This window comes from Diachasma alloeum, unplaced genomic scaffold, assembly GCF_001412515.2.
Source record: "Diachasma alloeum isolate Michigan unplaced genomic scaffold, Dall2.0 Dall_scaffold_00476, whole genome shotgun sequence".
NCBI classification, from domain to species: domain Eukaryota; kingdom Metazoa; phylum Arthropoda; class Insecta; order Hymenoptera; family Braconidae; genus Diachasma; species Diachasma alloeum.
In genome coordinates this window covers 2,973-75,061 of record NW_021680609.1, presented here as the reverse complement: position 1 = coordinate 75,061, position 72,089 = coordinate 2,973, and positions in this window count along the sequence as shown.

Here is a 72,089-nt window from a genome sequence, read left to right as displayed (position 1 = left end):
TTAATATGCATTTCACTGAAAATATTATTGGCGCCGGACGAAAGCGAATTACACCTGAAGAAAAATTTCGACGTGTTCTCGAAATTATCAATAAGGATAATATGTGTTTGGCAAGATCGATTGTCGTGGCAAAAGCATATTCTCTGAAAAAAGCTGGTACTCTACCCGTTGAAGAATGGAATGCGATCCGTAGAGACGGAACGATACAGAGTTGCAAGGCTAGTGCTTTGGTTGGAGCCTCGGGAGTTAGACCAATTCGAAATGCTTGTAGTATTGATGAAATCAAGGCGTATCGAAGATTTCTCATTGTCGAAAAAATTGCTCTCGTAATATGGCGCGTAGAAAAATCAGAAAACCCTGTCGTAATGTATGACGGACGCATAGCATTTGACGGCAGATCCGACTGTTTTGTTTTGGACATCGGTTATTTTACTCGCGATAAGCATTATCAACCTATCATAAATATTAAAAATTTATTTCATGGAGCTCAATATTTTTGTCACGACTATAATGTTGCATATCACATCCAGCATAGTCACAAATGTCAGAATATATGTAAAAGATGTTATAAAAGTCCAGCTTGCGATCCTCATACTCAGTATAAGCCCTGTGATATCTGTAATCACCATTTCTATGGGGACAATTGTTTCAACAATCACACTGCACTTGGTCCGCAGAATAGGGTCACACTTTGTCAACGTCAACGGTACTGTGGTACCTGTGGTCGGCGTACTCGTATGAGTGTGCCACACGAATGCAACAAATCACTTTGTTCCGTCTGTGAGAAACTCCAACCGTTGGGGCATTATTGTTATATGGCCAGAGTGATAACGAAACCTCGGAAAACAAAAAAGTGTAATTTTTTCTTATACTACGATTTCGAGGCCCGACAGGATGAACACCTCATAAAAAATAAATGTCCGACTAGGGAAAAAATACATATTCCAAATCTTTGTATTACACAGGTCGTATGTGAGTGCTGTTGTGATACATAGACGGATGAATGTACCGTTTGCGAAAAGAGGGAAAAAATTTTTACTGAAGAATCCGGTAGTGTTATAGAACAATTTTTGGTATATGTTGAACGTCTTTCAGTATCAAAAAATATTTTAAACCTCATATGCATAGCTTATAATTCACAAGGTTATGACGCACAATTTATCTTTCAATATGTACTTCAGTATGAATTTGTACCACGCATACATCTCATCATTAGTGGTACTAAAATTATTACGCTCCGGGTTGGAGAAAAAATTCATTTTATCGATAGTTTAAACTTTTTCCACATGCCGCTTTCAGCTCTTCCCAAAACATTTGGAATACCCAATCTCTTGAAAGGTAAATTCCCACACCTTTTCAATACTCGTAAGAATTGGAATTATGTAGGTGATTTACCTGCCAAAGAGAATTGGTTACCCCAAACAATGAAAAAGAAGGAACGTGAAGAGTTTGACAAATGGTATGAGGAAGAACTGAAGGCCACGAAAGTATACAATTTTAGAGACGAAATTATCAAATATTGTAGGGCTGATGTAGCGATCTTGAGAGAGGCGTGTACCGCATTTAGGACTTTAAATAAAAGTATTTCTGGTATTTGCCCGTTTTCCGAATGCACGACGTTGGCTTTACTCTCAATGCGCACTTATCAGAAAATGTTTTTGAAAGAAAATACAGTCGGTATCACCCCGCGCGGAGGGTATCGTTTTTGTAGAAACCAATCGAAAGCGGCGATTGAGTGGCTCATGTGGGTGGAACATACGAGGGCTATTAATATTACTCATGCTGGTAAGACTCGTGAATTCAAAATATCGGGAACAAACCACCGAGTCGACGGGTATTACAAAGACCCGGACGGCAGGGAGTTTGTATTCCAGTTTCAGGGATGCTACTGACATGGGTGCTCCGTGTTTTTACACCATACTACGCGAGAAAAAAATCCACAAATATGATTCCCTTCAAGAACGGTATGAACGGACACTTGCTATCAATTTATTAATCTGACATCTTGGCTACACACTCGAAGAAATGTGGGAGTGTCAGTTTAATGATTTGAAATGCAATAATCCTGGATTGCGCGACTTCGCAAATCGCGGTGAAGTATGCGTGCGCACTCCATTAAACCCTCGAGAAGCATTTTTCGGCGGGAGAACAGGGAATATAGTTTCTCATTACGATTGTAAACCTGGCGAAAAAATTAATTATTATGATGTCTGTTCCTTATACCCTTATGTTTGTAAAACCGGTGTTTTCCCTGTAGGATATCTTGATCATTATCGGGGTATCAGACATTGAAAAAATCTGTGTTCCTAATAATGATATCTCCAATGTTGAAGGCGTAATTAAATGTATAATTTTACCCCCGACTAAACTTTTTCATCCTGTTCTTTCAATGAAAGCGAATGGTAAACTTGTTTTCGTTGTGTAGAAAATGTTGTCAAGAGATGAATAATGGTGAATGCACACACAATGATTCTGAGCACGCTCTAAGAGGATCATGAGTATCATGCGAATTAAAAAAAGCTGTATCACTAGGTTATAAAATTATTGCAATAAATGAAATATGGATGTATAAAACAACGCGCTATAATCAGAATACAGACAAGGGAGGGATTTTTGCAGGGTTTATCAATAAATTCGTAGAGATGAAGACTTATGCGACTGGGTGGCCGCAATCGTGTGATACCCTTGAATCGAGAGCCGCGTATATCCAGGAAATTCATGATAACACAGGGATTCAACTCGACCCGCAAAAAATAGAATTTAACATAGGTAAAAGGGCAGTCGCAAAACTTATACTTAATTCACTGTGGGGCAAATTTGCTCAACGACAAAATTTAGGAAAAACAGAAGTCGTAAAAACTTATGAAGAGCTGCATTCATTCCCTTTTGACCCTCGGAAGGAAGTCACCGGCTGTGTTTTCTTAAATGACGAACAGGGAAATCCAATAGATAAGATGTATCTCAATTGGCGATTTGTCGAAGAGGATTATGAAGTATCAGCAAATCGTAATATCGTGATTGCTGCGTATGTGACTGCCCAAGCTAGGTTAAAATTGTATAAATATTTTGAGATGTTAGGTCAGTGAGTATTATACTATGATACCGACTCCGTTCTTTTCGTCACTAGGGAGGGTGACTCTAACCCCCCTTCAGGGAATGCGCTCAGCGAAATGACCGATGAACTGGCCTGCTACGGGACTGGGAGCTACATCACTTCGTTCCTATGTGGCGGGCCCAAGTTTTATAGTTATATCGGTGTAACACCTCAAGGGACAGAATTTGATTGCTGTAAGATAAAGGGTATAAAGATTGACTCGCGAACATCCAAGAAAGACCCTTTTCGAGTGAATACAATAGGTATACGTAGATCAGCACAACATCAGTTAGTCACCTGTCCTGAGGAGAAAATAGTGACAACAGCGAAACGTAAACGGATCGGTAGTTCATCGGTGCCATATGGGTATCGGCCGGTAAAACAAACACGCATTATGTAATAAGTTTGTAAAATAATAAAATAGAATAATAGTAAATAATAATGTTGTATAGAAAAAAAATGTAAATAAAATTTGTATATAGTTGATATAAAAGTATTTCTTGTAAATAAACTTTGTATATAAATGATATGAAAGTATTTATGTGAATACCCCATTCCTACCCTTTCAGTTGATATCATGGATCCACGTTGGAAACATCCGTTCACAGCTATTATGTGTGGACCCACCGGTTGTGGGAAGACGGCGTTGTCAAACGTTGTTTGCGTGAAATAAATGGAATGTGTGACACGCAATTTTCCAAAGTTATTTTCTATTATACAGAGTGGCAGCCAAATTATAATGATTATGATAAAAACTTTGTAGAATTTCGTGAAGGACTACCTGCTTCGTCCGATTTTGCGAGTGATAATAGCGCTAAACTCGTTATTCTGGATGACCTTATGCGCGAATCTTTAAATAGCGGGAGTACTGTTGTCGATCTTTTTACAAAATGGAGTCATCATATAAATTTAAGCGTTATTTTCATATCCCAAAATTTATTTCACCAGGGGAAAGGTCAGAGAGACATTTCTCTCAATAGTAATTTTATTGGACTGTTCAAAAATCTACGTGATCGTGCTCAGGTTGCTCATTTAGCTCGACAAATTTACCCTGAACATCCCAAGTTTTTGCAAGAAGCACATTTTGATGCTACATCGAAACCATACGGTTATTTATTATTAGACTTGAAACAATTCACTCCTGATAACTGTAGATTCCGTATTAATGTGTTTCCTACGGATTCTCACAAAATTGTATATGTCCCCCGTTTAATGCGTGATATAAAAATATACACCTCAGATCTGAATGTTCCAGTCAAAAAACGCGAAAAACGCAATTTTGTTACAAGCAATCTGCGAGGCCCCACCTGCGCAACGTCGTGCTTTGATTAAGTCAGCCGATCTCAAACTCATCAAGTGTATATGCGAGTGAATATTTTAAACGGAAACGTTCCTCTCAAGAGTGGGGAGAAGAAAAAATTGTCTAAGCATAAATCTTTTCTTCGTACATTGGAAAAATTAGATAAAAGTTTAAAACAAAAGAAAAAAATTATTGTGAACCAAACAGGAGGTAGTTTTTTGCCATTGATTCTTGGTCCTGCCATTAGCGCACTGGTGTCGAAACTATTTTAATATGAAAAATGCACAAAATTGGTACTTGTACCTCAAGATAATTTCGATAGAATTTACCAACAAGGTGCAGGGTATATACAAGGACCACGATTGACGGATCCGCAAACAGTGCAAACACCTGGAGATGTAGCGTCACGATTAGATATTGAAATGGCTTATATATTGAAATCTTCGACGGGTGAAAATGCAGCTGAAAATTGGAAATTATATCAGGACGTATTGAGGCGTTACTTATTTTTCACGGGAAAAAAGGAGGGTGAAGAAAAGGAAGACCCTAATACCCCGCCAACACAATTAAATCCGTATGATAATGATTCTATAATATCAGCCGTACCAACAAAGTATCAAACACAAGCCACCGCATTACTTAAGCATATTCAAGAATCTACGGGGCAAGGACGTTTGAGGTGGGATCCATCAGGTATTGTCCAACTGGACGGAGTCCGTATACCTGGGTCAAATATTGTTGACTTGGTGAATGACTCGCTGAGGCATCGCCAGATAATAAAAGTAACAGGAAGAGAATTATTTGCTGGTTTCTTACGAGATATCAATACACCAAAAGAGTTTGTTGGTAACAAAAGTTTCTGGACAATACGCTGACCAATGGCCGCATCTACACCTACACAGGATGAATAATTAGACTCCCCAAATAACTATTTCACTCCTAAGACATCACAAAGGGGTAAAAGAATATCGTTCGGAGGTAATAATGACTCATCTAATAATTCAACAATAAAAACCCGAAGATCCTGCTATAAGGAGACGTTTTCCATGACTGCATTATAATGTGGATACGATAGATGATGTGCGGGAGGCAGATTTGATTGATTTGTAAAAATTCAAAGCATATAACGACGATACAACATACTTATTATCAGTTATTGACGTTGTAAGCAAGTTTGCATGGGTAGAACCAATGGCCGATAAGACAGCGGTCGCTGTTCGTGAAGCATTCAATTATGTATTCGCTCAAGGACGTAAACCACGGCTATTACAAACAGATCGTGGAAAAGAGTTCCTCGCCAACACGGTACAAAAATTATTAAAAAAAGAAAACATAGCATACCGTGTTGTGAGAAATCCTGATATTAAAGCTGCTATAGTGGAGCGCTTCAACAGAACATTGAAGGAACGAATGTGGCGATATTTTACACATACAAAATCTTATCGATACATTGATGTTTTGCAACAATTTGTGGATATGTATAACAAGTCATATCATAACACAATTAAAATGACACCGGCGTCATTGACACTTGCAAATGCGTATGAAGCAATAGAAAATATAAATAAATCTCATGAGCGTCAAGATGAAAAAATTTCTCAGCGTCCGCTTAAATACAGAGTGAATGATTACGTTCGTATCAGTAAGACAAAAGGGATCTTTGAGAAAGGATATGAGTCCAACTGGAGTGACGAGATTCCCAAAATTGTACGTGCTCGCCGGCGTCAATTATTACCATCATATGAGCTTGAAGATTTAGCTGGAGAAGAAATCGACGGTTTTTTCTATGAAGAAGAACTAGCGGTAGTCAACAAAGACCACACTACCGAAGCATATGAGATCGAGAAAATATTGAAAACCAAAGAGAAAGGAAAGAACAAACAAGTGCTAGTAAAGTGGGTTGGCTATCCTGACAAATTCAATTCACGGATTCCTGCATCGAATAGAGAAAACATTAAAAAATAAAAAATGATAATACAGCAACGAGATTCAGAACATATCTGCCACATGATGTTCGTTTGACAGGCACATAGGTTGTAGGTCTCACAGAATTACAATACCCTTGTAGTCCTCTACATATTCAAAACACAGATGACGGTTATGTAGCCTTCATCCAAGGGGATGAACCTGTGGATGAGCAAAGGAAAACTCCAGCCTATGCAGTTCCCGCAGAATATACGAGAATCTGGAGCATTTGACAAACGCTTTGAATCACTTACCACAGATTGGTAATCATATACTATTTGAAATGAGGAAACACGATCATGGTTATATAAAGATGTATCGTGTATGCGAGAGAAATGAATCATGTAGAGGCCAAATACATTTACTTAATTTGTCGTGGAAGCTGACAAATATTTTGGGGATTGACCAGGATGCTGGAGGCGATAACGGTCTTGGTTTTGAAGAAAATGAAAAAATTTCTGCAAACAGCCCTGGTAGCCTGGCGCGAGTCTTTCCCGACCGGATGTACATATATTGTGATTTATGTGGACCATATGTGAAAGGTGATGTTCAAACCTCGCTTTTACGTATAGCCCCTTTCAACGGTGTTGACTACACGTATGGCAGCACGAGAACAATTACTTTTTCATCGCCTAATTATATTCCTTTACTGCAAAATGGCTTTCGTACAATCGAAATGAATATAAGAGATGGCCAAGGACGACCTATACCATTCAAGTACGGACCTTTGAACCTCACGCTCCATTTTAAACGGACGAACACATAAGATGTCACATTACATCGCATATCATGAAACACAGGCCGGCGGAGGTGCTAGCGAAAGGTACAATAGATTTGGGCGTATTTATGTGGGGGCTTCTCATCAGCGAGGGCACGGAATCGGTGCTTTCCTCGGGGGGCCGGTTTCATCGTATACTTTCATTCTTAGGTGGTGCCGCTCGTGCCGTCGGGAAAGAAGCACTGAGTGCTAGTGTGAATGTATTGGGCGATATTGCCACACGACGTATACATTTGAAAGAATCATTACAAAAACGTCTCACCGAATCAGGAATGAATCTGAAGCGAAAAGCAACGGATTAGCTAGAACAAATGATGTCTGGGTCTGGATATAAAAGATCAAGAAAACGCCGGCGTAGTCATAAACGTGTAAAGCGTCGTGGAGGTAAGACGTTCCGCACAATCCGTAAGAAAAAGGAACGCGCCGTACGTAAGAAGAAAACAGTGAGGCGAAAAAAGAAGAAGAAGAGAACCAAAAAACGTACTATGTATGATATTTTTGGTAACAATTGAAAATGTCTTTCCTTCATTGACACTCGTCCGAATGTGCAAAATCTGAGCTCGATTTGTTCACCATCCCACCAACACAAACGAGTATCGAACAACCTCATTGGACTCTATACAATCCTGTTGCATCAATCACGGATGGTTCACCGATAGAATTTATTGTACCCGGCCATGGAGAAGAGTATATTGATTTACCGCACACTATGCTCAAAGTTAGGGTGAAAATTGTAGCGGTAATGGTACCGCAACCGACTCAGTAGGTCCTGTGAATAATTTCTTACACTCACTCTTTAGCCAAATCGATGTTGCTTTTAATCAAAAATTAGTATCTCCTCCAAATAATGCCTATCCATACAGAGCATACATTGAGACATTATTGAATTATGGTAATGATGCGAAAAGTAGTCACCTAGAAAATACTTTATGGGCCAAAGACACAGCGGGGTGTACGGATCACCCTGCAGGCGGTAGAGAAGATGAAACCAAGAAGAAAATTTATAATCTCGGATTAGAAAAAAGAAGGGCAATGACAATGGGAGGAAAAGTGGTTGAACTGCTTGGACTTATTCATTGCGATGTATTCAACCAAGACAAATTTTTATTGAATGGTGTCGATATGCGGCTGCGCTTGGTGAGGTCGAAAGATTCATTTTGTTTGATTGATAAAACGACCAAAAATTTTAAAATAACAATCACGGAAGCCTCTTTAATAGTGAGAAGAGCAAAACTGAGCCCAGGCGTTCTTCTTGCCCATGCTAAGACTCTAGCTAAAACGACAGCGAAATACCCACTGACCCGTGTGGGAGTGAAATCTTTTGTTCATCATCGTGGGACTACCGGAGAGACCATCGACAATGCTATTCTCGGGCAATTACCAAAACGTGTAATTCTTGGTTTTGTGCATCATTTAATGGTGATAAGGGGAGGAATCCCTTTGATTTTCAAAATTGGGGAATTAATTTCCTAAGTCTCTACGTCGATGGTGTATAAGTCCCAGGGCGGCCTTTACAACCTAGTTTTGATGATAATTCTCACACGGAGGCGGAAAACTATGCCACTCTATTTACTGGAACAGGCATTCATTTCAGCGATCATGGAATGGATGTTACGCGATAGAACTATTCAAAGGGTTATTGTCTCTTTGCGTTTGACTTGACACCAGATTTATCAGCAAATTGAGCGGCACATTGGAATCTTGCTAGAACAGTCTCAGAATTGAGGTGCATTTTGATGACGCTACCACAACGAATTTGAATTGTATTCTGTATGCCGAGTATGACAATATATTGGAGATTGATTCCACGAGACAAGTTATTGTTGCTTACTACAGCTAAGACGAGTAGTTCCACCGTAGGGGTCACCGAGAGCGGACGACTGTGGCCGATCGAGAAGTGTCTCTTGGACCTAAACCCACACGAATCACTTGTCCGTATTGCGACGCTAATATATTAACTAAAATTGTAAATACTGCCAATCGTAAAACACATATGATTGCTATAGTCCTTTTTCTTCTCGGTTTTTGGTACGTTATACCCTGTGTATTCTGCATCGAAACATGTTCAACTCAACATCATTATTGTACCGTGTGTAAGGCTTATCTTGGGCGTTATCAGCACTGATAGTGCTGCCATCTGCATTTTTTCATAAAAACCGAAGAACGTAATGCAGGTGATCAGTCTACGGGAAACAGTGTCCGAGTGTGGAAGTACCATGGCTCCGAATAAACTAAAAGAAGTCGTTATTGATATGCAAGGGTTAGTAGGGCCTAAGGAGACTTTTGTTCCTAAAGAAATTGCCATCTTCTCAGTTGAGGGAAATCATAGTGGCCACTGGCTGATTGCACCACCATGCGGAGCAAGCGATTTGGATTTTGATGCTCGTCGTCAAAATTTATGGTTAACCTCAAATTTCCATCGTTTAGAATGGGACTATGGGTACACACCATACAAGTCGGTGAGTCAAATTCTCAGAGAGGCGACAAAAAATGTGGCTAGAATCTATGTGCGTGGATGTACAAAATTCATGTTCTGGCAAAGAATTTTATCGAGAACTGTAGTTAATTTAGAAGATTGTGCGCCTTGTTTTGAACGTTTACCAGAAAATAAGCGTTTTTGTATCTATCATGCTGAATCTAATTTACATGGAGACTAGTCTGTGCTTGCTATAACGCAGTTAAATTAAAAATTTGGATTAGACAAAATATTTATACAGGAAAAGTTGAGCTGAAGGATTCTGATATTAGTAAAATTTGGAGTGTCGATGCATATCGCATCTCTCAACTAACGGGCCATGAGCTAACCAGTGACGACGAAAATTACGACATTTCTAATAGCGACAGCGATAGTGATGATACGATCTCGGAGGAAAATCTAACACCACCACCAGTGCCGACGAGACTTCCGAACGAGGGCCGTGACGTTGCCGGATCCGGGTGTAGAAAAGGTACCACTACAGTCATTGTATGAATACTCGACAGTTACTTGCTGCTCTCCCTGCGACCAATGGCACCATCGGAAGAGTATTTCCAGCGGAGAAGATTCCCTTGCAATGGACCCGACCTTGTGCAATCATCGCTAATACCGATGATTCCAATCAACCAGGAACACATTGGGTCGCGATGTACGTTGACCATGAGGGAAAGGGAACGTATTTTGACAGCTATGGAGTTCCTTCGAGAGATCGCAGATTTGCACGCTATCTTGGAAGAAACTGTCGAAACTATAAATACAACCATGAACAACTCCAAAGCGTCAGAAGTAGCGTTTGTGGCCACTATTGCGGTGTTGTCCTTCACTGGCTTAGTAATGGATTATCTTTGTCATCTTTCTTGCAAAAATTCTCTGATAACAGGGAACGTAACGACAAGTTAACTGTAAGAATATTTAAAAAAATAATGAAGAATAAATCTGCCACTAGCTTTAAGAGAAAATTTGTAAACCTATCTGGTAAAGGATCAATTGTTCAAAAATGTGTGAATAAACAATTCAATATACTGTAAAATTCATTCGTTTATTTCATTTGAAATCTCCTCAAAACCATCCCTTCTTCCTAACCTATTCCTCAAAGCTAGAGTTATTTTCTTCCAAAACCCTCGTTTCTGTTCTGCGGCAGGGGGCATTGTCCCGTTGACCATTGTATGGATAACGTCATAATGACCCAAATGAGCTAGACATAAGACTAGACCGGCAAACGCATGGGGACCGCACTCTTTAATCGTTGAAAACACTTCCTTGGACGTTCCCTCACTATGATTAAATACCCTATGCCGAAACAATAACGGGAGTAGGGTGGGGATATAGACGTTACTTATAAGCAAGTCCCGACATTCGTCGATACGCTGTTGCTCAGAGTGTTCCATTCCGATCAACTCGATGGGCCGGACTACAATACCTGTCTACGGATTTGAATATTTTAACTCACCGGAGGGAATACCTGCATATCACATCACTATGGAAACAGACAAATACGCCATGTGCTTTTTCATCCTCTTATCCACTCTGGTCTTGAGCGCTGCTGCACTAATGGTTTTCTGGATTATTTATGGTGATGAGAATTATTATAACGGCGGATTTATTGGAAATGTAACCGAAATATTGAATAAAACTCTGCAGAAATGTAAAATTTGTACAAGTGTTTCATTGTCTATTGTTAACGCATTCCTAACACCAAACCCTTCCGGAAAAGTGCTCCTAATTGCAGCTGTGTTTACCTAAGGCCCGTCGGACGCTACCCCCTCCCCCCTCGTTCATAGTCACCAAATACTTTTTTTCGAATATTTTACGATTTCCGCCTTGCCTTCCCCCCTCTCGCCCCCCCCCACGCGACCCTACACCAGCGACACCTCCTACCCCACCCACCACCCCGCCGCTAACTACCCCGCCACTCCCCTCGTGCTCGGCTGTGGCTGGTCCTGTTGTTGAGGCTCGTCGGGTACGTCTTGGTACGGAGTCTGGCCTGGAAGCTGATCCATGTCCTCCGGCAGTATGTACGCTGGTTTCAGTCGGTCCATGGAGATCGGTGTGTTCTTGTAGTTTCCCAAACCTCCGGACTTGAACCAGATGACGAAATATTTGTCGTGGCGACTGATGACGCGAAATGGGCCGATGTATGGTGGTCGGTATGCCATTCGCACGTGGTCGTCGCGAACGAAAACATGCGTATACGTTGATAAGTCCTTGAAGATGAACGTTGAACGTGTACCATGGTGTGCAGCTGGAACAGGCGCGATTGTACGAAAATGTTCACGTAGATTTCTCACCAATTCCGGTGCTGCCGGTGCTGGTTTGCTGGCACGAGGAACTCTCCAGGTAGACGGATAGGTTCCCCATACGTCAGCTCAGCAGGGGTCGTTAGAAGGTCGTCCTTCCACGCGGATCTCAACCCTAAAAGTACTAGGGGCAGTGCGTCAAACCAAGCTCCGCCGTGACATCGCAGGGCTGCTTTTATTTGGCGATGTAGCCTCTCAACCAAACCATTTGATTGAGAGTGAAAAGGCGTTGTCATGATCCTCTGGGTGCCTAGGATTAGCGTGAGCTCCTTGAACGTGTCTGAGAGGAATTGACCACCTTGATCAGACGAAATTCTCAGAGGTATTCTGAAGCGTGCGATCCAGTGGTAGAGAATCACGTTAACTACTGTAGGCAATTTTGCATCAATCAATGGAACTGCCTCTGGATATCGCGTGAATCGATCGACGGTGGTCAAACACCAGCTGTGTCTTTTTGAGGCAGGAAGAGAGATAAGATCGTGTATGTGTTCGAAACGTCGCGATGGTGTCTCGATTTCAGCTATTGGTGTAACCGCGTGTTGCGTGACTTTGTTTTTCTGGCATTCCAGGTAATATTTGGTCCATTCAGAGCAGTCTTTATTGATGCTGGGCCAGACGTAGCGTTTCGTGATGAGTTTCCGTGAACCTCTGCATCCAGGATGAGCCATTGAGTGCAGTGAGTCAAATACTTGGTGTCTCCGCTGGGCAGGCACATATGGGCGCACTGTTCCTGATGACACATCACGGTACAGTGGTTCGTCCATTCCTGGAAGTTGTAGGCGGTCCAGTCGTAGATTCACGTCTGGTCGCTGGAGTAGCCGTTGAAGCTCTTGGTCATCGCGTTGGACATATATGAGCTGTTGCGTTGTGACAGCGGTTGAGACGGCTTCGACTCGTGACAGAGCATCTGCCACGACGTTGTCTGGGCCCGCGACGTACCGAATGTCCGTAGAGAATTGGGTGATTGGAAGTCCAATCTTCGGTATTGCCAGGGTGAAGTTCGTTCTGGTTTTTGCTTGGATGCGTGAGTCAGCGGTTTATGGTCAGTGAAAATTATCACATGATGCTCTTCAAAGATGTGTCTGAAGTGCAGTACCGCTTCGTAGATCGCCTGCCATTCCCTGTCATAAGTCGCGTGTGTCTGCGAGGAAATCGTGAGTTTCCTGCTGAAGAATGTAAGCGGTTGCCAGGAATTGCGGTGTTTCTGCTGTAAAACGGCTCCAATCGCGTGATTTGACGCGTCTGTGAAAATGGCTCACTCTGCTTCAATATTTGGATGAGACAACGGAGTGGCCTCTGCCAGAGCCTGTTTGCTGCGCGTGAACGCTTCTTCAAGGGCTGGAGTTCAGGTTACTGGATGCTTTCCTTTGACGTTTAGACCCTGGGTTGCCGCGTTCAGTGGGCCGAGAATTTCTGCTGCTCCCTTGACGAACTTCCGGTAGAAATTTAAAGTACCGAGGTACCTGCGCAGTGCTTTTACAGTAGTAGGCCTCGTGAATTCGAGAATCGCGTTGACTGAATCTCTGGGAGGCTTAATTCTCCGGGCGTTGATCGTGTGTCCAAGTAAAATGACCTCTGGCTTCCCTAGGACTGATTTGGCGACGTTTACTATCAATCCGTAGTTCTGTAGGCGTTAAAAATGTATTCCCAGGTGTTCGCGGTGTTGTTCTTCGTTGTCCGATGCTACCAAAATGTCATCTATGTATGGAAACAGAAATGGTAGATCGCGTGTCACTTCATCTATTAGGCGTTGAAAGGTTTGAGCCGCGTTCCTGAGGCCGAAAATCATGTACGGAAATTCAAAAAGTCCAAAAGGCGTAATTATCGCTGTCCTTTGGATGTCCTCAAGTGCAACTGGAATTTGATTAAACGCTTTGACCAGATCTATGGTAGAGAAAATTGTTTTGCCGTACAAGTTGGCAGCAAAGTCCTCTAAATAACGAACAGGGTACTTATTTGGTATAGTTCTGTCGTTGAGTGCGCGGTAATTTCCGCATGGTCTCCATTCGCCGTTCTTTTTCGGGGCCAAATGGAGCAGAGATGACCAAGGACTTTCACATTTCCTTGCAGTTCCGAGTTTTAACATGCTCGAAAATTCGGCATGCGCGATTTTGAGTTTATCTGGCGCCAAATGGCGCGCTCTGCAGGAGATAGGTGGTCCCCGTGTCGTTCTAATGTTGTGGAGAGTAGAGTGCTCCGTGTTTCGGAGAAGTCCCTCTGGTTTCGTTATTGCCGGGAATTCTTTCAGGATGGACGCGTACGGTGAATCTCCGTTGATCTCGAGGAGCTTAACAGACGGTGCGCGGAAACGCGTAAACTGGCCATTCGATGAGACATTTTTCATCGAGGAAATTTGTTTCATATCTGTTAGTCACATTGAAAAATATAAGAAACACTGAACACATTTAGCCTATAATAACCTAGGTGAACAATTTTTTTTTTGCGAATTTCCCAATGTAGAAATTTTCGGTCCACTCCGTGCGAGCATTGTTTTGAAAGAAAGGAAAATAAAAGAGGAGAAAAAAATTATGGAATGTTTTGAAGAGTTTAGGTCTTTTTATATATTTTATTCAAGCGACTCAAAGCTACAGAATGCATAATGAACACGATTCAAAAATATTGGGGTTTTTTGTTCCATGAATTTTGAACGTGAAAAATTTAATCTCTTCACATGTAATCTTATTTTGAAATTTGAAATCATTTCGTAAAATTAAGACAATTTTTTACACAGATGAGATTCTCTTCCATTGTCGTTAAGATCGGACTCTTTTGGTTTCCTTCGGAATGACTGAATTTCGAAAAAATTATAAATCCAACTAGACAGTTTTCGTAGTGATTTCCCTTCCTAATTGTTCAATGGAGAAATATCAGTTTTTCTACATTTCCTATGATCTAACAGCATGAAATTTCATGAAACACCTTGATCGACACAAGGGAATTTGACATTCTGGACACATGAAGCTGGTTTGTTTGTAACGCCCGGATTCAGTTCTTTTCTTTTCTTTCATGCATTGAATACAGGACTTCACTCGATCTTGGATTTTTACAGTTGAGTGATCTTCTACCAAGGTATTCCTCTGTGAATTGCGAGCAATCAGGGAATGAATCATTGATCGAGCTCGATGAGAATTACTGGGTTGATATCGTCGATTTGTAAAATTTCCTATCAACTGTTCAGCTAAATTCAGTCTGAACTGCAGATGACTCTCACGAGACCCACTCATTCTGTGGAAGAGGAAACTATTTGTCGTACAGACATCCACCATAAAATTGAAATAATACATCCACCACGTTCTGCTAGGTCGACCAATTTTATAATAACATCGTCACTGATCTGCTAGATCTACTCCTCCCATGTATTCATTATATCCTTTAATTACATGGGCACAGTCAAAAGTGATTCTTTTTCGAATTTTAGAGTCGAATTTCTCCACGTCAGTCGCAACCATCGAATGACAACTTGTTGATAGAACAGATACGGATTTATTATCTTGCCATACAATAGCACTGACGTGTCCCCGCTGCATGATTCGAAATTCTCCTCGCTTCAATTTTAGAGATTCAGGCTTTTTGAAGTCAGTTGGCGATTCGCGACGATTCGATTTCACGGTGCCACGTGCATAAATCTTATACTTCAATAACTCCTCCATCAAAAAGACTGACGTGAAGAAGTTGTCGAAGTAAATATGATGATAGATATCACGAAAAGCTTCTGATAATTGCAGAATCACCTGCTCGCCTAGCAGTAATTCTTTTCTCACAACTTCTTTTTTCCCCAGATACGGTCGAATGTCAAGCATCTATCCACTTTTGCTTTCTGCAATGGCCCACATCTTGAATCCCCACTTATCAGGCTTATCACGCATGTACTGGCGGGTGGGAAATTTACCTTTATAAGCGATCATCGCCTCGTCAATGGCTAAATCACGTTGAGGATTCATAACTGTTTGGAACTTCTGGGCCAAATTGAGAATCGGTCGAGCTTTGTATAATAAATCGAAGTTAGGAGAATCAGGTGGAGGCACTTGACTAGTATCAGCTAAATGTAGTGTGACGAGGCATATTCATTTATTTTTTATTATTTTTCTACATATTTTTTCCCACTACACACTGCCCCCTAAAAGGTAAATCCCGCCACCGTTGGATACCCCTTCCCTCACTTTTCCCCTCATCGCCCCTCTGCCCATGCCCCTGGACATCACGAAGACATCAGCCGAAGGAAGACATCAGTTCCGGCCCCACCCGATCAATTGGAGAAGCCATCGCCTCCTGGAAATTCCCCATACTAGACCCCCGAATATTCAACACCTGCAATAATCCCTTGCGAGACGTCCCTAGATTGTGGTCATCGTCACCACTCACCCGTGCTAATTGGCCCCGATTGCTCCCGAATTAAAACCCGAAGGACATCGACACCTGACGAAGCCCCACGACCCCCACGAATCGCGAAGGAAAAGAAGAGACCGTCACTCGTGCATTAGCTGCCCCGTGAGTCGCCACGTGCCCCGAAAGTAGTAATAGTGAATACAGTAAAATTCGCCCNAGTTATTCTTTTTATATTTAGTTGCATTCCCTCGACACGACTAGCTTCCCCCTTTTATCTGCATTAGAGTCATCCCCTTTTTACGTGTACAAAAGTTGCCTGGCCTTACCCATAACCTTAGATCCAAGTAAAAGGCATTTCAAGCGTCTTACGACGATCTATCATGTAAATTAATAGAAATATAGATATTCAGTTAATTTTATCCCTCATTTGTCCTCATTATTTAATTGCCCTAAATCCCCCTTTTAGGAAATAATAATAATTAAATATTGAAAGGTCACAGTAGATATTTTTGAATCAAGGAAAATCTCTCATGAGTCATCGTTTCCCCGATCAGTGCACAGGAAACATATTTACCTTGAAAATACATCTGAATCATAGGTAAAGGGATAACGCCCATGTAAATTATCATCCCAAGATATGCTTGAATGTCACGAGGAGTTACAGGTACCCACTTCATATTTACTTGATCATTTCGATTTTGACTCTGTTCAGCGTAAAGATTTGTTTGATTAGAAATTAACTTATACACCTCTTCAGAGATAAACAATTCAAAAAAAGCTTTTTCAGGGCTACCCAGTGGCAAATTGTGTGTTGGTCCTGGACTTCCCTGGTAATCTACTATCACGTGATTTGTAATGATTCTGGGCCACTCACTGCAATTCTCTTCCTCTCCATTTGACACATCCCCTTCCTCCCTCAAGTTCACAGAATTCATGTCATCAGCATCATCAAATGGGCAGCCAGAAGAGTCACTTTAATAATTTTCGGGATTTATTATTTGTTTCTTTTTCTTGTTCTTGGAACCTGGGGGCCGACCTCCCTTAGCAGGTTCGGAACGCTTGAGAGGTGAAAAACGTTTGACCTTATGTGGAGATTTATTTTTTCTCGTGATAATTCTGGGAGTTTTCACTTTGGACGGAGTGTTTTTTTTCTCACGTGCACTCATGTTATTATTATTGTTAGAGTTTTTGTCACTACAACTGTAAATTTGTTGAAGCTAATAGTCACTGTAATTGCCTTTATTCATTGTCATTATTATCACTGATTTTACGTAATTTTTTTCTTTTCAGACAAAATTGTTCTTTTCTTATGTTACAATAATATTCAGAATTTTTATCACTGGAATCAAAGCTAATGTTTTTTATGATATCATTTCTTTGGTTTCATTTATTAATCATCGACGATTATTATAAGGACGCGAGACATATTGTATTCAACCACATTCTATCAGGAAACAAAACGAATTCATCACTGCAAAAATATTAACATGTGATCTGACATGGTGGATTTTGGCAATACGGGTTGATTTTTTGGGCATTCCGAGGTAACGTAATAACTATGAGCACATCAGAAAACATCTAAAATATGACAATAGACACTTGGATAAAAACAGACTGAATGAACAATTAATCACCTGATATTAAATTCACTGGATGGATTGAAAATTTAATCGGCAAACGGGAGGCATTGAGGTTCCAAAGCACCCGCAGTGTTGACGAGGTACGGCACTATTCCGTTAGAGCCGAACCGAACTCGTCAGCGCTCGGGTCTCTTTCGTGCTCGACCGCGCTACGATTGGTTCATCCCCACTCCAGGGGGCTAGGTACGACTTAGTATGAATTCCGAGTCAGAGGGTTAAGTCTCTGCGGAGACCGAGATCGCGCGAGATGAACGTGTAGCCGTACGTGTCGATGAGGGTGCCGTTGGCTGCGAAGAGTTGATAGCCGCTGGTCTCCCTTCGGTTTGCTGGCCGCCTGCAAGGCGTGGCAGTGGCGTCTGATCCTGTGTACACTAGGTATCGGGTCCCAGTCATTCTGTCGGTGATGAATAGGCGGCGGAATTTCAAGTGAGAGACGACTTCCGCCACTATTGTCTCTCTCTGGAGTGTTCCTGAAACTTACAACCGGACGAACAGTTACGCGCTCGATTACCAAATTTAAAATGGTACCGGCAGGTCTGCGTTTGTCCGAAACCTTGGTGTTCGACCTCCTACGCGGGCGGTTGTTGTTGCCTCGCCCGCGGGATCGCGGGCGGGCACGTGAGCGTGGATGTGAATGCGAGTTCTGTGCTTGCAGGGCTGCGACAGACGCGGTGAGTGCTGCGTCCTGAGCTGCTAGCTGTGCGTTTTCCCCTGCACTCGACTTTGTTACCGCCACAACAGTATCTGGATGATAAACCTCGTGGATCTTGTCTGCGAGCTTTGCTAGGTCATCGGTGTTTGCCTGGGGTTGGATCACCAGACATGCTCGGGTGCTCCCCGGAAGATGAGAAAGCCAGCGTGCCCTCAAGACTTCATCATCGATATCTGGAACTAAACTTTTCAAATGCCTTAGATATTGAGATATTGATTTCCAATCGACTCCCGATCAAGTAATTGGATAAGATTTGCTTCCTTTGACTTTGTAAATCGAGCAATCAGAGCGTTTCTGAGAAAGGTGCGACTTGATCACGGGTAATAATTACATTCTCTACTTCAGCAGCTGATTCTGTATCAATCAATGGTAATGTTCGGTAAAACTTATCTGTTTCTGTTACAATTCCATAATTGCGGAATTGGGCCCAGCTGTATGAACCAAGTCCTGGGTTTGTCACGCGAGAACTCCAGTGCCTCGATCTGCGGCAGTGCGGAGGCTGTCGTTGTGGTAGACATCGGTTCTCACGTTGTTGGTTTTGAATGAGGAGCTAGAATTATCGATTTTCAAAATTAAATTTCGAAGAGAAATAAAATTGAAAGTATAAATGTGACGACAAATAAAGGCGTTATAAGTCTCTATTTATCACCAACACAACACAACGTCTCTGGGTGCTCAGCAATGTGTCGGTGCGAGGTCACTGTTCACTTGAATACGGCACTTTGTTTTGATTTCACCGAAACACTGAGGAATCAACGGTTGGCACTCGGACGCTACGAATGTTCTAGAAGCTTCGAGATGCCGTATTTCATATTTTCGTTGAGAAAAACCACACGGTGAAAATAATGTTTTATCAAACACGTGAAATAAAATTGCACTTGCACTCGGAGTTATGCGACAATGGGAAGCTTACTGCGCGGGTGTTCACCAAGGATAGGGTAAAACCGTTGGAAAGCGCGGATAAAACTTTCGAGCAAAAATGCACGGCACGCCGCGAGTTAATTTTCCCTTTTGATTAACGTGAATTTCCCTTATTTTGATCACGTCGGGGTCACCAAGGTAGGGATTGAGGTATTGTCGGGAAGGTAACAATCCACTAACAAATGCAATTGAACTAATAATTACAGATTTATTATCCGCGTCAAATTAATACAAAGGTGAAGAGAAAATAATATGATCCGATCAAGTGTGCCATACGAGCTGTACTGTTAGACTGAATTATATTCGCACGGAAAGGTGTCAGCGAGGCTGCCGAATATCCTTACGATTTGACGAATCAGAAAAGAATACGCGTGGCACTGAAGGTGCGAGTGAGACAGCAAATGCCTGTCCTCGTCGTTAGCCAGTGTTCGCGTTTTAGGATGTAGCGAGGCGCTACACCCCTACCCACCCCCCAACACCCCCCTCTTACCACCCATCCAACCCCAGCGCCACCTCCTCCCCTCACTCAGCACCCACCGCCCGCCGCCAAAACGAACAGCGATCCCAGCGCCACCTGGTGGCGAAAGTTGGGACTGCTGCATTAGACCCCCACAACTACTTAAGTCCTTGAATATTTTTCCGTATTTGCAACAGTTCCACCAATATAAATTCATAAACAAATGATTTTCAAGGTATTTTCTATAGTGTTCACTGAAAATGTTAATTCGAACTTTTTTCGCATTTCCCACAATTGCTTCCTGTAAACCGGATTATTTTTTTCTAATAATTTGTTTAAACGAAAGATGAAAGAACGTCGATTTTTAATGGGAAAACTTTTTTTTTGAAGATTCAAGATATTTCAATGACGGTTAGTCCTCATAATATTTCCCCTCAACACAACTGTCTGTTAAATAAAAAGTGATAAACAATGACCAACGAATTTATTTATTATTTTTCATTCAACAAACAGTCGAGTTAAATACAAAAATCATAAGGACTTATCTTCACTAAAATATCTGCAATATTCAGAAAAGAAAATTTTCTTAATGAAAATTGATATTTTTCGTCTTTTGTTTAAACAAATTGGAAAAAAATAACGAAGTGGATTTTTTTATAAATCACCCACGTATCATATGGAAAACCCATACAACTACGTGAAATGCAAAATACTTTCAGTCAACATTTTCAGCAAATAATATTGAAAAATACTTAAAAAATCATTTGTTCATGAAATTTTATTGATAAAATCGCTGTAAATACGGACAAATGTTTGAAGACTTACCCCCGTTGAAATCAGGTGTATTCTACGGAAAAAAAATTCCCATCGGAAAAATTGGCTAGCCAATTATGTATTAATAATTCGTTAACAACAAAAAATCTCACAGGAGTTTGACTTGGGAACCTCCATATTAGTAATCAGCGGGTCAAAAAAAAAGAAATAGGTGGAAAAAAAATTTCGCGCAGAAATTTATGCATTCCCCCCCCCCCTTGCATTACTATCTCAGTTGAGATGAAGAGGCTCCCTTCCATATTTATAATACACAACATATACATCAATTTACCTATCTATAAGATAATGTGATAATGAATTAAAAAGTTGTGAGGTATTTTTCCAAGCGCGTCTGCGGGATTCAGACGCGTGGTCCTCCACGAACTTTCAGCGACCTTTTTGGACTCTCAACCCGAAATTAGAACGACGGGGATAACGAGAGGAGACAAAATGCCAAAAAGGGCGCCAGTCCTTTTAACCGCCAAAGGACAAGGTCACACCGTTGAGCCGCGTTCCACGACCAGCTCAGATAACCGCGGAGGCGTATGGGAACAGGCTACAATGAGCGTACTCAACAATATGCAACTGTTTACAAAATACAAAAAAAATATATATTTTCAAATCATAATTAAGTGTGATCTTTTACTCGTCCATACGAGAATTAGCGTAGGATTCTGTACACGTTCGGGAGAGGACTCCCGCGAGCAAAGACGCTATACAAACAAAAAAAAATGTAACTCACCTAGTGATACTAATTAACGAAAAGAAATAGTAATAACTTTAAAGACGCGTGGGAGACGCTAAGACGCGAGGATCACCCGCAAGCGACGACGACGCGAAAGCCACACGAATGAAGAAATTGAACAAAGTTCCAAAATCAAAACCGATAAACGGCAACAATATGAATGAAATAATTAATATTCACTAATGAAAATAAAGGAATGAGGCCAAAGGCCACTGAGTGCCGCGTCCCGAAGGCAAAAGGCTCGAATTTTAACACTCAAACGGTGTCCAAAATGGCCACCGGAGAAATGAATCGAAAAACTACGCGAGCACTCACAAATTAAATCACGCTCACCGTTTGATACGCGAGAAACTCCAGGGTAAACTCGTCTGGACCCTCAGTACGGCGACGTCAGGAAAAGGCCGGAAAATCCAGGCACACCAAAGTAATAATTGTTTTAACAATTTAAAGAAGCTCAAAGAGCATAATAAAACTTTAATTGCGCAGAGCGACTGAATATGGCTGAACCCCAGCGAAGAGTGTCCGTCGGGGCCGTACATTGCCCCGAGGAACCTCAAAATCTTTTCTACCCCCACCCGATCACGTGATAGAGCCCGAAGAATCCAGGGGATTCGACAATTTGATTCTAGCATTTTAAAATGGTTCTAATCCCAAATTCCTTAGTCCCAGAAAACTGGGACTTGCGCCTCGCGGTCGGTGGATGTGATCCGCGTTGAGCGGCGCAGGAGCCAACATAATCCGATGCTCCCTCAATGTTGTAGCATCGGTTTTTTACTGGACGGCCTTGTGCCGCCGATCCATCGGTGAGGCGGTGGGGGTTCGCATGTAGAGGCCTGAGATGCCTGCTGGCGTGCGTCGGTCGTCTCTCGCATCCTTCGTGGTGTGAGTCTCCCAGACTCGGTGTGTGCGTGCTAGTCGGTGTGCTACTCGTCATCTGCTGTAGTGCCGACTTGTAGTCATTCCCGATGCTCCGCTCCACTCCCCTCGTCACGAAGCTCACGTAACCCACGGTGAGCGCGATCGACAGAGTTCGAGAGAATGATGAAAAGAGAGTAAATAATAGAAATAGAAAAAAATAAAATGACAATTGTGGCTCTGGGTGATCCGACTCCTCGCTGAGGTAAAAATACTAATAGCGTGATTTGTAGTAACCGCGTCCAATATTTGGGGTTTATCGTGGATGAAACTGGTCTTGATATCGACCCTTCAAAGGTCGAACCAGTCTTAAATTATCCGGAACCACGGTCATCATGGTATCGGCGTTTTATTGCCGACTTTGCCGCGATGGCCGAGCCTATTACGCGCCTCTTGCGCAAAAATACTAAGTGGAATTGGGGGGATGAACAATCGACTGCATTCACGCGTATTAAAGCCGCTGTTGACTGCACCAGTATTATCTTGCCCTGATTTTTCGGTACCATTCACGATTCAAACCGATGCGAGTGCTTACGGCCTTGGAGCCGTCCTCACACAAACAATTGATGGAGTCGAATAAGTGATCGCGTTCGCCACTAGGACATTAACTAAGCCTGAGCGAAATTATTCAGTTACACAAATAGAGTGTCTCGCGGTCGTGTGGGCTATTGATCATTTTAGACCGTACATTGAAGGATATCACTTCACGATTATTACCGATCATAGCTCATTACAGTGGCTCCATAATTTGAAAGACCCGGCCGGCCGGTTAGGAAGGTGGGCACTAGCGTTACAAGAGTACGATTATAATTTAGTTCATCGACCTGGCAAGCTCCATGACGTTCCAGACACATTATCGCGAATGTACGAGGACGAGTGTACCAAGGCCGATGAAAATGAGGTTAACGCTGTTGAAAATCCCGACTTGTCGACGGAAATTGGAAGTGAGAGTGCGGCAAGGGTGGAAGATGAGTGGTATTCGCGCAGAAAGGCGTCTGTAATCCGAGAACCAGCTAAGTTCAAGGGGTGGAAGGTGGAGAACGATCAACTGTTTCGATACCGACCAAACCCCCTGGTTTCGACGGTTGCGGAGGACCTCGATGCGTGGAAGGTCGTCCCCCCAAGATCGTCACGAATAGATATTATTTCTGAATCTCATGACCTACCGCGTTCAGGTCATTTGGGAATTGAAAAGATGCAAGCTCGAGTAGCCCTCGCGTATTATTCGCCAGGAATGTCAGAAGACGTAGCCAAATATGTCACATCTTGTGAAGTTTGTCAGATGTGTAAAGTCTCACAGTTACAACCTGCGGGTTTGATGGGGCAACGCGTTTTTCATGAGCCTTACAGATAATGGTACGGAATTCAAAAATAAATTAATGCAGGAGATGGCGAGATCTTTTGATATCCGTCATACAACCACTCCGCCGTACCACGCGCAAGCCAACCCAGTGGAACGCGTAAACCGCGTCCTCAAGACGATGATTATCTGTTTCATTGAACAGGACCATCGAGAATGGGATTCACGCTTGCACGAATTTCGGTCAGCATATAATACCGCGCTCCATAGTTCACTCCATGTCTCGCCCGCATTCTTGAATTTCGGTCGTCGGCCACGCGATAGTTTATTTTTGCGGAAAATGAAGGCACTCGACGAAGAAATAGCGGTACCGAACACGGCCAGAAGGACAAAACGTATGGAACGCATGACGGGCATTTATGATTTAATTACCGACAATCTAGATAAATCTTTCGAGCAACAAGCCCGTTATTATAATCGTCATCACCGAGATATTAAATTCTCCGAAGGTGATTTGGTTAGGTGCAAAATTCGCATGCTATCGTCCGGCCCGAGAGGCTTCACGGCAAAATTAGCGCGTAAATGGAGCACAAAAATTTACAGAATAAAGGATATTAACTCAGACTTCGTGTATGAGTTATTAGATGATGAGGACAAAATCGCGGGTAGACACCATGTAAAAGATTTAAAACTAGTGTTAACTGCGGATAATGAGCGACTCGCGCGCGACTCAGATGACGAATGAGCCACGGCGCAAACTTCCCCGTAAAACCTCATATCATTCACTTATTATTAACGCCTAACATTATATGTCCGTTTTGGTTGTTTTTTTTTAATGGCAAAATTGCCCTTGGTTTTTTTTGTTTGTTCCATGGCTACTGGGTCCCGCTCCTCGCGGGCCTTTGTGAAATGTAGTTAGTCGGAGACGTCATTGCACGTCATATTNCTCTTTTCGTTATTTCGTATCACTAGGTGAGTTACATTTTTGTTTTGTTTGTATAGCGTCTTTGCTCGCGGGAGTCCTCTCCCGAACGTGTANGGTCTTGGGGGGGGCAGTTGTAACATGATAAAAATCATGTACTGTTCCTCGCCTGAACTGACCGCGGATCATGGGGGGAAAATTAGTATTTTTACCTCAGCGAGGAGTCGGATCACCCAGAGNGTAAACAGTTGCATATTGTTGAGTACGCTCATTGTAGCCTGTTCCCACACGCCTCCGCGGTTATCTGAGCTGGTCGTGGAACGCGGCTCAACGGTGTGACCTTGTCCTTTGGCGGTTAAAAGGACTGGCGCCCTTTTTGGCATTTTGTCTCCGCTCGTTATTCCCGTCGTTCTAATTTCGGGTTGAGAGAGTCCAAAAGGGTCACTGAAAGTTCGTGGTGAACCACGCGTCTGAATCCCACAGACGCGCTTGGAAAAATACCTCACAACTTGTATTCTATTTCCGATAAGAAATATTTTTTGAAATTCGCGCCCATTNATTACGTTAGCTTCGCGACGAGGGGAGTGGAGCGGAGCATCGCGAATGACTACAAGTCGGCACTACAGCAGATGACGAGTAGCACACCGACTAGCACGCACACACCNACACAATTGTCAATTTTTTTCTTATTTCTATTATTTACTCTCTTTTCATCATTCTCTCGAACTCTGTCGATCGCGCTCACCGTGGATTACGTTAGCTTCGCGACGAGGGGAGTGGAGCGGAGCATCGCGAATGACTACAAGTCGGCACTACAGCAGATGACGAGTAGCACACCGACTAGCACGCACACACCGAGTCTGGGAGACTCACACCACGAAGGACGCGAGAGACGACCGACGCACACCAGCAGGCATCTCAGGCCTCTACATGCGAACCCCAACCGCCTCACCGATGGATCGGCGGCGCAAGGCCGTCCAGTAAAAAACCGATGCTACAACATTGAGGGAGCATCGGATTATGTTGGCTCCTGCGCCGCTCAACGCGGATCACATCCACCGACCGCGAGGCGCAAGTCCCAGTTTTCTGGGACTAAGGAATTTGGGATTAGAACCATTTTAAAATGCTAGAATCAAATTGTCGAATCCCCTGGATTCTTCGCTCTCTATCACGTGATCGGGTGGGGGTAGAAAAGATTTTGAGGTTCCTCGGGGCGATGTATGGCCCCGACGGACACTCTTCGCTGGGGTTCAGCCATATTTAGTCGCTCTGCGCAATTAAAGTTTTATTATGCTCTTTGAGCTTCTTTAAATTGTTAAAACAATTATTAATTTGGTGTGCCTGGATTTTCCGGTCTTTTCCTAACGTCGCCGTACTGAGGGACCAGACGAGTTTACCCTGGAGTTTCTCGCGTATCAAACGGTGAGCGTGATTTAATTTGTGAGTGCTCGCGTAGTTTTTCGATTCATTTCTCCGGTGGCCATTTTGGACACCGTTTGAGTGTTAAAATTCGAGCCTTTTGCCTTCGGGACGCGGCACTCAGTGGCCTTTGGCCTCATTCGTTCATTTTCATTAGTGAATATTAATTATTTCATTCATATTGTTGCCGTCTATCGGTTTTGATTTTGGAACTTTGTTCAATTTCTTCATTCGTGTGGCTCTCGCGTCGTCGTCGCTTGCGGGTGATCCTCGCGTCTTAGCGTCTCCCACGCGTCTTTAAAGTTATTACTATCTCTTTTCGTTAATTCGTATCACTAGGTGAGTTACATTTTTGTTTTGTTTGTATAGCGTCTTTGCTCGCGGGAGTCCTCTCCCGAACGTGTACAGAATCCTACGCTAATTCTCGTATGGACGAGTAAAAGATCACACTTAATTATGATTTGAAAATATATATATTTTTTGTATTTTGTAAACAGTTGCATATTGTTGAGTACGCTCATTGTAGCCTGTTCCCACACGCCTCCGCGGTTATCTGAGCTGGTCGTGGAACGCGGCTCAACGGTGTGACCTTGTCCTTTGGCGGTTAAAAGGACTGGCGCCCTTTTTGGCATTTTGTCTCCGCTCGTTATTCCCGTCGTTCTAATTTCGGGTTGAGAGAGTCCAAAAGGGTCACTGAAAGTTCGTGGTGAACCACGCGTCTGAATCCCACAGACGCGCTTGGAAAAATACCTCACAACTTGTATTCTATTTCCGATAAGAAATATTTTTTGAAATTCGCGCCCATTTCCCTAGCAATGCCATCTGTTGATGATCTTATCGAAACTTGTTCTCATGTTCGAGTTTCGAGTTCGACTTTTTTTACAATCGATTCTCATTCGAGTATTGTTCGAGTGCTCATTCGAGATTCTCAATGCTCTTCTTTATATATAAGGACTCCAAAAAATTAAATAAACTAAACACTATCATTTCATTTTTGTTAACGTTTCGGACCCACAAGGTGTCCCTCATCAGGGCAATCATTTATTCTGCATGAGGAAAAAACAAAATCAACACCAATTCTATTGCGCAACTATTTCAATTACATTCAAAAAATAATATCATAAAGTGCTGCTGGAAATAGTAAATACCTTAAAAATCTATCAGTTGATCATGGATTATGACAGAATTCCAGTACCAAAAAAACAATAAAAACCGACGGAACGTAACCACTCCATCAACGTCCCTCATAACCTAAAAAGTTGAAGAAAAAAAATGAGCATCATATGCGTACGCAAAGTTAAAAAAAATGCAAAACTCAAATTATCAAGCCAAAACCACAACGTGAGAAAAATGTTACGAGTCAGTCAATAGATTAAACCTTTGAAATTTCTCAAGGAATTAGCAAAAATTGTCAAGATAATCAAATCAAAACAAACCATAGTCAGTGAGTCACAAATGAAGAGACCGCTAGTACCTTAAATTCTCCCAACAACCGCACAAAAAAACCCCAGTCATTTCCGACTAGTTACTCCCTAGTTTCTAGTTACCCAACAAGTGATGCTCATCCGCTCACTATTCAACTCTCATCAATAATTTTGTGTTGGCAAACCAAAAAACAAAATTCTGCAAACTGAAAAAACTTAAAAAACTCACATTCATAAATTACAGCGCGTATGGAAGGAATCATCAGGGTCTTTTTAGATCACACTTAATGGAACTTGATAAGTTGATCGTATGTGTTCTGTTATATCCGGAGAACGATTTTAGCGTCGGAAGGACATGTTTTAAATGTCACATTAAAATCAAAGTTAAAATTATTAGATTTTATAATTATTGGACTACGCAAAGTTTTATACTCTTAACTTTTTCTAAAATATAAAAACAAAGGGTTTGATTTAGGGATAGGGTTTTGAGTTGAGACTAATTACTAATCAAGAAATTTGGAGTTGTAATGAGAATCAAATTTGAATTTAAATATATAACTATTCGGTTTACAAAAACATAAGCGTGATTTTACAGAAATCTATGCAGTTAAAATTCCTACCCCTGCAATGGTCTGAAGAATTCAAATTTGGGTTTATAAGTTTTGTTAATCACAATTCGGCCTGTTTTTTATAAATTAATAGATGTGTTTGTAGATCCCTGGGTAAATCCGCAATTTCCTCACCAGCAATTAGTCGTGCTAAATGCTATTATGGATACTTTTGTTTTAATAAATGACTTCTTTATAGGATATCTCAGTATTAATTGTTTATTATATCCTCAATAAGAACATCTTTCTTATACTATGATCTGCCTAGCAACAACTCCATGACACGAATGACGCCTGGACCCTCCGCGCATACATCCGCGCACTCACACCCCACTCCTGGTACTAACAAGTACAAATGTACACTATACGACATTTCTCTACACGCCTCTTTACATTTGTACTTTTTTTATTTCAAGGTTAATAACATTCTTAATTTTATGAATTGTCTTCTGCTTAGCGCTTTGGTAAAAATGTCTGCAATATTGTCTTCTGTTTGTAGAGTACAGGATTTCATGTTCGAATATTACCGCGAACATTCCACACGATAAGGTATGGGATGAGAGGGCACCACCCTATGGACACAGGAAATTGTAACAATTGGGAGGGGGAAACAGGAGCCAAGCGGATGCCACGAGGTCCGCTGACTCCTTCTTCTATCTGGAGCCGTGCCCGAGTACACTGGGTGATGGGAGAGTGTGGCCGACTCTACGATATCCTGTGACGACGCAAAATATTCATCCCGCATTTACTTGGGGATTCAGCTGGGCTGCATCAGGGGACCAAATTGACGATTGCTGGAGGAGCTCGCCAGCTTGATTCACTGGTCCACAAATTGTTCGTTCACCGATCCCGTTGACAACAGATGAGTATTTCATCATTAACATATTCTGGGGACTCACACACGGCACAGATCATCATCTCGGAGGTAGAGGTCCACATACGGTGAAAGTCGCGGTTCGTATTGTATATTTGTCCCAGGAGGATATCCCTGGTATTCTCGAGAGTCAATATCCATTGTCGAGTGAGAGAGACCTTTTTTATTCATGTGAAAATTAACGGTTCCGATTGGGACATTCGAGTGTCTTGAATGGATGGATGTTTAGTATGACGATTTGTTGTGAATCAAACGCCAGTAAGAGATTTAATTTGAACTGAGCCAACCGATTTCTATGAGTAATTATGATGACGTGAATAGGTTATTTGACGATTTAATATGATCCATAAATATAGAATTTGAATTTCATTTGAATATCGTTGTCTGAGTGTCTTATTTCCCTGGTGAAAATAATCCAGGGTTCTCAATTGATTTAATACTCTTGGTTTTATTACATGTTTTAATCTTAATAACTTCAATTATTCCTTTGCTTACATTGTCGTGAATATCGTGATACTGTACTTCGATAAACATTGAATTGTTTGATAGATTACCGCATTTTGCAATTGTCACTGCTGCTGAATTGTCCTCATAGATTTTTATTGATTTATTGATTTTCATGTTAAAGCATTCTTCTACTAATCCTTTTATGAACTTTACTCCACTCAGTGATTCAGACAGAGCAACATATTCTGCCTCAGTTGATGATTTTGTAACTGATTTTTGCTTGCGTGACTTCCAATATACGACATTTCCATATAACTTTATTAGATATCCTGTGGTAGACATTCGATCGACTATATCCCCGGTCCAATCTGAATCCACCAAGCAATCTATCATCTCGTAATTTTGCGATCTCCTGAGCGTCAACTTTAGTTTTCTAGTTAGGTAAACATATTTTAAGACTCTCAATGCGTATCTGAAGTGTGTCTGGTTGTAACAATTTTGGAATCTACTTAGGTAATTAGTGCTGAATGCAATATCTGATCTAGTTACTGTGCTTACGTACAATAATTCCACAATAATGGTTCGATATTTTATTTCTTTATAGACTTCTTCTGCTGGCTCTAATTTTACGTTTGTCTCCATGTGTGTGTTATATAGCTTTGCTTGTTCTAAGGAGTATTTCTTGGCTAGTGACTCTATGTATCTCTCCTGACTTAAACTCATCTCACTTCTTGCATAATTATAATTAATATCAATTCCAATATAACTTTTGATTATCCCCATGTCTTTCATATTGAATCTATTTGATAAACTTAATTTTACCCCTTTTATCTTTGAAACATTTTTGCTACAAATAAGTAAATCGTCAACAAACAAAATAATGTACACAGGGTCCTTATCATCATCTCTCACATACAGGCAGTAGTCGTGCTTACATCTTCTAAACTTTTGTTCATCTATAAATTCGTGAAAACGATCATACCATAGTCTGGGGCTTTCTCTTAATCCATACAATGACTTAGCTAATCTGTACACTCTATTTGTACCATCTTCATAACCTAGTGGCTGATTAACATAGACTTCCGGCTTAATTTTACCGTTTAGAAACGCTGTCTCTCCATCCATTTGTTCAATTAACAATTTATTTTGGCAACAGCATGAAAGCAATATTTTTAAAGTCTCCATTTTCGCTACTGGTAAGTAAGTGTCATTACCGTCATCCTCTTGTTGAAATCCCCTTACAACGAGTCTAGCCTTAAACAAATCTTTACTTTTCTTCTTGTAAATCCATTTTACGTCTACACATTTTTTATCTTTTGGTTTATCAACTAAGTGCCAAGTTTCATTTTTCTCTATACATTCTATCTCTTTATCCATGGCTTTTCTCCATTGTTTCGACTCATTACAGTTAATCGCCTCTTCAAAATTATCAGGGGTATCGACTCTACAAGAATTAATATACACTACATGGGCCACATAGTCATCAGTGTATTTTCTGTTAGGTTTCTTATCTCTATTGGATCTTCTCAGTGGTGGCTCAATAATTTCATCTTCAAATGAATCTGCTGATTCATAATCGGATTCGCTTTTTACCTCATTATTATTATCTTGATCATTACCTTCACACATCTCTTCTGCCCTTTGTTCACTTCTGAACACGTTATGACACATCGACGTGTCTTACTTCAATAACTCTGTTATCAATTAAAACTCTGTAACCGACTTCTGAGTGTCCGAATAATATTCCTGTTTTTGCCTTGTCGTCCCACTTTGATTTCCTCTGTGACTCTTGAATTCTTACAAATATTCGGCTTCCATAAATTTTCAAATTTTTAACGTTCCGTTTCTCCCCAAAGAATATTTCATACGGTGTTTTTAACTCAAATGTTTTTGACAACGTTCTGTTATGCAAGTATGCGGCAGTCTTAATAAACTCAGGCCAATATTTGTTACCGACTCCTGCTCCTGTCGCTAAACACCTAGCTGAATTCATTATCGTCCTATTGAATCTCTCGGCTACTCCGTTTAATTCATGCACATATGGTGGACATGGTCTCAACTTTATTCCTTTCTGTCTAACAAAATTATAAACTTGGCCATTCATGTATTCTTTCCCATTGTCACAAATTAAGTTCTTGACCCTTTTTCCTGTTACATTTTCCATTAAATTTATATAGCTTTCCAAACAACTAAAAACTTCAGTCTTAGAATTTATGCAATAAACGTTAGCTATTTTGCTGTAATCATCAATTATGCTTAGGAAATATTTTTCGTCATGATTACCTGTGGTCGGGTGAGGCCCATTAACATCAGTGTGTATCGTCTCTAGAATTTTTGTAGCTTCCCTTCTGATATTCTCAATTCTCTTTTTTCATCCCCATGAACTTAAATATCCTCACTTTCCAGTTGCTGTATTCTGACCCACTACAAATTGCTATCAAGATGTCGTCGTTTCTAACGTACGATACTCTCTGTGTACCGGCTATCTCGCCACGTGCCCTTACTGTTTCACAAAAAAAAATTTAGTCTCAGCCTTTTGGCTTCTATTTTTCTTTCCTTTTTAAACTCCATAACCACGGACTGCTACCATGTTTTAATAAATGACTTCTTTATAAGATATTTCCGTATTAATTGTTTATTATAAACTCAATAAGAACATCTTTCTTATACTATGATCTGCCTAGCAACAACTCCATGACACGAATGACGCCTGGACCCTCCGCGCATACATCCGCGCACTCACACCCCACTCCTGGTACTAACAAGTACAAATGTACACTATACCACATTTCTCTACAACGTTCACGGAAACACTTTCTTCTACTCGTTGATGTATTTTAATAAATTTTGACAGTTGAATTTTAAGAGTTTTAAGAGTTTGTTTGTGACTGTCCACAACGGATCACAATAAACGAATTCCTTATTTGTAAGAAAAGTCACCAGTCTCGACTAACGAAATTTTATTCCCAGATAATTTCAATTGATCGTAACCTACTATTAATTCAGCACTATTCCGCGTAATCGAAGGAAGGATTGAAAAACCGGACCGATTAAATGAACTATTTCCACCACAATTGTTACCGTTCCGTCGCTGCTTCAAGACTAACTTAATATGATTTTTGTGGCATTTTTATATGAATTTTGGGGTCATTTGTCACATGGGCTCCAACGAGTCCATTTTTAATTGGTTGAAAATGTCGTATGACTTTTCCCACACTCTTGATTTTTATGGGGAAATAGTTCATTCAGTTTTTGGGGTTTCAGTTCATCGATTTCCAATCGTCCCTCCTCGTGCGAATCTTGATATTGTGTAATGGGGGCATGCTGAGTGGGCTATTTCATCATTTTTGTACTCGATTCCAATGTCTTTGGAATTTTTAATCGAGTTCAAGTGATAAAATGCACTCTATTTAGTTTACATTAGTCGATTTGTTTCTTAGTTATTCTATATAAAATTATTCTTGCATTAAAATTTCTAGTATAAAATTTTGGACATTACAGCCCCCGCTCATAATTGTTTCTCAATTTCATTTGAGAACAATTTTGAGGAGTTGGAATTTTAAATTTTATGTGTATGTATTATTTTATTCCTTAAGTTATTTTAGCTTCTATAATCGCGCACTGAGCGGTGGCCGTGAGCGACAAGGTGCTGATAGTGAAATTTTTGTGACTCGGATTACACTGTATTTCCGATTCACCTGTCAGTTTCCCTTGCTCGCTTGGTGAATGTGGAGTATTTGTGCAGGAGATAGTGCGCTGTTATTGTTTGTTGTTTTATTGTGATGGAAATTTATTTGTTAAGGTAAGTGTTTATGGTTATTCTATTGTCTATTTCCCGTTTTTATTTCTAATTTTGTTTCATACCTACATATGCAGTGATTTATTTCTGTTGGGTTTGCTGTACGTCTATGTAAGCACTTGTGTAATTTTTGTATTATTTATTCTATGCTGACTTATCTATTTATTTCCGTAATGGAATTATTATTTCTTGTGGTGGTTTGTGAGGGGAGTGTAGTGAGGGGCTAGTGCCCATGCAAATGTCGCACAAAGAGCCGGCCGATTGAAACCCTCCACGCTCTTATGCATAGGAAGTGTATTCTCCTCCATTCCACTTTGTGCGACACTCGCACCAAGAGGAGTGGAGGGTGAGTTATATATGGTTCTCCACACTCACGTGCATGGGCTCTTTTATTGTTATTAAATAATTCCAATTATTTATTAACAATTTTTAGTTCAAAATTTTTTATTTTTTCATTTTTTTATCACTATTTTTTATTATTTTTTTTTACTTTCTAATTCGTTGTTATCTCTTTTGGAGTTATTATTCCCTTGTTATTACCATTATTTCTTGACTTATCTGACTCTTCTAGATGTAGTTGATGACGACAGCTGATGGTTTGTCCTGTTTAGAGCTTGGCTTTACGTGTTTGGGCCTGGTGTCTGCTTTTTCCTTTTGCGGTGGTGATGGCGCTGGATAACTGGGCATCGGCATTTGCGCTATGTTCGTCCGTTCCACCGGTGTTTCGTTGAGCTTTTGGATTTTTGGGCCTCCAATGGAGACTCTTCGTTGGAGTTTCCGTTGTCTCCTGGGTTTGCGGTAGCAGGAGAAACAGGTCAGGATACCTATGATCGACAGGCCTTGCCTATATGCGTAGACACTGGCTGTGATCATGCATAGGGAGATGATGGTTGTAATGATGCCCTTTGTGGCGATAAAGATTCGGTGATGGTATTCCTCTTGGTGAAGGAGACCTATTGTCTCGGCTTCGTCCAAGGTGTGCTGGAGTGATTCATCGAATTCCCTGTTTTCATCCGGGGAAGATAAGATATGTTGTTTTATTTTGCTTAATGGATGTATTGGTTTTGGTATATCCTTCAATGTTGGTGCCAGTTCTGAAATATTTGTGTACGTCCCGTGAAAAGGGCCCACTTTGTCGCATCTAGTTTCCGCACGTTTTTCTCTCCACATCTCCCATTTAAACCAATGTTAAATTGTTTTTTTGATCGTCTATACTGACGTCAGTTTTCATTCTATCGGGTTGATTTTGGGCTCAAAATGTGAGAAATCTGATCAATATTATCGGAACATACATAACTCCAATACCGTCAAAGTGGGCCCTTTTCATGTGGACGCTCACATTTATTGTTTTAGGTAGCCCAAATATCATTGGAAGCTGCGACTTGACCAGTCCTGCACCTTCAATGACTGTTGTAGCGGTTTCTGCTGTGCAATTAGGATTTAGGTGGATGATTCCTGTACCGTTTATTGTCAGGCTGGTAAGTAGCTGATTTATGCAAGTTATTTCCAGTAGTTCTGGTTGTATTGTTGCATAGAGCCATCCGTCTATGTTGGTTAGCTTGGTCCATTGTATATCTTGATTGTTGGTGAGTCTGATATTGCAGGTCTGATAGATGGTCGAGTCGACTTGGAGGTCGGTGTTCGTTAGTAGGCAGTATTCGCAGCTTTGTTTTCCACTTGATTTCCTCAGAGGAAGGTTTCTGGGGCAAGCTAGGCAGCTTCCCAGCGGAATACAAGTTTGCAGGTATTTCTGATTCACTTGGCTGTATTTGTTGCTGAATTTTGAGGTAGCAATGTATTCGCTTTGTGGTTCTACGTATACTGTGACTGTTCTGTTCCCGTGGATTCTCTGGGGAACTTTACAGGGGATTATTTTGTAGAGTTCCATTAGATCTCTGCTTAGTAGAGGAATGTCGAGAATTATGAGGAAGGAGCCGTTGTTGAATCCAGTGTGGATATCGCTGATCTGGCTTAGGATGGTCAGATCTGTCTTTTCTTGGGATATTGGGAAGATGCTGTCGGTGATGACTTTCCCGATTTTTTCTACGACTCTGTCCATTTTTTGATTATTTATTAAGATGGGATTTAGTTTTCCATGTTTGGCGTCTTCTATGGCATGAAGGATGTTGTGGGTCGTTTCTAGGTATTTTTCAGCTGCGTGTTGTATTTCCCTAGCTATTTTTTCTAGGCTGGCGATGTATTCTACTTGAGTCAGTTTGTCAGATCGTAGATTGGTGTTGGAGGCTATGATGTTGATTCTGTCTGTGGCCTTTCTAATTTTTTCATAATTCAGTTCGTGTTCCTTTTTGATGGCGTTCATTTTGGCTTGGATGATATGAGTGGAATTTTCGATTAAATAGGTCATTTGTTGTTGGTCTTGGTAGGGTCCATCGATTTTTTTGGTGATGTGTTCTTGATCGTTGTAGTCCACGGTGCCGAAGAGGGATCTGGATATGGTGCCAACAAAACCTAGTAAAGGAGGTCTGCTATATCTTCTTTTGTGGTTCTGTTCTGGGATTTTCCAGATTCTTTCCAGATGTTTCTATATTGTTTGGAGTCTCATGTTGTACTCTTTCATGATGGGTATGCCTAATACTCTATCGCAGATCTGTTTGCCCTCGTGTTTGCTGCATTCAGTTTGATATTTTTTTACTGTTTGCATCCCAGGTAGTGGTTGTCCTAGGAGGTTGTGCATGTCTATTGTGAGCATCAGTCGCCATTTCCTATTGATTGTTCGTATTGGGTCGATTTTCTCGTGCGGGTTATGGTCAATAGTTTGGTGTTGATAGATTTGGTTGGTTGCTAAATCTGGTTGGGCCGTCGTTACCCAGATGGTGGTCCATAGGATGATCATAGCTCTCATGGTGCTGCGGTCTGTAAGTTGGAGAATTTTGTTGAGTTTGTTGTAATCAATTTTCATTCTAGTAATTATCAGCTCTGGCCTAGTTGGGTTCTGTATTATTTCTGATCCTATTTTTGCTAGTTCGACATCGATTTTCCGGGTGAGTTCATCAAGCTGTTTCAGGAGTGTTTGATTTACGACGGGTTTGGATTTAGCATTTAACCAGCCGTTTGTTTTCTATTTGTTTATGTGTTCGGTCATGCAGCAGATGAGGTATTTGGAATCGGTGATTATTCTTATTTTTGAAATGTCATGGCGAATACATATTTGACATGTTTCTATGGCAGCTGCAGTTTCGACTGTGATGTTGGTGGTCCGTGTGCCTTGCAGAGCTTTATAGGTGTTGAGGGGATGATTGTCTGCAAACCACTCTCCTATTCCTGCTTTGGCATCAATTGAGCCGTTAAAAGAGCAGGAACCATCGACGTAAACTGGCATGCAACCTGATCCATCGATACTCATGTCTCTGGAATGGTTTCGTCTTTGGTAGTTTATAAAGATTGAGATAGTGGGTTTGGCAGCACTGGAATCGATATTGACTCATTCTTCGGGAGGGTTTCAGCTTATTAGGGTGTTTCATGAAGTGGTGTCCGTCTTCGCTCTCTAGGTACCCATTTCTCCTTCCTGTGATGTCAACGATCTCGTAGGATCCAGTGTAGGCCTGATCTAATTTTCCTTTTTTTAAGGAATAATTTTAAGGTCTAATGGTCTAGCGTTTCGGTCGTAAAGGCTTTTGGAGTGTAGCTTTGTCTGTTCTAGGTGGTCGAAGGCTAGATTGTGAATTTTCTCCAATTTGGTAATTCGATCTATCATGTAATCGTTGTAAGTGTTGATTGGCTCATCTTCGTCGGTGACATTGGAGGGGAGAACTGCCCGTTTTCCATACAGGACTCCAAATGGTATGAAATTTGTTGAGCTATGTACAATGGTATTGTATGATAGCATGGCGAAGGGGAGCAGCTCGTCCCAGTCGGTGAATTCATCGGTAAAAGTCTTCAGATATTCAGCTAATATATGATGACTTCTCTCAAGGACTCCATTTGACTGAGGTCTGTATCCGGATGTCGTTATATGGTGGAATCTCAGGATCTTTCCCAGTTGGTTGAACAATTTACTAAGGAAGCTGTTACCTTTATCTGAGAGGATTATTTTGGGGCATCTGTACAGGGCTACATACTTGGTTGCGAGTGCATGAGCAATGGTGTGAGCCCTGATGTCCTTAAGTGGGACAGCAGTGCAATGCTTGGAGAAGTTATCGTGAATTGTCAGGATATGACAGTGTCCCGTACGTATAGGGGGAAGGGGACCCACGGTGTCAATAGAGATTCTCTCGAAGCATTCACTAGGTGTTTCAGTGATGAGCATGCGTTGTCGGAATTTCACTCTTCAAATCTTTTCTAATTGACAGGTTCGGCAGAGATTTATAAATCTCTCTATTTCCTGTTTCATCCCGGGGCAATAGAACCTTTCTCTTACTCGGTTGAAGGTTTTCACAATTCCTTTGTGTCCTCCGGAAAGAGTTGCATGGCATTCTTTAATGATTTTTGGTCTTAGGGCTACTGGAGGCGTCCGGATTCCACCATGGCATAGAGTTATGATAGCTGGGTGGAATTGAAATTCTTTCTCCAGGAACTATCGTATTCTGATATCATCGTCTATTTCATCGCCCTGACATGCAATTTTTATTTCGGTGATTTTGTAATTTTCCATGGCGGTTTTAAGATTTTTCAGGCAGAGTTTTAGTATCCGATTGTTTACTTTTTCGAAGTGCCATTGCTTCTCAATTAGGGTAAATGTTCGGAATTTTCCGCACTTCGTGACGATGACTTGGCCTAGTTTTGGGTTGAGCTTACGTATTTCCTCCAGGTCTGTCAGATTGGGGTCTCTTAAAAGTTTGGTGTTCTGCTTTTTGATCTCTCCATCTGCTGCGAGCAAATGAGCAATGTTTCCCCTTGTAAATGTTAATCCATCTCGGGTTTCTTTGATGTTGCTCACAGGCTGGTAGGCACTTTGTAGTATAGTGATTTTGTCGTCTGCAATTTCCTCATTCAGGTTATTCTGAGGGGTTTGATGAAGATTCTGTATAAGGCTGTGTTCTTCGCTCGTAAGAAGGTCAGGCGTAAGGAATTTGGGGTATGGATTGGATGACACCTCCGGTAGCTGTGATGGTGGCGGGTGTACAACTTTGTCTGCTTGGGAAATTTCCGCTTCGCCAAGTTGCGTTCATGGTTGTATTTCTTCAGTACGTGGGAACAGTTCTCTTGGTGTTAGATCTGTTGAAGAATTTTTCTTCTCAGGAGAAGATTCTGCCATGGGTGACTGTATAGCCCTTGGTGTCGGCAGTAAAGATTTTCGTATGACCTTTGGCTACGATATAACAGAATGTCTGGATTGAGGTGTTTCTTCCTTCTCTGTCTTGTCGGAATTTTGATCCCTAGAGCTCGTCATTTCGGAGATCTCGTCGGTTGAGTCGATTAAGGGTTTGGACTGCTTTTGTAACTCAGCCATCTTCTTCTCGAATTCCCGGCAAGATTCATTCAATTTTTCGTGAAATTCTGAACGTAGACGGGTTATTCTCATTTTGTAGAGTGGTAGCTCATTCCTTTCCGAGTTTTTTTCCATAGACTCGTAGAATTTTTCCAAGTTTCGTTCTATCCTCTCCATGTCCACTGGTGAGCGTGATGTGGGATTTGATTCTTCGTCCTTTTCTTCTATTCGAGTTTCGGCTTCAATTATGGATGGCGTGTCGTCATCAGACGAGTTTTGATCGGTGACGAATGCGTCATCCTCCAACTCCTCGTCCGTTGGGATTCCTTCAAGGGAAATTTCTAGTTGATTTTCTTTTCCTTGGTCTTCTATTTAATCAGATATTGCTGTTGGTTCATTCTGTAGCAATGGTTCTTTGTATCTTGAAAGTGTTGGAGTTGGTTCTGGCATCTGAACAATTGAAGGGGTAGACGGAGTGGGTGTTGTTTCTTCTGCTGGTTGGTTCTCAGTGCTAGATGCAGGGCTTTTGCTGATTTGCGGTTCGGTTTTGTAGTCTCAGTTCAATCTATAAGAAATAGATTGGCGAGTACCACTAGTAGTCTCGAATGCTCTGCGGGCCCTGATTCTATCGGCTATTGAGCTTCCCGCCGCTGAGATGGTGATAATTTTTGGGTCCCTATTTATTTTAACCTTTCGGTTAGGGTTGGTGACTGATCCTGGTGTCTTCACATTGGACTAAACTTCAGGACTGGGCTATTGGTAATAATGGTGAAGGGTACTCCATAGATGTAGGGTTTGAAATGCTTTAAGGCGTAGACGGCTGCTAGGCAGTCCAATTCGACTGAAGTATATGTTGTTTCAGCAGATCAAAGTGCTCTCGATGTATACAGGATCGTGTGTTCATCTCCTTCCTCATCTTTTTGGCTGCGGATGGCTACAATGCCCTTTTGAGTACTAAAAACATGAACGATAAATGGTTCATTCATGTCAGGGTGAAACAGCAAAGAGTCCTCGGTAATAGCTTCCTTGAGGGCTTTGAATGATTGTTCTTGTTCTTTGCTCCATTTAAATTTCACGTTTTTCTTGAGGAGATTATTTAGAAAGTGTGCAATTTCTGCATAGTCCTTCACGAATCGTCGATAATAGTTACTGAAGCCTAAGAATCTCCTTATTCCCTATTGACTTGTGGGAAGGGACATCTCGGTTAATGCTTTTATCTTTGCTCGATCAGGATGAATGCCTTGGTCATCGATTATGTGTCCCAGATAGACTACCTCATTCATGAAAAATTTGCATTTATCAGGTTGGAGAGTAAGTCCGTTTTTCCGCAGGCAGTTGAAGAATTTCCGGAGACGGGTGACGTGTTCTCCCAGTATTCTGGAGTAGACAACTACGTTATCTAGGTAAACGTAGAGTTCTGTCCCTTTCAGGCCGGTTAGGGTCTGATCCATCATCCAGTGGAAGATTGGGGGTGAATTTTGCTATCCAAAAGGCATCCTCATGTACTCGTAGTGTCCACTGGGACCGGTAAAAGCAGTTTTTTCAGCGTCTGCTTCATCCATCGCGATTTGGTGGAATCCACTGGCTAGGTCGAACACACAGAAGTACTTGGCTCCGCCTAGTTGAGAGAGAATATCCGATATGTTAGGTAACGGATAGGAATCTCCGATCGTTTTCTGATTTAGATGTCGGAAATCGATCATTCTCCATCGCTTCTTTCCCTTAGAATCGGCTTTCTTTGGTACAATCCATAGGGGTGAGTTGTATGGTGATTCTGAGTGCCTGATGATTTCTTGTTCCAGCAGGTTGTCTATTTGTCGATTTATCTCCTCCTGATGTTGAGGAGGGTATTTGTATTGTCGCTGATGGACAGGTTTATCATCGATGGTTCTGATCTTGCACTGAAAATTCTTAGCTTTGCCAAGCTTGTCTCCCGGAAGGTGGAATGTGTTATTGAACTCTTTTACTAGTTCGATCACCTCTTTGCGTTCGAAGGCTTTAAGCTCCTGATCGGGTAGGCCTCTATGCGATGTGCGAGGTGTCAGACCTATATTTTCCTCTGAGGCAATTCCCATATTGCACCAGGCGAAAGTTTCTTGAGATTCTCCGAATATTTCGGTTCTTTCTAGGAGTTCATCAATTTCTTCTACTGTCTGGGGTGGTATATGGAGGTCAACTGGTTCTTCGGTGGTGTTGATAGCGAAGAGACAGATTTTCCCCTCTTATGCTGACCACACTCTCTCTAGAGATCTTCGGTAAATACTCGACCGTAGACACTCTCTGTAGAGATCATCGGTAAATACCCGACCGACATATCGGTATTCTTGATAGGGATTTCGATGGCCATTCTTGCTCTTGGGGGGATGACGGTTGACCCATGGAATTTCTCGTAGTAATACCAATTCACCGGCAGGTTAGGCGTCTTGAAAGTCGTAATATTCCGTTGCTGGTACCGTATGTCCACCTTTTCTTCAATTAGGAATTCTAATCCAAGTAATCCTCTTCCTTCGACAGGAAGTTTATGATCTATAATGTGGAATGGTACGAGAGAGCCAAAGATTTTTAGGTGGACTAAACCGCATGTTGGCAATGCATTTTCCGTTACTCCAAGTAGGTAAGGTATTTTTGGAGGTTCAATTCTTACGTCGGGTTTGATGACTCTCCTCTCGATAAGATTGATATCAGCTCCTGTGTCGATGAGAAATCGATGTCGATTTCCGATGAGGTTCTTCACCTTTAGGTTTATCCTCGTGCCGCCCCCGCTAAGTGCAATCCGAAGGGGTTTTCCTCTCGTTGGACAATTGGGGAGGCAGAAATGTATGGGTTTCAATGGGGCGATGTTAAAGCTAATGTTGTTTGTGTTAAAGGAGATGTGGGCTTTCGACTCGTTTAACATTTCATCCCCGATGATGGCTCCATATCCACAGGCTAGTGAGGAATCACGTGGAATTTTATTTGAACTTCAGGATGCACTGCGAGGCGAACTACTTCGAGGGAGTTCAGGACGTGATTAGACAACCCAACGATTCCGATTGTCTCTGTGGTATCGACGAGGGCGTTTTCCACCAATGACGGGAACGCAATTAGATTTATGGAGGCTCCAATGTCGATTAATGCATTTATACCTGGGGAGATGACATTTGGCCTTCGAAAGATGATCTGAGTACCCCCGGTAACTTTACACAATATGGGTTTTACTGTCTGGGGTGCATGCTCGACATTGTGTGGAGTGAGTGCTGGTTTTGGCTGCTCGTCATCGTACTCAGTTGGCGAGCAACAATCTCGTTTAAAGTCTCTTTTGGAATAGTTCCATCTGTGGATGGGCTGGCTCAGTTCTGCTGAGTTCTCGTAGGACTCCGCAGGATATTTCTCCCTTCTTGTTCCCTTGAGAGAGACCTAGAGAGTGGTTTAGGGTCTCACGATGGACGATTCTGAGTTTGCAGATTGTTCAAACTCATCGTAAGCTGTTGGAGTGAGGCTGTGGTCTGTTGCAGCGTAGTTTTGATCTCGTCCATATCAGAAGGGTTCTGTTTAGGTTTAGATGGGGCTGCATAAGGACGTTGGTTGGCTGCCAAGATGTTAACGAAAGCAACTATCTGATCCATGGTAGGGTTTTGCGCAGCTTCCGTTGGTTCCTCATAGTCAGATTCAACCTCGTCGTTTGGAGTTCGACCGTAGGCGATGACAGAGTTGAAGCTGCGCGCAGGAGGGTCACCAGGATGAGCTGTGTGTCCTGGTATAGATGGAGGTGGCCGCGGTGGTCGAGATGGTCTTTGTCTGTACCGGTTGCCTTGCCTGTTCCGGTTGGATGACAGATATTCATTTAGGAGAGCGGTGACTAGGTCTCGTGAAGGGTCCTGCTTTCTCCTCTGGCCTGCATAATTTCGATGACCGTGGCTTGACGATGGTGTCGGAGTATTGAACTGATTATATGGCTGACTGTACGACCAATTTTGTTGGTATTGGTATCTCGGCTGAGGTGGTATTTGTTCCCCATACAGTTCAGGCGGTAAAGTGCCCCCTGAATGTACTGGAATTGAGGGATACTCCGTGATGTACCTGTAGTGCCCGTTATCAGCAATCTCGAATGCTGGTACTTTGACTGTTTCCCGGAATTCGTCCGTCTCCAGTTGTGTAAGGATTTCCGAGATTTTCCTCAGGTGGTTGCGCCTAATACTTACCCTCACGCTTGCAGGGGCGTATTCTTTAAATCGTTTAATGGTCTCTGTCTGGAGGTGTTTTTCGAGGATTTGTTTCTCAGCTTCATTTTCCCCAGAAATCGTACCCAGACCGAACTGGACCAGTGCTGCCAATCGCTCCAAGAACAATTCCAGGGATTTATTTTTAATTTTCAACAGCCCACATATTCTATTCATATAATACGTCAAGTCTTATTGACCTCTAAATCTCTTGATTAAGTGAGTAAGGATAGTTTCTACAGAAAAGAGAGGTTTGTTTAGTACTACGAATTTTGCAGGAGGTAAAAGGCATTTGAGGATTTGTCTAATATATTCTTCTTTCTTTTCATCTGCTTTAGGAATGGAGGCAAGATTTGATCTCAACGCGTACTCAAATTCGTCCAGAGAGCAGTGCTCATTTATACCGGAGAATATGGGAATGCTGTTTGCAATGTCCCGAGCTTTGACATATTCTTTGTAGCTCGAAACGGTCTGATCAACATCACCCGAGTCTCCAGAGTAACTGATATTAACGAAGGACGGATTTGCCATTTTGTGAAAATAATTTAATTAGTTAATAATTTTTAAGTTTGAGATTAAGTTAATTTGAACTATGATTTTTCCAATAAAATTGGGAAAAGAAAGCAAAATTTCGCTAGATATTTGAATTTCAAGAAGGGTTTCCCAAAGCTAAAATTTTAATTGATTAGAATTGAATTGAATTAAATTGACTAGAATGGGTTTCAAAATTTTAAGAATATTTAAAACATAAGATTATTGGAAACTTAGGCGTGTTCTACCGACTGCGCTATGAAATTTTAGCTGTTATGTCCGGAGAAAGATTTTAGCGTCGGAAGGGCATGTTCTAATTGTCACATTAAAATCAAAGCTAAAATTATTAGATTTTATAATTATTGAACGACGCAAAGTTTTATACTCTTACCTTTTTCTAAAATATAAAGAAAAAGGGTTTGATTTAGGGATAGGGTTTTGAGTTGAAACTAATTACTAATCAAAAAATTTGGAGTTGTAATGAGAATCAAATTTGAATTTAAATATATTTTGAATAATTATTCGGTTTACAACAACATAAGCGTGATTTTACAGAAATCTATGTAGTTAAAATTCCTACCCCTGGAATGGTCTGAACGATTGAAATTTGGGTTTACAAGTTGTAAGGATATTTTCCCGGGTTGTTCACCCAGGAAAAATCCAAACTACTTTTTAGCCGTCTCTATCGCTCAATAGTCGGGCGCCAGCCGAACCTTCACGGGAGGTTCGACGAAAACCGGCCTCTGAGGCAAACTCGTCCACTCAGAGGACTTCTGTGGCCGGGCAAAGGGTTGCCCAGCTAGCATCAGTGTGACACGGTAGAGTGGGCGAGGTCCACCAGGAGTATCTTATGCCAAACCCTACCAACCACTATTTCAGGCTGGATATTAAGCCTCACGGCCTAATCATCCATGTAAAGTGAATTTACTCTCATCCTGGAGGGTTTTTCACTCTCTCAGTAGGCTTTCGCCTCCCGAGTATTTCGACTCGGGAGGGTTTTCAGAATTAAATGCGAATCAGCCGGGACTCCTCAGAGCCTGGGACGCCGAGAGGCTGATCCGACCAAAGTGGAACCCTGTTACCCACTTCACGACCACCCACACTCTCGGCCACCAGTTACCGCTTCGGTCATCGCACGTCACCGTCTCCGGGTACTCGAATGTCGGCACATGGTCGGGTCGACAGGAGGACGATCTCTACTCCAGACCCACGGGCCCATGTGCACGACATTTGTTTCGCCGAGCCGGATAACGCCGGAAACAACAAAGTCGTCACTAAGAGTTCCGAAATAACTCTTTTCCCGTTTGTGGGGGATGCAGGAGCATCCCCCTACGCTCGCTACCATCAGTTATGCACCTGGCTGCGCTGAGCTATTCGCCCACCATTCCCGTGGCCATCTTTCAAGCCAACACCACAGTATATCTCGGAGAAATCCTTTCGACTTCCCCGCTCGAGCGTCCGCGTTCGACTAACTCAGAATCTTACTAGGGCCTTCTCCCCCTAGTCTGGATATCTCAGCGACGATAGGTCATTCCGTTACCCTATCCCCACCAATCAACCCGACGGGATCCCGGGGGCACCAGTCCTCTCACCTGGCCGTTGGTCCCTAGTCTACTCTGACATAGCCTATGGAATCGCCCAGTTGGACAGCCTGTACGTCGGCCCCTTTTCCCCTAGCACATGCTGGGCGAATTCCAAAATAGCGATAGTCTAGTAACGTCCTCCAGACCTCCAGGGGTCGCGGTTTCACCCATAACCGCTATGCCTTAGGTCTTTCATCGGTTTGTCGCTCAGTTCATCTAGTCGCGGCTTTCTTCAGCCGCCTCTAGATGTCGCCTCATGTCTCAATTTTAGAGTTCACGTATCTTTTTAAGGGGATTTCAACCCGTAACGAGAAAATCTCGTTACATACCTCCCTCCTTAAGAGAGGTTTCGACCCGAAACCTAGACGTTTCAAGCAAAACCCTCCAGGAGCAACTATTCCTCTCCTTCCGACTTTTCAGTCGGGGGGTCCTCCAAAGCTTCCCTATAGGGCTTCATGTCCACTATAGCACAGTCTTTGGTATTACGACCCGCCATATCAGAAACTTGGTAAAAGTTTCTGGAGTGTTTCTCGGTCACCACGAAAGGTCCATTGAACGGTTTGTTCAAGGACGCTGAACGATGCTTTGCAGCACTCGACAGCTCGTGGCCGCGAACTAGGACCAGTTCGCCGACCTCGAATTCACCTTTCCTTCGGCGCAAGTTATAACTTTGTGCCTGTCGATCATTAGCTTCGGCTAATGCATGCCTAAAGGCCAATCTGAGGGTGTCATGGCGCTTCATGCGCTCGACCCAAGCCTCTGTTGGAGTTTCTTCAACTTCAACCTCTCCCTCCAGCTTTCGTCGCAGCGAATTCGCTGGCTCTGGCTCTCGCCCGAGATTTACGAAAGCCGGGGTTGCCTTCAGGGAACTGTGTTGGGCTGTATTATATGCAAAACGAAATGCATCCAGATGACAGTCCCATTCACGGTGATCCTGATCCACGTACGCTCGTATCATAGCTTTTAGCGAACGGTTCACTCTTTCAGTGGGGTTCGCTTGCGGGTGATACGGCGGCGTTGTTCGGTGCTTCATATTAGTTGAAGCAGCCAACTCTCTCAAGTCCTTATTCACGAACTCGGTCCCATTATCGGTCAGCAATTCTCGTGGAGCTCCCCATCGATAAATAATGGTTTCCTCCAATGCTTTCCGTATCGTCGCACCGGTTGCTTTGCGCAACGGCCGCACTTCTATCCACTTCGTAAAGAAGTCTTGGATCACTAGGATATACTGGTGTCCTGCTTTACTACGCGTAAAGGGACCCATGATATCCGCCGATATTCTCGACCAGGGTTTCTCGATTGCGCGAGGTCCCATCTGGCCTATCGGGGCCTGCTGTTGCACTTTGCAGCGCTGGCATTCGTGACACGCACTTACGTACGTCATCACGTCCTCAAACATCGCTGGCCAATAATATTGATTGGCCAAGCGTTGGCAGGTCTTATCAACACCTTGGTGTCCTGCCTGCGGCAAATCGTGGCATTCGCGTATTGCGGCACGTCTCATTTCCCGAGGGAGAACTAATTTCCACTCGTCCAAGTCTTGATTGTCCACTGAGGCAATTGTTTTCGGCCTCAGGTGGTACAACAATCCTTCGGAAATTTTCCATGTAGGATATTTTTCCGGGATTCTCTCTACGTCTCGACAGCGCCGGAGATACCATTTATCTTCCGTATCTGCCGCCATCGAGAGCAACTCCGTCGCTCCTTCCGGTGCGCGTGACAAGGCGTCAGGCACATGGTGAAGCGCGCCCTTCCGGTGTATGATTTTGTAATCATACTCTAACAACCGGAGGTTCCATCTCCCTAGCCTTCCAGCCGGGTCTTTCATATTATGAAGCCACCTTAAGGCGCTATGGTCCGTTATTACTGTGAAGGGGTAGCCCTCCAAGTAACAGCGGAACTTCATAATGGCCCACACAACGGCTAAGCATTCCTGCTCAGTTACGGTGTATTTTGTTTCGGGGCCCGTTAATGAGCGACTAGCGTAAGCTATAACTCGCTCTTGTCCATCCTGTACTTGCGTGAGTACAGCCCCAAGTCCCACACTGCTCGCATCCGTTTGCAGGGTAAACGGCAGTGAAAAATCGGGACAAGCAAGAGTTGGAGCCGACGTTAAGTGCTTTTTCAGCGCTTCGAAGGCGTCTTGCTGTTCTTCTCCCCATAACCACGGCTGATTCTTCTTGGTCAGAAGTGTCAGCGGTTGAGCTATGGTTGCAAACTCCGGTATAAATCGTCTATACCAGGAGGCCATTCCCAGAAAACGACGAATCTGTTTCAGATTCCTCGGCACGGGAAAATCCACGACTGCCGATGTTTTCTCGGGGTCGACTTGTAGTCCTTGACTGTTCACGACGAATCCGAGGTATTTCACCTCGGAACGACAGAAAACACTCTTTTCTCGATTTATTGTGAGACCGTGATCTCTCAATTTATCGAGGGCCTTTCCCAACCACGTGAGGTGTTCCTCAAATGTCCTTGAGACGATAATGATATCATCCAAGTACACGAACACGTGGGGATACATCTCTGGACCGATTAATTTGTCCAGGGCTCTTTGGAAGGTAGCGGGTGCATTTGTCAGTCCGTACGGCATGCGTTCGAACTGAAAAAACCCTCTTCCCGGCACCGTGAAGGCAGTGATCTCTTTCGAGTCCTCCGCCAACGGTATTTGCCAATACGCGGCACTCAAATCGAGTGTCGTGATGTAATTGGCCTGTCGTAACTCATCAAGGATGCCGGTCATATTTGCAACCGGGTAAGCATCCTTTTTCGTTACTTCATTAACCCGGCGGAAATCGATACAAAACCGATATTTTCCGCTGGCTTTCTTGACCATCACTACGGGACTATTCCAGTCACTTTGGGATGGCTTGATGACTCCATCTCGGAGCATCTCATCTACTTCCTTCCACATTGACAGTTTGATGTGTTCGGACACGACTCTGACCCTTTGTCGGATAGGTTCGTGCCCTCCCACGTCAATCTTGTGGGGTGGTAGCTTGGAAATCGGTGGACTTCCTTCATGCACTGGAATTTTTTCATCCAGGAGCCTCTGGAGTTGGCTATTTTGCTCTTCTCCAGGTATCCTCAAGCCGTTACACACAGTTATGTGGCAGGCTCGGTCCACTGAGACAAACTTGAATGTTTCATCAGGTTTGTCTCTAAAGAACCAGGATTGGTCAAAGAAGTCAATGACCATCCGTGCTTCTCTCAAAAAGTCCAATCCCAGTATGAAATCCTCGGATAGCGAAGCCATCCAAAGAATTTCAACCGTGATGGGTCTTCCCCCTAATACCAGAGGTATTTTAGAGGCTTCCTTGACCACCTCTAGTTGGCTATTCGCCACTAGAACTCTTCTCGGTGGTATTCTTCTCGCACTGGTACCTAGCTCGCTCAGCAGCTCGATCCCCGCTTCTCCAGCGAAGGTACGAGATGCCCCTGAGTCCACTAGAGCGCGTATTTTCCTTCCGTGAATTTCGATATTCACGTGAAAGGCAAATGTCTTTCCTTCTTTCATCGCCTGATTGATAAACTCCAGATCAGAGCTTATCTCCGGCGATGACAATGCAATGGGGTCCGTCAGGGATTCCAGAGAGAGTTTTTCCACTCTCCCCTCCTCTCGAGACTCCTCTGCCACTGCCGCGGGCATTTCTTCCCTTTGTACCGCAGTTTTTCCGACCTCTGGGCTATGATTCTGCCCTGAGATCTCCCTTCCTACAGTTTCTGAGGAATTTTCCGCCTCTTCCACTGGGTTTCTTTCCAAATTCTCCGAGATTTCCGGCGGCGCAGACGAATTTTCGTCATTTACGCTGCCGGTTTCCCGTTTTTTGGACGGCATTTTGGGCACTCTGGCAAGTGCACGCCTTTGGCACCGCATCCGTAACAAAATACGGTTCGTTCGGCGGTGCAAAACCGGAATGTGTGGCCTACTCGGTCGCAATTTCGACACACCAACAAGTGCCTGGTAAAACCAGCACGTCCACCCCTCCCTGAAGGAGCATCACGACTTTGCAAGGCGTGTGCTGCTTCAGTTTCCTGCAATTCGAGCTCGTCATAGATGACTTCTACAGTCTCTATGGGCTCGTTGTGCTTTTCCATCTCGAGTGCCCTCAGAGATGGCTTCTCATAGCCTCTGTGCTGCCTCGCGTCTCTCTGCACGAAGCTCGAGCTTTTTTGGACATAGCTCGGGCCTCGGTATGCGAAGCTTGGGCACAGGGCATGTTCTGGTTTTGGAGGGGGTCGCCACGTCAGCTCGGAGAGAATTAATTTCTCCTGACGTAAAGCGTGCCTCTCCAATTCTTTCAGCCTCGACGCGGGGCCGAGGGTGTAGCCAACTATGTACTTCGGCAACATATTGTTGTAGATGTACGTAAGCTGCTTCTCCTCGGACCACAGGGGTCGAGTGCGTCCAAATAAGCCGTTCATATTCGCTATGAACGCTCCTACACTTTCCTCCGCGCCTTGCCGGCGGTCGGAAATTTCCTTGTGCAACGCCTGCTGGAAATCCAGCGCTCCGAATCTTTCACGGAGGGCGTGGCACGCGTCTTCCCAAGAGAAAACCTCCACGTGGCGATACCACGTGAGGGCGTTCCCCTTGAGGACCCCTTTCAGGATCTTCACGAGATCGCTTTCCCTAACTCGGATTGCGTCTCTCGCATCGTCAATTGCGGAGATAAAATCCTCCACGTCTTCGTCTGGTTGCCCAGAGAACGATATGCCCCACCTGGTTAAATAATCCAGGGCTTTGCCAGAGCTCTCATAACGATTCTTACGATCCTCGCGGCCGTAAAAATCGCTCTCCGTAGTGCTTGACTCGGAGGCTTGCCTACGACGCTCTCTGCGGCGTGCGTATCTTTCATTTTTCCCATAATCATTTCCTAGGGCTGTTCGCCCTGGAGGATTTGTGAGAGACTGCCTCAGAACCTCAGACTCTGGTTCTTGAATCTTCTGTTGAGGGTTGGCCATTGCTGGCCCCAATTGTCCCCTCACTTCTCTGCTCAGTTTTTGCACCTGAGCCAGTATTTCTTCAGCCGTTGGCGTGGCGTTTGTTACCGTCACGCCCGGAATTCCTTCCGTCGGCGTCGTAGCTCCACTAGCATTTCGGCTAGTGGTTTTGCTGCCTTTTGGTCTCCCTCGCCCTCTGCGGGGAGGGGCTGCAGCTCCGATCAGTCCTGACGTCAGGAGCTGTTCCTCTAACCTCTTCGCTTCTTCAGCGAAGATTTTTAGTATTGCCATTCGCGAGGCTAGGTCCTCTGAGGACCTTTCGGCCCCTTGGCCTGGCCTGACCTTCGGCAAGGGAAGGCTCCAATCCGTCGCCAGCGGACTGATCGGCCTTTTAGCCCTCTCCTCCTCCGAGAGGGGGCCCTTTTTCCCGGGTTTTGATCTCGAGACTTTTTCAGCCTCGGATTCTCCACCACTGCTTTCCGAGGTCGTCACTTCTCCAGTGCGTTTCCTCTGCGTCTTCTTTTTGGCTCCCTTTTCGGGATCCATTTCTGAACCTTTCGGTCCTACCGAGGTCTCAGGGGTTTTCTCCTCGTCTCCCCCTTCCGTTTGCTTATCCAGCAAATCTTTCTTTGGTGCCATTTCTAGCCCAGGGAGTCTTCCGTAAAGTCAGGAGGCTTATTCAACCTCTGCCTTTACGACAGAAAAGAGTTTTCTGGGAGCTCTGCAGCTCCTTTTATACTCTGCAGTACAGAGTGGGGGGTCCTCCCTACTCTTGTTCCTTCTCCGAGTATGTGGCGCCCCCTTCTTTGGGTCGGCGGCTACTCCGGAGGCTCTTTGGGGAATTTTCCTTATCCAGAAAAAACCCCTATAAATCCCCAGGATCATCTAGTGAGTATTTCACTAGTTCTGGGCGGTTATCTATATTGTCCCGATCTTTTCCCGTCATTTCGGACGTTTACGGACATTTCTGGAGGTATTTCATGTCTTTGCAGGCACTTTTCCCTCTACCTCACTCTTTTATTGGGCTTTTCCCCTTTCTGTATTTGAAAAAATACTCGCTTCCCGCCTTTGGCGGTACTGGGGGGTGTTTTCCCAACCAAAAGAACCTTTCTCGGCATTTTCAGTGTTTTTCGACTGAGGTGGCGCCATCTAGTGGCATTTCTCACCAACCGATACTAGTTCCATCAGCCGGCAAGGAAGATTCCTATCTTACCGACTGCCATTCAACTGTGGTGGGTTACCGACAGTTGTTACTCTGATCGGGGAGGCGCTAGATGGCGCCTACTACCCAATTTGCATGCATGTGTGAATAGTTATTTGTTTTGGGGCTTTCGCCCCTCTCCTTCGTCGGTTGTGCCTTTCTGGCGGGCTTACCGACGTGTCTGTCTCCTGGTCATTTTCCAAACCGAGGACTTTCTTGCATTTTTAGGAAATACCAATTTCCCAAAAATCATCCGTGGGGTTTTCCACCCACTCGCCTAGAGGCATTCCTCCATGGCTTCCTCCTCGGAGGGGATTGCACCCTCTTTGCCAGCCTCTTCCTGGAGGGCGAGCTTCGCAGCCCGCTCCAGGTTCCTCCTCTCCTTTCTCCGGAGTTTACAGGGCCTGACCCTCCACTCCCGGGTTTGCCCGGTGGGGTGTTTTTCAACCCTCTCGGCAGGATTTAGGGGTCGTTCCCCCTGCACCACATAAGTGGGGCGTTCCCTTCGCCTCGGCTGGGGGCGTGTCTCGGCCCTCCTCCTGGGTGTGCGTGAGGCGGTCTCAGAGGGGGGGGGGCGTTGCGACACTCACTGTCGTTTCGACCCTCCTCTCCGTCTTCAGCTGCTTTTGCAGCCTCCTCAAGTCCGCCCTGGGGATGTTTTGTCCGTACGCCGGACACCAAGGTCCTTGGGTCCTGTACTTTTCAGCACAGGACTTGCAGTACGGCCCAGGGCACGGTACTCCGCACTTCTTGCAGTGCGGCCTATACGGGGCAGAACACTCTCTGCTCTCATGCCCCTCCCTCCTGCAATTCCAACACAGACGTGCGGGAATCGGGAGAGGTTTGGCCGCCCTGCGTGTCTCCTCCGGATCCGGGGTGCTGTCGACGAGAGGAGACGCTTGGACCATCCTCTCGTCTTTAGAGGTCTGACGTTTGGGGATTTTCACCCCAACTGCCTCTGTGGCTCCCTCCCCTCCGTGCTGAAGGATCTGGGAGTAAACCTCCCTCGCCTCAGCATCCGGGCCTCTCCTCTCAGGGGTTTTTCGCCCTGGCGTCTTCTCCCCCTTCTCCTTCCTGCCTTTCGGCAGTTTCCCTTTGGCCTTGGAGCTCCTCTCCGTGGCCTCAGGGACCAGCGCTGGGGCTGCAGGGGTTTTCTTCCTTGAGGTCGGCTCACGGGATTTTCGCCCGTGTTTTGTCACCCAAGCGTAAGAGGACTTCTCGTCCTCTACCTCCATATGCTCTTGGGGAGGAGGCGGCGGCACAGCCGACGTGGAGGGCCCCGGGTTGAATTGCGGCAACTGTGCAAACATGGCTGCCATCAACTCGGGGTGCTCGACCAGTATGGCCGCCAAACTCCTCGCCAAAGCGTCCTTCTCCTCCGGGGTTTTCGCCCGGGTGGCCTCTGCGACCGGAGACGGAGCGGTCGTGGTAATTTCTACCACTTGCGACACCGCCTCCAGAGGCTCAAACTCCGGTGAGGGGATTTCACCCTCCTCGTCCATCGTCAGCAGCAAGGCCATCTCGGCCTGCTCTGCCTCCGTCAGGTCCCGATCTGTAATAGAAAGGGACGTGAAATCAAATGGGGCGGTTTCCTCAGTGCCTTGCGGTACTGAAGGGTCATCCGCTCCCTTTCCTGCCAGGGGTTTTGCACCCTGGAGGTTCGCCTCGGACTCTGGAGAGTCCGTCTTACCTTTGTGGGCTCCTTCGGCAGTTTTCACCACCTTCTGCACCAGTTCATCCAGGGTATTGTCCTGCATCGCTCACGGGTATCTCACCACGTGGGCTGCTTCGCGTCGTAATTGTCTCCGGGGAGCGTCAAAAATTCACACGTCTTGTCGCGTACGCGGTCAAGACGGGAAAGGACGCTTCCCGTGGTCATTTCCCCCAATTTCACTGGTGTTGGGGGTGGGGGGATTAGGGCGCGTATCAATTTGATTTATCGCCGCCGGTGGTCCCCCCTGGTGACCTAGACTCCGACCTAAATTTCCATATTTAGGTAGTCCTTTTGCACACCCTTGATTGATATCAATCAGAGGTGTCAATTTCGTTTTTCCGCGCGACTTGTCCGTCACGTGGCTCACCCTCGCGGGCGGAACTTGTACTTCCGACACCTGCAGTCGGTAATGCTATTCTTTTCAGAATAGTCTTCTTTACCGGGCGTCGGTAAATGCTTCTTTCAGCATTTTTGGCACATTTATGAGAGGAAAATTCAATTTTGCAGAATTTTCTCTGTTTTTCACCCACTTCTTTCGATTTTTCGGTCGAAGGAAGGAAATGCCCCGCACCTAAGACCATCCTCCCCCGGGTGGCGAGGAGAACAGCACTCAGAGCAGCCAGAATAACCCCTCCCAAGCGAAAAATCGATACTTTCGAACTTTCGTCGGGGAAAATAAACTCGTCCTCCCAAGGCCATCTCCCCCGGGTGTCGAGGAGACAGAACATCGAGTTTCTGAGAGAATCTCCCCACGACCAAATTTTCGTGCATTTCGAATTTTATTTTTCCCTTTTCAAGGAATAAATAAAATTCGTTACGTTCGAGGGGAATCAATTTTCTCGATTCTCCTCGTATTATCTATGCGATAATTTCCACTTACCCATTTTCAGGGTTTTCTTTTCTACTCCATTGGCGTGGCCCCACGTTGGGCGCCATTTTGTAAGGATATTTTCCCGGGTTGTTCACCCAGGAAAAATCCAAACTACTTTTTAGCCGTCTCTATCGCTCAATAGTCGGGCGCCAGCCGAACCTTCACGGGAGGTTCGACGAAAACCGGCCTCTGAGGCAAACTCGTCCACTCAGAGGACTTCTGTGGCCGGGCAAAGGGTTGCCCAGCTAGCATCAGTGTGACACGGTAGAGTGGGCGAGGTCCACCAGGAGTATCTTATGCCAAACGTTACCAGCCACTATTTCAGGCTGGATATTAAGCCTCACGGCCTAATCATCCATGTAAAGTGAATTTACTCTCGTCCTGGAGGGTTTTTCACTCTCTCAGTAGGCTTTCGCCTCCCGAGTATTTCGACTCGGGAGGGTTTTCAGAATTAAATGCGAATCAGCCGGGACTCCTCAGAGCCTGGGACGCCGAGAGGCTGATCCGACCAAAGTGGAACCCTGTTACCCACTTCACGACCACCCACACTCTCGGCCACCAGTTACCGCTTCGGTCATCGCACGTCACCGTCTCCGGGTACTCGAATGTCGGCACATGGTCGGGTCGACAGGAGGACGATCTCTACTCCAGACCCACGGGCCCATGCGCACGACATTTGTTTCGCCGAGCCGGATAACGCCGGAAACAACAAAGTCGTCACTAAGAGTTCCGAAATAACTCTTTTTCCGTTTGTGGGGGATGCAGGAGCATCCCCCTACGCTCGCTACCATCAGTTATGCACCTGGCTGCGCTGAGCTATTCGCCCACCATTCCCGTGGCCATCTTTCAAGCCAACACCACAGTATATCTCGGAGAAATCCTTTCGACTTCCCCGCTCGAGCGTCCGCGTTCGACTAACTCAGAATCTTACTAGGGCCTTCTCCCCCTAGTCTGGATATCTCAGCGACGATAGGTCATTCCGTTACCCTATCCCCACCAATCAACCCGACGGGATCCCGGGGGCACCAGTCCTCTCACCTGGCCGTTGGTCCCTAGTCTACTCTGACATAGCCTATGGAATCGCCCAGTTGGACAGCCTGTACGTCGGCCCCTTTTCCCCTAGCACATGCTGGGCGAATTCCAAAATAGCGATAGTCTAGTAACGTCCTCCAGACCTCCAGGGGTCGCGGTTTCCCCCATAACCGCTATGCCTTAGGTCTTTCATCGGTTTGTCGCTCAGTTCATCTAGTCGCGGCTTCCTTCAGCCGCCTCTAGATGTTGCCTCATGTCTCAATGTTAGAGTTCACGTATCTTTTTAAGGGGATTTCAACCCGTAACGAGAAAATCTCGTTACAAAGTTTTGTTACTCACAATTCGGCCTATTTTTTTATAAATTAATCGATATGTTTGTAGATCCTTGGGTAAATCCGTAATTTCCTCACCAACAATTAGTCGTACTAAAGGCTTCTTCTACTCGTTGGTGTATTTTAATAAATTTTGACAGCTGAATTTTAAGAGTTTCAAGAGTTTGTTTGAGACTGTCCACAACGCGTCACAATGAACCAATTCCTTATTTGTAAGAAAAGTCACCACTCTCGATTAAAAAAATTTTATTCCCGGATAATTTTAATTGTTCGTAACCTACTATTAATTCAGCACTATCCCGCGTAATCGAAAGAAGGATTGAAAAATGAACTATTAAATGAACTATTTCCACCAGAATTTTTACCGTTCCGTCGCTACTTCAAGACTAACTTAATTTGATTTTCCTGGCATTTTTATATGAATTTTGGCGTCATTTGTCACATGGGCTCCAAGGAGTCCATTTTTAATTGGTTGAAAATGTCCTATGACTTTTCCCACTCTTTTGATTTTTATGGGGAAGTAGTTCGTTCCTTCTTTGCGGTTTCAATTCATCGATTTTCAATCGTTCCTCCGCGTACGAATCTTAATATTGTGTAATGGGGCATGCTGAGTGGGCTTTCATCATTTTTTAACTCGATTCCAATGTCTTTGGAATTTTTAATCGAGTTCAAGTGATGAAATGCACTTTATTTAGTTTACATTAGTCGATTTATTTCTTAGTTATTCTACATAAAATTATTCTACCATTAAAATTTCTGGTATAAAATTTTGGACATTACAGTTCCCTATTTTTTTGCAATCATTGATGAAATTAACTGTGCAATTATTATATTTTTCAATGAAAAATATTTCAAGGATGTCCAACCCTGACCCAGGAGTGGAAGTACCTAGAATCATGGATTTATTGAAATCAAAGCGGTGCTTACAGTCCTGAACATGTGGAAGCCCGCTTCGATAAAGATCAGGATTTCCTTCGCTCCTTATGTGCTCCTTCTCTCTGTCCCCGTAATATCGTGTCGTCTGGCCTATATATACTTTATTGCAATTGTTACTGTAATGTCCAAATTATTTTAATTTGATTTTATCGCCTAAAATACCCGAAATTGTAGCGATTTAAATATTACTTTTCAACGTACATGAACGATGCCAGTGACCAGAGAATGCGCAACGTATGCATTTCTCAGGGGCCAACAGCACCCCAAAATGCAAGTTGACAAAAAAAAATACAAAGAACAAAAGTTAGTTCGATGACCGAAGAATAAAGAAATGAAAATGACACCTCCCCCACTCTGGGATCCGGCCAATCGAACTTTTCCAAATTAGTCTCTAAAAACCCTCTCGCGAGTGACCATCAATTTCTTGGTGGAAAATTTCTTTGGAATCGGTCTGACTTTTGTTCGGTTTCCGAATAGAGTAATTAAAAATCGAACTATTCTCGAATAATAGTAGAGAATAGAAACCGGCAATAGATCAGGAATACAGTATTCTTTAACCGACGGTAAAAGTGTTTCTTACAAGTGAAGAGAACTTGTTGTGAACGACCGGTGGGTGTGGCTCAATTAGTTATAAGTGCTGGACATTTAAATTCTAACAATATAAAACCAAATTTCTCATAATAAGTGGAAGAAAGGCTTCTCGCCTAAGTATTTGTGATAGTTTACTGGCAGAGAAACGTGGCAGGATTGCCCTAGGAATCCACAGTCAAAAAGTTGACACCGCAATAGGATAAGGATTATAAATATCAAAATTATGTGAGTCCAATGAACAATCCAATCATAATAAATTCGATCACGGAAATCATTGCAAGGATAGAGATAGAAATTCTATTGATTTACTCATTGTTTTTGTGACCTAACGAAAAGTAAATAAATAAATACGTGAACTGAACTAACTTCAATTCTCTTCTTGTCTTTCCTATTTTTGAATAAACCAAAATTTACATCTATTATCAATTCTCCAGGGTAAGAATATAAAAAGAAAGCTTAGCGTCGTCCAAAATTTCAATTAAACAAATTCTAGCTTTATTAAGGAAAATTAATGAAAAGTAAATAAAGTTGTTCCTCGACGCTGATCGCGTCTCCGGACATAACATTACATGGAATCTTTTAAACAACGTTATACTTCGAATCCTTATGAACGGGATCCTTCGTGGATTTATAGAAGTTCCCCATTTTATACGAAATTGTTGAGACAACTTTTACCCCGTACTGAGAACAATAACTCCTAAGGCTGTTTGTTAACTGACAAAAAAATGGTACAATCAAGGTCTTCTTGTACTCAATAGGTTCAGACCGAACTACGTTATTCACCCTATTCCTGTTACTCAAAATGCTCCTAATCCTTTCTCCTAAAATGCTGTTAATGTAATTGATAGGGTAAACATGGAAGATTAGGGCTTTTTTAACAAGTTTAACATTTTTATGGACGAACCTCAAATCACAGATCTTAAAAACTCTTTTCGCAAAAATTTTTTACTCATTGTTTATTCTTTTTATAAATTTATACAAAGAGCAGTTCTTTATCATAGGTGGTTGTCGAGAAGTATGATATAGGTGACATCTACGGCAACTTGCAATACCGTCATGCTTTTGTAAGCTGTAAGATAATTCATCCCAAACATCTTCAATACTTTGCAAAGCGAATATCAGTACAAAAATTTTGGGAAGAATGAAAATTTCCTGGCTGGTCATTCCTTTTAGACTTTTTAGGTTACAGAAAATATCCAAAGATTGATTCAAGCTAGTGAGGTGATTCCGCATATACCAATTTCTTAAACTTTTCACGTTTTCCAAAGTACAAATAAATGGCATCGACGTGGCGTCGTTATGGGGATTTGAACATTTCGGAAGCTCCAAGTCCAATAATTTTGGACAACCTAAACTTTCCAAGTCGATCACTGATTTAGAATTTCCAACAATACCTTGGAGCCACTGTTTCTTCTGCAATCCTTTCACATAAAGGTTAGTTACACTTTCAACAATTTCCTTAATAACTTTGGAAACCTCCGAGTATGGTGTATTACCAGCTCCCCAAGATAAACCATGAAAATTGTAGATGAGCCATGTATTAGATTGTTTGGATTTCGTTGACAATTTGTCCCATGAGTAGGGTGGCTTGGAGAGAGTACAATCAACTTTTTGTTGATTATTAGTGTACGCAGCAGCTAATTCTTTAACGATGAAAGTATTCTGATCACCTTGGAATCCTTGAACGTCTACGATCGCTGCCATCTTTACAGTGCCCCGTTTCGAGTGTGACTGAATGCTCTCGAGAGAAATTTTATAATTTTCTTCCACAATGTGATTGCATCATTATACACAATACTTTTCTCTATATAAACTATTCTAGAAAAGTAGAAAAAACAAATTTGATGTAATCAATTCCTGGAAATATTTACGTATGGAAGTTTTGCGCTGTTCCGAGGCTAATGGGAAGGGGAAGAAGAAAAAGAGAGGAACTTATTTTGGAATGGTTATAAGAGTTGATTGTAAAAAACAAAGCATGAGTTTTCATTATGGATTACTTGAGTCCAGATGAAGTGAAGTTTTTGCGCAAAGTGTCACCTTATGTTTGCAATTATGCGGCTCTCGTGAGGTATTATTTTCGCGATAGACTTGTTGAAGGTTGGACACTTTCACAAAGAGTTATTGAAGAGTATGGAGCTTCTGAAAAAATAAAATGTTATCATGCACCTGATAGACCACCATGGGAGGATGATGATTCTCGCATCATTGGAGAAATTCTCGGTTCTGATACACCGGATATAGCCTTCCATTTATTTTGGGATGTAATTTGTCTATTGGAGAATCTCGAAATCATTAAGAAATATCGTCAACTTCAAAATAAGTTCCATAATAATGATGAACAAATGCAGAAGGAACTTGAGAGTTCAATTACGAATTCCTTTTGGACGCAGAAGATCGAAATAGCGGATAAAGTTCTTTTAAAATTGGAGCATCCTATAAACATTGAAGACATCAAAATTAAACTGGCTGTAGAATATTTGTATAGTAATTCACGTCATGAATTTATGTAAACAATTCTAAGAAACCATAAGTATTAAATTTCATTGTTCCAGAACGTTCTTAAAACGTTTTATGAACGTTGAATGTATCAACAGAAACTGAATATGTTGCGCAGTGTACCACCTTAATATGAAGCATTTCCACTCAAATAATCTCAGTCTTCATTATGGATCACTTGAGTCCAGACAAAATAAAATTTTTGTGTACACTCCCACCATTCTTAGTAAACTATAAAGACATTATTGTTCGATATTATGGTGATAATCCACCACAAATTGCATGGGACTGTCTGCGAGATTTTCTTGATTTAAAGGTGTAATATCCAAAAATTTTATACTAGAAATTTAAGACCAGAATAAATGTTATGTAAGATTATAATTATAAGTTAGATTATAATTTCAGGCAATTAAGAACCGAATCCACAATTGTAAATTAAACTGAGTGCATTTCATCACCTGGACACAATTAAAAATTTCAAAGACACCAGAATCGAGTTCAAAAGTGATGAAATGGCACACTCAGCATGCCCCAATTACTCCCTAACCCTAATAAACCGATTAATTAAGACTCTAAAAACTGAATGAACTACTTCCCCATAAACATCAAAAGAGTGGGAAAAGTCATACGACATTTTCCACCAATTAAAAATGGACTCGTTGGAGCCCATGTGACAAGGGACCCCAAAATTTATATAAAAATGTCAGAAAAATCAAAATTAAGCAGTCTTGAAGCAGCGACGGAGCAGTAACAATTCTGGTGGAAATAGTTCATTTAATCGGTCCGGTTTTTCAATCCTTCCTTCGATTACGTGGGATAGTACTGAATTAATAGTAAGTTACGAACAATTGAAATTATCCGGGAATAAAATTTCTGTAACCGAGAGGTGACTTTTCTTACAAATAAGGAATTCGTTTATTGTGACGCGTTGTGGACAGTCTCAAACAAACTCTTAAAATCTTAAAATTCAACTATCAAAATTCAGTAAAATATCGACGAGTAGAAGAAAGTGTTTCCGTGAAAGTATCCATAATAGCCTTTAGCGCGACTAATTGCTGGTGAGCAAATTACGGATTTACTCAAGGATCTACAAACACATCGAATAATTTATAAATAACCGACCGAATTGTGAGTAACAAAAATTTGTAAACCTAAATTTGAATCCTTCAGATCATTCCAGGGATAGGAATTTTAGCTACATAGATTTCTGTAAAATCACGCTTATGTTTTTGTAAACCGAGTAGTTATACAAAATATATTTAGATTCAAATTTGATTCCCATCACAACTCCAAATTTCTTGATTAGAAATTAGTCTCAACTCAAGCCCTAACCCTAAATCAAACCCTTTTTCCCTTATATTTTAAAAAAGGTAAGAATATAAAACTTTGCGTCGTACAATAATTATAAAATTCAATAATTTTAGCTTTGATTTTAATGTGACAATTAAAACATGTCCATTCGACGCTAAAATCCTTCTCTGGACATAACAAAGGAGAATTTGGAACTTGTAAAAAGTTGTTGCGTTGGACCAAAAAGAGATGAACGTAACTTCACGGCTGACAGTGTGAAATTGCTAACCTCAATATCACCATATGTCTGCGAATATGACGATATTGTTATAAACCACTATGGTGACTATCCGCCGCAAAAAGCATGGGATTTTCTGCAAGATTTTCTGGAACTGCAGGGAAATTATAAAATTGTAAAATTGCGTCGTAATGTGCACATGGATGAATCTGAGGAGAACGAAGAACCAACTGGTACTTCATTGAAAAGTGAGGCTACTATTTCAAAAGATAATGGACATGATCGTTTTCTATCTGCAAAACGTCTCCGCAGTGCAAAGAGTAATCGACGACGTCATCATTCATACATCTAAAAGTTCGTTAAATCGAGAAGGTTCTGATTTTTTTTATGAAAGAAAAAACATATATACATTATGTGAAACTTCTTATTATATCGAATTGTTATATTGAAAATAAAAATCTTATGTAATTAGTGTCAATAATGATTGTTTTTTTGTCAATATCATACTTTTCACACCTCCACTGATTGGATGATACTCTACTATACGATCATGTAAGATTAAGCAATAGGCTACAGTTTGAGCTGGGAAATTATGATCAGACTCAAATTCAAGATGAATATCAACTGGCCCAGACTTTAAGTACTCATTTTGCTTCGAACAATCAATGACGATAAGTGGCGCATATGTGAGAAAATCTGTTTTACTCAAAAGTGGCTCAGCTTCTTTACCGTAATAGGAGTTTTGAAAATTCGTATACATATCATAGAGTAACGCGTACTGATTATGATTAATATCAAGATTTAGGTTACCAGAAGGGTAACTTTGTGAATTGAGAAAAAGCTTTATATCGCGGATATTACAATGATCGAAACGACTCGCATTCTTATTAGCTTGATTTTTGCGATTAGTTTGGAATCCCACAATAACATAGCGTGGTTTCTCCAGTTGAGTTGAGCATTTCACAACCCAAACGTGTTTAGAGGTCGCTGGTAGCAGTGGGTATTCATACGATTCCCAGACTCGAAAACTGATGGCGATTGGTGTTTGGAGATGAAATTCAGCAGATTGATTTTTTTAGAATCAGTCACTTTGATATAGGGAATCATCCACTTTATTTCATCCAACGAAAGTTTGAATGCCTCTGCAGCAACTCCCTCTGGTTGTGCTTGGATAATTGCGTTCACGTCAGTGTTTCCTCGTGTCAGAATCAATTCATGTTTAGCATTTACAATGATTTTCCCGTAATCCTCAGCAAATCCCAATAATATTCAATAATATCAATAGTATAGAGATATCGAAATAGCCGTTAGCATCGATGATTGTTAATTCATCATCCTTGAGTAGCCAGCCTGCATTCTCCAAAAAAGCAGCTTGTGTTGGAGTTTGCGAGACAAAATTCTTCATCAATGTTGTAATGCCGACATTTTTGTTTTTATCAATCACAATTGCGTTCAATTCATAGCGAATTTCTTCGAATAAATGGAGGATAGCACAATTCACTAATCTCGTATGCAGAATACCTGTGCCATCAGGTTTGGTTAAGCGTTCATGTACATGCAATGAGCTTTTACTTGGCAGCAAACACAAGTCTTGATGCTGAACGGCAATGCGAATTTCCTCATTGTTATTGAAAGTCGCCGATGCAAAAGGCTGATGCGCATGAATCTCGTAGTGGGCAATGGATTCATCGAAAATGATGGGTTTTTGAATTTTCAGGATCTCTTCCATGGTTGGCGATGGTAGATAATGGTACAGCAACAGAGGAAACTATGAATGTTCCTTATTTTTTTTTGTCTTTTTTCTTTTGAGTTTGATCCCTGAGCTCTTGAAGAATTTGAAGTTCTGCGGTGTTACCGCTTTGAGAGTTCGTTGATGACTGCTTGGAATGGCTAATAATGATTCATTTTTATAACGACCTCCAGTCGTGGTATTGAAAACAATGCCCATATTAGGCTTTGATGTGTAATCTTATTGTTATAACCTCTCCTCTAAAATTCACTAATTGACCTTCTTGATCAACAATTTTCACTTGAAGATGGTCTATTGCCTGCACGGCGATCGGAAGGTAAATGATATTTGAAGGCACTTCAATAATCTTATATCCTGGTGTCACGGTTGATATACGCTCCAGTAGTGATATTACACTCAATTCGGAGTGAATTGACCTTGAGAATTGTCACTGGTGAATCAGATTCGTGACTGATATGAGGTGGAAGAATGCCACCTGTAAAGCCCAGTAATCGCCCAATAGAATCTTCAGAGTCAAAATTTATTGTGTGACTATATTTGATTATACTTTTCAAAGTATTATTATTCGGTTTTAGGCTAATATTTATATTATATTCCACGAGCTTCTCAGCTAAATAATTTTCAATATCTTCAATTTCATAGCTTCCGGTAAGTATTTCAATAACTTTATCAGCCACATAAAACTTATTATTCCCAGTGTCAATGTTGGGAATTGAATTGAAGGTTAATAATTCCGCTAATCCCAAAGTATAATTCTTCAATGGTGATAATTCAATTGGAGGAAAATAATGAGCCTCTAGCACAGAAAAGGTGCCTGATAATGTCAATGTAAAAGAGTCACTCATCGCTGTTGATATTAGACTGATGCTTGTAGAGTAAAGTATCGAGATATTATATTAATTTCCCATTCAGAAATTTCAGACACAGATGCCCACATACCACTGTATCATAATCTTGGTATTGATCATAATTATATTTGACAATGCTACCAACACCGAAATAATTCATTAAATCTTCAGGTGGATGAAGATTACCAAAGCTATCAAAGTAAACAACTTCATTTTTTCACTTCTTGTCTGCAACCCAATGCGTTCCAGGTCCATCATTATCATCAAGATTAATAATAGCTGATTCATATTTGCGTAGACCTGACTGAGGCATTTGATTTCTCATATACACACCACGAAAATGTGGAATTTTCATAACTTTAGCATATTTCATCAAGTCAGCATCGGTGAGAACTCGGTGTGGTAGCTTTATACGTTTTTTAAGTGAAGACCTAAGCCTTTTTGTAGGGTTTTAAGTACAATCCTTTACCCAATGCAATGGCTTCCATTGATTGGTTATGTCGTATACTCTCTTGAAGATCTTTTTTAGCTGCATTGGCGTCATTGATGGCTTTTGCAATACCTGCTGCTCCACCAGCAAGAGCTCCAGTGGCACTTAGACCCGCAAATAATGGTATTAGAAAAGGTTATACACCTCCAATTTTCGCAGGTACAGGTAAAACGCGAGGGAATGCACTTGTTTTTTACCACCGATCTTTTTAACTGCACCGCGTGCGCCTTTGAGCGCTGTTTTAATGGCATCAGTGCCTGGTCGCATAGAAGTTTTGGCAGCTTGTACAATTTTCCTTAAAGCTATTTTTTTATTTTTTCCACATCCACTACCACTACGTCTTCCTTTCTTCTTTTTAACTTTTTTGCTTCGTTTCATTCCCATGCCTAAGGAGGTTTTTGCTTTCATAGTATTGGCTATGCCCCAAGCGGCAGCTTTTTCACCAAGGCTCGCGTCTTTTGATAAGACTCTTTTCCAAGCTTTTTCTGTAAGGATTTTGTCTGCTTCGTGTCGCGCAACTAAATTATTTTTATTTTTTGAATAAGCTATATCATGTTCTTTGCAGGCTGCGTCAAGCGGATTAATTTCAGGATCACCCCTTTTCAATCGCTTATGTAGTTTTGTTCCAGGACTACAATACTGGTATCCTGGTATATGCAATTCCACAGGAAGTGTATTGATGATACTATTTACTAAACCTTTACCTCGACGTTCTCTCTGACGTTTACACACTTTCATGCCTATGCAAAGACTAATTAATAATGAGGTAAACAGTGCATATTTACAAATCATAGATATTTATCATTTTGCATTCAGTTATCAACTATGCGCTTCAAAGAGCAGAAGACTAAACTTCCAATAATTAATTTTGATGCGTTATCACAAAAAAAAAAGAATAAAGAAAAACGTCATGGACCCCTATTACCCAATAGTGTACGTGCGGTTATCTGCGGTCCCTCAAATTGTGGAAAAACTAATGCACTATTAGCGCTTATAGTTCATCCCAACGGTTTGAGGTTTGAGAATATTTATGTTTACTCAAAATCTCTCAATCAACCCACGTACCAATTACTTAAACGAATACTTTCTCCTATTAAAGGCGTAGGATATTTTCCATTCAGTGAGCATGAACAAGTCATTAAGCCAGAAGATGCTCAACCAAATTCCATTATGATTTTCGATGATATAGCTTGTGTAAAACAGGATAATGTGCGAGCATTTTTCTGTATGGGACGACATAGAGATATTGATAGTTTTTACCTCTGCCAAACGTACGCTCATGTGCCTAAGCATTTAGTGCGGGATAACACGAATCTTCTGATAATTTTTCGTCAAGATGATATAAATCTAAGACATATTTATGAAGATCATGTCAATACCGATATGTCATTTGCTGAATTCAAGGACTTATGTGCTAAATGTTGGAATGAAGGCAAATACAGTTTTATCATGATTGATAAGGATAGTGAAATTGATGAGGGTCGGTATCGGAAAGGACTCGATAGTTTCATGAAAAGATGAATACAAATTATGTAAAGGAACTGAGAATAGTTGTTGCATGACTGCACAAGTGTGAACATGCAGAGTGAAAACTTTAAGAAGGAGAGTAATATCTTGCAGAATATCACTTAAGCGAGTGATGCCATCCGCCGTGAACATAAAATGATAAAATTGGGTAGAGAGACTACTGAGAAACTATCACTGAAGTGCTTAAACCAGTAATAACTCCTCTTGAAAAATTGGTGGATCAGTCGGTAATGAAGGAATCTTCAAATAAAAAGCAAAGAAAAAATAGATAGCTGGTACTCCTATTCGAATGCAGAAAGATACAGATGATGATGATGAGAGTCCATCCCAATATCAATCTCTAGAAGAACTTTCATCTGACTTAGATCGGGTAGATACAAGCACTCCTGTGAAGAAGATAACTGTAATAAAAGCTATGACTCCAACTGATCGTATTCCATCAACTAAGCTAAAATCTCCTATAGCTGCACAAAAACTTCTTCAAACGTATTAAGATCGATATAATACAGAGCGTGAAAAGACTGATTTGGATACAGAATACAGTGTACGTTTTCTGAAAAACGGTATGAAGATTGGTGATTCCTTAGTTACTTTTCATGAAGATTCAATGACTCTTAAAGGTGAAAAATATACATTAATGCCTGGTTTAATTGAATTGATCTTTAAGAAGTCACCTAACATGTGTCTCATAACCGAAACTGATAAGCCTACCTACCGCAATATTCTGCGAAGTACAAATGCACATCGAATGTATTATAAACCTAATGGAGCACTTCGAACCAGCAGCATTAGAAAATATCGTAACATTATCACAGATCTCCTCAAATCGGAGAAAACTGAAACAGCTCTTCCTCGTCATATGATTGCATCAATAAAACCTAGAAAAATGGATTATGTATACTGGGATGATCCTAATGAACTGGTAGATAGACTTCGATTGCTCATAGCGTCACAGTCAGCTGGAAATATGAGTCATACCAATGAAATCCTGTTAATAATAGAAGAGTTACGTGAAGCTGATGTTATTTATTAAGCTGTTTTCACAATAATTCATCATTCAAAACATGAGTGTTGATGTGTTCGGACGCCAATTAGGCAATATTAAGAGTGCTGTAAGAGCTGTCGGTGGCAGAGGTCGTCCTGGTGAAGGATTCAAGGTTACTCGCGATGGACAATATGATATGGATCATCGGAGATTATGTAATTTAGCTGACCCCAAAGACGAGAATGATGCGACAGCTTTCAAAATAATACGCAATATGTTGAACGATAAATTTCGTCTTGTTTATAATGTAACTGGATCTATAGGTGGTAGAATTGATGGGATTGAAACGATACTTCAGTCGTTCCAAACGAATTTTCTGGAGACAATGAAATAAAAGACTATTAATGAAGAGGAAGTACAAGAACAATTGAGTAATCATTCTGCGACCATTCAACATTTAACTGAAGAGCGGACAACACTGAAAAATTCAATACATGAAACTAAATTAATGCTTCATAGTTTGCATTCAATCATAGAAGAGCAATTAAAGGGAATAAAAGAAGAAGAACAAACAAACCAAAATTTAGCATTACGTAATTCTGAAATAATTAGTAATTTGGATGAACGTCTAATTACATTGGAGAATGGACAAGAAAGCAGCAGTAGTTGAGGAGCTTCATAGACCAGCTCGAAGAAATTATCCACGTCGACGTGTTGAAATGCGTGGAGTGGATGAGACGTGGCAAGCAGATCTTGTGGATATGAGTGCTTATGCTCGTAAGAAGAAGGGTTATAAATATCTCCTGAGAATTACCGATATCTTCTCAAAATACGCTTGGGCACTACTAACCAACACGAAAAATGGGAAAGATGTAATTAGTGCTATGCAATCGGTACTGAAACAAGGTCGCATACCAAAAAAACTACATGTCTCTCGTGGTAAAGAATTCTACAACAGCGAATTTAAAAAGTTCATGAAAAACTATGAGATTACTATGTACTCGACTTCAAGTAAACTTAAAGCTTCTATCTGTGAGCGATTCAATCGTACGCTTAAAGGAAAAATGTGGAAGCAATTCAGTTGACAAGGCACATATGAGTGGATTCCTATAGTTGGAAATCTAGTCGATTCTTACAATAACACTAAACATCGTACAATTCGCATGAAACCTAAAGATGTCACTATTGCTCATGAAAACTACCTTTTAGATTATATCTAAGGGACACTCAAAGCTCATCGCACAAATAGGTCAAGTTCAAAGTTGGTGATAAGGGGCGTATTAGCAAGTACAAGAGTATGTTCGAAAAAGGATATACACCGAATTGGACAACGGAAATATTCACTGTGAATGAAATTGTAAACACCGATCCTGTTACCTATAAGCTTGCCTATACAGGGTGGATTTTACCAGGAAGAATTAACTAAAGTAACATATCCTGATATTTACCTCATAGAGAAGATAATCAAAAGAGACGGAAACAAATTTTTAGTTAAATGGTTGGGGTTCGATGATTCTCATAATAGCTGGATAAATAAAAATGAATTGTAATAAATTAAAGAATAATAAAATTCAGTCTTTTTGGAATTATATGTCTTTTATTCGTAATAGCCATAAGGTACAGTATCATAAAAGTTCGCACAGAGTATTCGCCTATCGTCTTCCCAACTTAAAGCTATTTTATTTTGCTGAATAGTATGAACTTCGAGTTTATCACTCTTAACCAAATATTGGGATTCTACCATTTTTTTATGATTTGTCAGACAATCTTTGTAATCGTCGAACATCATCCTTTTCAATGTTGAGCCTTTTACTCCTTTAGCCCGCTTTTTTTCTCTCTTCTCTCCATGAATTTTGAAAGTGTATAATTTTGCTCTCAAACCAACAAAACTACTCATCACTTTTCCATTACACTCATCCTTCATAAGTCCCAATAGTTTCTTATATTTAAGGGGTATTCCATATTCATTATCTTCTGGATAATCTGAAGTATCGAATTTTGAAATATTATTTTTCATATACTCATCAATGTCACGTTTTCTAAATTCATACAAAAGACTGTCAGTGTCTGTATACATAAGTTTAGCCTTATTCCCGAATACTTTCTTGATAGACTCATAATGGAAGTCATAGACGAAGATCTTGGATAAACCCAGAACTGAGAACCCAATGTAAATAGGTTTGTTAAAGTACATTTTCGTACGATTTAACTGGATAATTACCATATCATCATTAAAAATAATACAACTGTGAAAATTAGGCTGAGCAATGAGAACTTTGGCACCGTATCGTCCTTCCCATTTCGTGACCAACTTCACGTCTCTCTGCTTTCTAATGTGACATCCGTCGAAAATCCAATTAAATATTAATTTTCTTTAATTTCAAATGAAATAATATTTTAACGGAAAAACCGTTGAAATTTAGAATTCTCTCTCGTGTTGAATCTCTTTTTATTTTTGAAGGCCAAGGGCCAGCTGCAGATTGTAAATTATCAGAAAACATTTTCGAAACTGAATTTTCTCCGAACATCCGGTCATAAACTGATAGACGTGGGTCAGACTCTTGTCGCGCCAAATGCTCTTCAAGTGCACGCCCCAATCTATCTCTCTCTAATTTCTTTTGTTCACTGATATTCCAGTGACGCGTCCGGGGGGGAAGTACACTTTGGGATGAGGAATTTTGGTGTCTGCACTTTTTTCCTTTGGAAAAAATCTTTTGGAAAAAATCTCTCGGAAAAATACTTTTTTTTCAAAATTACTTGTGAAAAAATTTTTTTCGGAAAAGACTACTTGAGAAAAATTTTTTCCGGAAAAAATTATTTGGCAATTTTTTTTTGCGAAATAATTTTCCGGTATTAATTTTTTTGGGAAAAAATAACTTTTTTAGGGAAATAATAACTTATCCAGTCACATTTGATTGTAATTCTTTCTTTTTTTATTGCGGAAAATAATAATTGTTGATAACTGTAAATATTATAATAGTCAAAAAAATATTAATGTGAACTAAATCTAATTAGCTGCAAAAATTTCCTCAATCCATTAAATTATTTATAATGAAATATTTTGAGCAATGCTTCGCAAATATTTTACAATATCACTTGAATTGTGTTAATGGAAATAATTTTGAGCTCACGAAATTCCCAAGGATACATATATATTTGGGTATTAGCCACGGCACAATATAAACACTACACGAAACAGTGTCATAAGTGGGGGAAATTAATCTCCAGTCGATTGTCGCTATCCCTTCCAACGTCAATTTTACTATCGCACCATTCAATACATTTCCAGCTAGAATCTAAAGCCAAAATATGCCCATTAAGTCTAAAATTTCCCTGAACTTCTGTCAAAATTATTTTCTGTACATTTTTGATGTAAAAAATGGATTCTATTTTTTTTCTGACATTTTTTCCAAAAAATTCCCAAGTAATTTTTTCCGGGAAAAAAAATTTCCCAAGTAATTTTTTCCGGAAAAAAATAATTCCGGGAACTTTTTTCCGGAAGTTTTTTTTCTTAGGGAATAAGTGCGGGAACCGGAATTTTCCCTTCACATCTTAGCGTGGGGTCTGTTTCGTTTCAAGGACCAGACCCTCATAGAATTTAATTTGAATTTCCTTTCCGAAAATTTTACGAGGGGATATTTGAGTTTCTCCTCTTAACAGGAAACAATAAATCTCTTTTCGACAATTTTCGAAGTTGTTTAAAAACGTTATTTTTAATTAACAATTTGTAGCTCAACTTTTTGGAAATTTTGAGACGATTATTTCAATATGAAAATATTGTCATTACGATAATGTAAAACCTTCGGTTTAATTTAAACCGTAACTTGGTAAAATTCATTTTAATTCAAGTAATTATTTTTCAGTTCGCAAACTGAACTCTATTGAATAAGTTTTCTTAATATATTTTCATTTCAAATTGAATAGATTCGTTTTCAGATTCATTTCAATTTCAATATTATTTTGGAATGAATAAATTCTTTCAATTAAAAACTTGTTGTTTCAAATCCATTCTCTTGAAAATTCAAATCTTAATATCTCTAAAAATTTATTCATTCAACTTCCGAAATTTCAAATTGATCTCTATCCATTTTAAATTGAGTTGTTTTTTTTATATATATCGAAATGTTTATTTGGCGAAATAGTTTTTCTAGTGAATTTCTTTTTATTCATTGAGTTTGAATTTAGAATAATTCAAACTCAAATGATTCATTCTTCATTTAAATAAAAGAGAACGACGTAATGAATTAATATTTTCACTTGATAGGTAATTTTTCTTATTTTTAGTTAAATTAATTACTTAGAGAATTCTCTATGTTAAGTTGCATTAAGGAATTTATCTGGCTAATAATAAGGTAAATTTTTAAATAAATAATTTAGTTGATTGGACAAGTTAGTGGTTTGTGGAGGGAGAAAATGGAACCTCCCGAAGCAAAATCTTATTGGTAGTTGGGGGTGGAAAAGTCCGCCCACACCCCAACATCTCGATGTGGAGGGGTCGGAGTTGGCCCTGATACATTGGGTCCGAAGTGTAGGGAGTGAAAACTCTAGGCCAAGGTCAAGGGCCAATGGTCCCCTGAGTTTTCCCTCCATGCATCTGAGGACGCACCCTCAGGCTGGGGTAACAAAATCACTTGCACGTCGTTTTGTTCCTTACTTCCACCGTAGCTCTTCAAGTTTTAAATTCAGTCTTTCAAGACTTTTCTTAGTCCTTCGTGACATTTTATTGTATTTGTCTTTCATGATAAATTTATTTCAAGTCTGTAATGTCCAAAAATTTTATACTAGGAATTTAAGACCAGAATAAATTTTATGTAAGATTATAATTATAAGTTATATTATAATTTCAGGCAATTAAGAACCGAATCCACAATTGTAAATTAAACTGAGTGCATTTCATCACCTGGACTCAATTAAAAATTCCAAAGACACCAGAATCGAGTTCAAAAGTGATGAAATGGCACACTCAGCATGCCCCAATTACCCAATACTAAGATTCCCACGCGAAGGAACGATTGAAAACCGATTAATTGAAACCCCAAAAACCAAATGAACTACTTCCCCATAAAAATCAAAAGAGTGGGAAAAGTCATACGACATTTTCCACCAATTAAAAATGGACTCGTTGGAGCCCATGTGACAAGTGACCCCAAAATTCATATAAAAATGTCAGAAAAATCAAAATTAAGCAGTCTTGAAGCAGAGACGGAGCAGTAACAGTTCTGGTGGAAATAGTTCATCTAATCGGTCCGGTTTTTCAATCCTTCCTTCGACTACACGGGATAGTACTGAATTAATGGTAAGTTACGAACAATTGAAATTATCCGGGAATAAAATTTCTTTAACCAAGAGTGGTGACTTTTCTTGCAAATAAGGAATTCGTTTATTGTAACGCGTTGTGGACAGTCTCAACCAAACTCTTAAAACCCTTCAACTTCAACTGCCAAAAATTCATTAAAATATCAACGAGTAGAAGAAAGTGTTTCCGTGAAAGTATCCATAATAGCTTTTAGCGCGACTAATTGCTGGTGAGGAAATTACGGATTTACCCAAGGATCTACAAGTACATCGAATAATTTATTAATAACAGACCGAATTGTGAGTACCAAAATTTGTAAACTCAAATTTGAATCCTTCAGATAATTCCAGGGATAGGAATTTTAGCTACCTAGATTTCTGTAAAATCACGCTCATGTTTTTGTAAACCAAGCAGTTATACAAAATATATTTAAATTCAAATGTGACATTTGGAGTTGTATTCTCATTACAACTCCAAATGTCTTCATGAGAAATTTGTCTCAACTCAAACCCTATCCCTAAATCAAGCTCTTTTTCCCTTATATTTTAAACAAAGGTAAGAGTATAAAACTTTGCGTCGTCCAATAATTATAAAATTCAATAATTTTAGCTTTG